Genomic DNA, 58,221 nt, shown 5'->3' with positions numbered 1-58,221 from the left:
ATAAAATATTTATGATTCTGCGGCTTTCTGCGGTGCCGAGCATTTTTCGGCGATTGGTCAAAGGCAGTGGTTTCAAGCCAACAAAGCACCAGAAACGAAACTATTTGGCGAATTGCTGCGAGTTTTTGTTTTTGGCTAACTGCAGCCGCAAATGCTGTTAAACATAATGTAAACGTTTGCAGATGCCACAGCAAAAAGCATCAGCTGGGGGGAGTCCCCATTCCCCGCCGCTCAACTTTTTATCACCTGCGGCTGACCGACAAAAGCTTTCTGCTTTCAGTTCACAGCCACCCACTTGACTCCCAGAACCTTGGAGGGTGGCCAAGTTGTTTGTGCTTACTCTTTGGTCTTGGTATCTTTGGGGCCCCTGACTTTCGGATGCTTGGGTATATTGATCATGGGCGGGCAATATACCAAAATACGATTAAAATTATACAGAAGTTATGTGGATTGACACAGATCCAACTATATTTTGGTACATTTATTTAAAAGTTCCTAAAAGTATGCAGGGGAAAATTAAACGTCTTCTCTAAGAAGTAGTTAATTTGAATTATGGTTTCACAACATATTGTTGCATACTTTTAGGCACGGTGGGGATCTTAAACCCCTCTAGATTTTTGTGTTTCTGATTCTGAGTTTCATTATTAAATATATTTAGTTTTGTTGTCTTATAATTTCAGAGAACAGTTTAAAAAGATATCAAGGAAGCTCACTCCAAAGTCGGCACCTTCCCATCTGAACTCCCATATATTTTGGTATATTTTTAGTTGGTACTTCTCACTTGGCAGGGAAATGAGAACAGCAACTGAAAACTAGAAGATGCCAAAGTTTGGCTTGTTTAACTTTTGCCAGATATTTGCCTTGTTTGATTATCTGTTTGCCCTTTGCCCTAGCTTTTCACTTGTGTGCCCACGTTGGTGTGTGATAGACAAACGTTTATTTGACATGTATTCAAAACAATATTTTGCAACAAACTTGTCCATGAAACGTGTTCTTCTGGTCATTTCTGGACTGCAGCTTAAAACGGAATTTCGACCATTTGCACTGAAATGTTAAATATTTATATTTGCACTGAGGTAACTTAACATATACGCAGGCCCCCCAAAATGGGAAACAAAGTGCCTTGGGTGTCAGGAAATGGGCGGGGAAATGGGTTGGACTTGCAAGTTTTGTGGAGACAAATGCCAGATGAGGTCAGCACTGGTAAGCTGAATCACAGGACCTGAACCTGGAGCCGGACTCAACTCGTAATTTGATGCAAACAGGTGCAGGTTTTGCCAGAAACCTCTCTTACACCAGGTGCGATCCTCGACGTGTGTGTGTGTATGAGCCTGTGGTTTGCTAACTTCTGTATTTGTAACAGTGCACGGGGGCCAGGAGTCAAAAGCTTAAATGCACTTCACAGCACAGGGAAAAGTTATTTTAAATATATTTATTTATAAGAGCACAGGAATGCGGGTGTGTGCGTGCTCTGTGTGTGGCCTGGGTCAACTTTAAGACAACTGCCAGGCTTAAGTCCATTTCCATATTCGTTGGACGGTCTCTGTTGCTGTTAATAGCAGCAAAGTGCGTTGGTCTGGGTGGGCAAAGCGGCTTTTGCTTACCCAACCGCAAAAACATTAAAGCAATCTCGAATCGCTGGTACCGCTTAAAAGTCACCAGCTAAAAAAGATAAACAATTTTAAACAAATTCTGATCACACATTTGTATCTTAAGGCTTGAATCCACTTATAAAAAGTTTCCAAAAGTATGCAACGGTTTTTTAACATCCGTGTTCAAAATTATTGTAGCATACTTTTAGACACCTTCTCACTCTAGTACCTAAACATTTTCCATTAAATTGATTTATTGTTTTTAACTAGTCCATCTAGCAGCAGGACTCTCTTTCGATCACATCCTGATCCTGAAACCCCAAACTTCCTGCCTTCACACAGGGTATGCGAAATCCACTGAAAGTATTCGATGCATTTGCGGATGGTGTTTAAAAGTTGATAGATTGTCGAGAGCCTCGAGCTGGACTAATAGCTGCCCACAGTCGACCTTAGGCAAAAGGAGCTTAGCAGTGGCAGGATCGAACTTGAAAACCAACATTCCGAATAAGGCTGATACGGTCTACGTGGGCTTTATCACTTTAACTCTTTCCCCACCGCCTGTCAGCTGACAGCTGAGACAGAAAGCGATGCCAAAGGAGTGGGTGAGCTGGCGGTATGAGACAATAAACCATTTCGGCTGCAGTCGCTCGCTTTTCCCCCAGATAACTCCAAAACACCAAGAGAAACACCAGCAAAAACCAAAGGACATCCAGAGCGACAACGACAGCGACAAGTGGCCTGACAGTTGGCAACAATTGCGAATGTCTGACATTGTTTTCTTTTGGCCAGGCGGTGCTCGCCTTTCCTTTGATTCCCCGAAGTTGGCGAATTTACCCCAAAAGCATCATAATGCATTTGCATGTTCACAGGGGTGGACCGCTGTTTAGTGAAATTAGAAAATATTTCACTATGAATAAGTACATTCTCATTTACAAATACGAAACATATAAAACCCTTATATCGATTGCTATCTGTTTTAAAATATTCCGATATGATTCCAATCATTGGGTCTTCTGTATTCCCTGGAGTTTTGGTCCATCCTTATCTGAAGAATTCGCATTTGGTTTTTTTATGCCTTTTTCTTTAAAAGACAAATAAGAACGCGAATTCTTTGGAAGATTTGGGCCTAATGTCGTCATTTATAACTAAACATTTAAACTGGAAATTTTCATTGACTAAACATTGAGAAACGCCTGCCATGTGAGACTCCCGAAACCTTAAGTTATGCATGCATCCAATCGGTCCACCCCGCTGACCACACACACGATTGGGCGCTGGAAAAGGGGTGTGGTTGGCGAGTGTGGCAGGGGGGGCAAGTGACTAGCAAAGTGAAGTGAAGTCATTCAACATAGTTGCGTTAATCAACCAGCACTTGGCAATCAGTGGTCGCATTCAGGCGAATACAGTGGATCCAGTGCGGGACTTCTCTAGTCACGCTCGGCCTGAAGAATTCGCGTGGCGCTGCGCTTTTCGCTTTGATTGCACATTGTTGTTTGGGAGATGGCCCGGCCAGGTGGCGACACCACATACTTAATTTCCTGTACACAAGTACGATGTATTTTTTGCGTTTAAATTACATTTCATTGCTTTGTATTTGCTATTCGTGCAGCAGTATTTAACTTAGCTCGTGTACTGTTTACGCGCTTAATGTGTATGTTGCCTGGGGGCGGCAGAACGAATAAACGCTTAACTGCAGCCACAGCCGTTGGCATGCGTCGTAATTACTTGATGTAAATTTATTATGCTCTATCCTCGACGAGGATAATAAAGCACCCAGGGACTGCATCATGGTTTTGCTCTGATTGAGGGTTCCCGAATTCCGAATCTCTCCAGGCGCCGAAACTCAAATTATGACAACTCAATTTGTCTTGACAAACAACGAGATTCAGAATTCAGCATGGAGCACAGAGCACAGATCTCAGAGCCATCAACCAATCTTTATCAAGTCGACGAAATTTTCCACTTGCCGGGCGTTAATAAAAACCCCGGTGAATCGACGACCATTCCATGGAATCATTACTCATTTCGGCACTCTCCTGCCTTATAATCACAATAAACGCTTTTAATGACAGCTTCACTAACTGACTGAAGAGGTGGCATCGCGATAAAATTCATATTAGGATTTAATCGGGTGTTTCGTCATAACTGTAAAACTGTTTGGCTTTGCCAGTCGTATCAATAAACGCCAATGACTCTGTCTCGATACTACACTAAGAAAAATAATTGCAAAATAAGAATTAAATTCTATATGCATTTTTTTAAGAGAGTTTGGAAGGAATCAAGGTAATGAACTGACCATTATTATTTAATATAATTTTATTACTGAATATCCCTAACAGAATGTTAGGAGCTATAAATAAATATTTAAATTGTAAAAATCAAACGAATCGAATTTGCCTTCCTGTGTAGGTGGAAATGAAAATGGAAATCGTTCCGCTTGCTGTTGTCATTTGCTCATCGGCGCTTACACTGTGTGTATTATTACAATTGCATTGTAAACCAGCAAACACTTCAAGCACCCCAGATCGCTTTCGCTGCCTTCCCTTTTTATGGGCCTCCTGCTGATAAATTGATTTAAAACATTGTGCAAATACTCGTTCAGCTTTACTATGCGCACACACAACAGCATTTTATTTATTGGCACTGCCGAAGGACGAGGCCAGGACAACGATGTCCTCCTGGCTGGCTGCGATAAGGAGGCGGCCTTTGTCGTCCAATCTGGGCCTGTTTACCTGATAGGGAGCCACCGAGACCCCCTCTCGACCCCTTAGAGATCCGTTTATATGGGCATTTTGGGCTATTATTGTAGTTGGACCCGAACCGGGGCACATCTTCTGAAATATCCCCCCTGCTGACAGCAATTGATTAATGGCACTGGGAAAATCGACCATGCTTAATTTATTTGCCAGGCCATTTGTGGAGATTCTTTAATAACCAAAGCCCAACAAGTGGCTCGGGGAGAAACTTTAAAAGGTCGTAAAGGCAAAACTAACCGCCTAGAAGAATTTCAAAAGCATACCATTCCATTTATACCATTCGCACGCAGGGGTAGCCTTTCCGATGAAATCATTTGGGGAAGGACGTGACTCTCGTCTGGCCATAATTGCCAGCTGGCAGCCACGATGTGCTGATGGTGTCCATCATTAGGTGTTGATGTTCCCTGGGCCGCCACATGCTGGGCTAAGGAAAAGAAGAGCCAGGATGGCCACATGTCGACTAGGACCAAAGCCAAGGCCAAAGCCAAACGATATGAAGTCATAACTTCGTTTTGGCCACAGTCGTTGTTTCATTAAGTCATGTGACGAATGAATGACGACAACGACGAATCCTCTTTACTAGGTCCTCTATCCGGGCTGTTGGAATAATTAAATAATTTCCTGTAACTGCAACAAATGAAGTCAACACAGACACTTCCGCCAGCCGAATGTCCTTGGGCTGGGCGCAAAACTTTTCGAGAACAATCCCAGTATAGCTTGAATATACAAATTAAATCGCATCCGCCCCCTAACATCCTGTCAACAATTTCCTGCTCTCTGCATGCTCAACTCAACTCTCGTCCTTCAACAATCAAGTTTTTAGTTTAGTAGGCAAAAAGTTTTGAGGTTTTTATTGCTTCACAGACATTTAAGCAGCTGGAAGTGCAGATGCATTTTTGCGAATGCACTTACCGGATAAAGGAGACTATTCCGCTTGCCCTTTAAAGCCACCCCACTGATTTGATTGCTGAATGAGGCTCATCACGCTATAATGGTATACCTTGACTTAAGAAAATTACCGAGCTTTTCCCTTCGCTCCACCAGCCGTGATTGCTGCCGGTTAGAGCCGGGAAGGTGGTGTTGTTGGCCATGTAATTGTCTGCTGCACACGCACTGTCCGAACCACATTCGAGCTCCGGACTTGGGCCTCCGGTCTCTGGACTCCGGAGGAAGTCTGGTCTTGGGATGGAAACCCCTCTCCGAATACTGTTTAACGATTGGGGCAGTCTGTTTGGGGAGCCACACTGCATTGCAGGGTTGTGCAGGACAAGCCCTGATGTCATTATGCCCTTTCTAAAGGGTCTTACAGTTGGTAATAGTATCATGACCTTCTCAAACAGACCCCTATATTTCTCCCAAAAAATCTAATATTTTAGCCGCCATTTTGCAAAGTAATGTCAGAATAAGGAATGCTATACCTCGTTGAACTCGTTATTAAATTTCCAATCTATTGGCATTGTGACCTAAAAATTTTAATTTCTAATCGTTTTTCGCAAAAAAAGATGATGTAACCCCTTATGAAAAATGCGAAAATTGGTCAAAAAATAAATGTCGTTAAAAGTGATAGGTATCATTAGCCTATGTTGTAAGCTGCCCAAAACAGTCGGTCCTAAGGCTGTGTAACTCACTTGGACCAAATTATTACTGAAAAATGGCTTAAAATTAGGCAATTTTTGTCAAAAAACAGACTCCGTATATTTCGCTCAAAAAATCCAGTAATTTAGCTGCCATTTTGCAAAATAATGTCAAAACTAGGAATGCCATACCTCGCTGAACTCGGTATTTAATTTCCAATCGATTGGCATTAAAATCCAAAAACTTTAATTTTTTGACCGTTTTTCGCCGAAAATCCTGAAATTCTACCTTGTGAAAAATGTGAAATTTGGTCAAAAAATAAATTTCCCTATAAGTGATGGGGATCGTTAGCCTATGTTGTAAACTGTCAAAAACAGTCGGTCTTAAAGCTGTGTGACTCAATTGGACCAAATTATGACTGAAAAATGGCTAAAAAATATTCCTTTTTTGTCCAAAAACAAAATCCTTATATTTCGCCAAAAAAAAAACAGTTTTTTAGCCACCATTTTGCAAAATAATGTCAGAACTCGGAATGCCATACCTCGTTGATCTCGGTATTTAATTTCCAATCGATTGGCATTAAAACCTAAAAACTCTAATTTTTGACCGTTTTTCGCAAAAAATGATGAACCTCAAACCCTGTAAAAAATGCGATAATTGGTCAAAAAATAAATTTCCCTAAAAGTGATGGGGATCGTTAGCCTATGTTGTAAACTGCCAAAAACAGTCGGTCTTAAAGCTGTATGACTCAATTGGACCATATTATGACTGAAAAAAATGTCATCCCTGAAGTAAAGTCAATCTATATAAATAGGTACATAAACACAATCATTTTCTTATTAAGTTCAAGCACTGTGTTTCCCATACAGGATTTTATCCATGCCTACATTTTTTAAACATGTAGGGTATCTCGGATTCAGAACTTGAAATTAAACCTTCTATTGGTTTTTGGCTTTCGTCTGCCAAAAAGGAAAGGGTTTCGTGTGGCTGGGGGTTATGGTTAGTGCCGGTCAATGCCGGTCAATCTGTACGGAAACAATTTCCAGGCAGTTGATTGTTGTCCAAGTCCCAGCGATTAAGGTGGCTTTAAAGCAGTTGACGTTTTAGCTTCCTAAAATGTCACCCACTTAAATTAGCCTCATTTGGCTTTAAGGGTAGTGTGTCTGCCGCGATGTCTGTGGATCGGGTGACCCCAGAGAGCAAACGATTTCAATTAAAACGCGAAATCCACTTAATTTTGAATGACAATTAGTGATGGCTGCTGCCAATGTAAACCACCGTTGCCAACCCCATTGGACATTCGGTAGAATGGTGTAGAAAAACTCTATAATGACTAAATGACTGACAAAATCAGCAACAAATCACGACAAGCCAACAAGGCAACAGCAACGTCAACAACAAATCAGACAAATTGCATTAAAAATTCCATGGCACTCGAACGGATCCGTCGCCCCCCCCGCTTTTAGCCCCCTGCTCTGCCGTCACTGTGTTGACAGACAGATACATGAGTGGCCAACGGGGCGGGGTACGAAGGGGGTTCGAATGGGGTTGGTTCTGGGTAAGTGAGCGATTAGTGTCGCCTCGGTCTGGCCAAATGTCCATTAACGATAGCCGACAACAAATCAAATCAAATCAAATGTACTTTAACACGCTCTAGCACAAGTATTTAGGCGATGGCTTAAAAAAAGGGCGGAGAGCAGCCAAAACAGCAGAAATGGGAAATGGAAAATGGCAAATGGAACTCGGCCAGGCCGAGTCCCAGTTTTCCTCTGAGCTTGACAATGGCAGCTCGCTCACTCGCCGTTCCACTTCCGTTTCCGTTTTAAGTACCGTCAGCAGAGAGGTGCTGGCGAGTAAAGTCATGCCTGCTCAGGTTGAACTACAAACTATTGTATTTGATCCACTCCTTATTGTGCTCTAAATGTCATAAATCCACATTGGTAATCTGTCTGCAACATTGCCTAGTGGTTTAAAAAATATCTGCAAACAATAAGATTTAATTACATTTATAATTTGAGTTTGACAAAAAACATCAGTGTGCCAGGAATAACTAATGTGAATTGCGGATTTTTAATTATTCTTTTTGCATAAATAAATGTTTTTCACAGTTATAAATGTAAATGTTTCACTATTTAGTTACGCTTATTGTTTACTCATGGAGTAAAGGGTTTATTGAATTTGTGAAAAGTTCGTAGCACAAAAAAATGGTATCAAAATTAAACCTTTATTTGCAAAAATGAGCTAGAATTTAATTTCTGTACAAACAATAAGCAACAAAAAACAAAATGGTAGATTTTAAACATTAATTGTATTGTAATAAGCTTTGGATGTAAAATAAATTATTAAGCGATTTAAAAGTATGCTTATTAATTATTTAGTGGCAAAAGGTTTAATCTCAATAGTAAGACGATTGTTTAATTGTGTAATTTTTTATTTTTACAGTAATCTACCTAGAGAGGTTTCACTGTAGATGGTGGGGCAGTCTATCAAGTGGCTGTTAAGTCGTCTCGAACTCGTTAGTTACAAATTGCGATGACTGCGACGCCGACTCGAGCAATTGATAAGAGCTGGACAAATGTTTGGCTAAGTGTGCGACAATTTTAATTTGCTGTGTTTTCACCCGTTTTGGTTTTTTTCGGTCGTTTTTTGTCAGAGCCGTTCAGTTCCTGTTGCTGGCCGACAATGATTGCTGCACTTAGCCATTGTTTAAGCCGTAAATCGTCGCCTCCACTTCCGCCACGGACGGAAGTGCAACATTTAATTACGTCCAGCATGGCAAACGATTCCGTTTCATTTGATATAGAGTGGAATCAACGGTTAGTGCCACCAATTTCGATACCGATTCCTAACCCCTACCCTATAGCAATCCACACCCACTGCTGACAATCAGTTGAGCGTTAGGAATTGAGTATGAATATCGTGTATACGCCATGAGGTACTGCTTCTGAAATGAAGCCAACTGAAAGGACAGCGCGAACAGATTGATGCAAATGCCCGTTGCAGATGGCGATGTCCAGGCGAAGTCATCCAGAAACGGGGTTAATTTCGGTCCGCGAGTTTATTGCATTCAAAATGGAGCGCAACTATAATCACCAGAGCGGAATTTCCAAGTGGGGGGCCACTAGCTCACATATCATCATGAGCAGCCAGGGGAATGGCATCCGGATGCGGATACGGATTCGGTTTCGGTTTCGGACTCGGAATCGGGGGATCAATCGTGCGTGGAGTTTTAGAACGGCCAAGGCGCAAAAGTTGCCATCGGTGGACGGCGACAGCTGCTTGCTCAATGGCCGCATCGTAATCTAATAGCCATGTGCCGAGTTTCGGTCCCTATCCGATGGCATTCTGGCCTGGTCCTGGCCTGTTTCTGACCGTTCGGACTGTTCTGCAGCTAATGCATCTGTTAGTGCCGCTGTTTTCACCACAGCCATTTCGCTCCACGCCGCATGAGCCGCGAGCATTATTTTTGACCGCACGAGGAGTGTCCCGGAGTGGGTTTTCGCCCCATGGCGACATAAGAATTGACCGGGAAGGAACGACGCGTTTAAAAATGTCCCCTAACTGCACTCTCCACAAAAGTTTCGCTTTAAGAGAGTGGAAAATTCTGCACTTGAAATGAAATTGGCAACCGGAATATATTTATACTTGTTTAATATTTGAAACATATATCTGAAGAGATACCGAAATAACTGCTGAACCACTTTATTTAAGATTTCAATTACATTTTTATGAAAAAACCAATAAATGTTGCCATGCTACGCTGGCGTGCCGTGAAGCGATGGAATTTTAGAGTTTTATAAAATCATTTTTCATATTTTATTCAGGTAAAGCAATTTTAAAGCTTGTTTAAAAGTGTATTTCGGCCATAAAAGGTTTGTGCAGCGCAGTTTGACCGATGCATTTTTTCATAACATTTTCTAAAATTTTCAAATTAGTAAAGCCAGGATTTTACATTTTCCATCCATTAATAAGTGAGCCTTTTGCCATCTAGCTAAGAATGGAAGGACACACTGCGGCAGTAGTTATATTTTGCAGGGTTCATCCGTATCAAGTAAATTAATTGATTCAGATGCGGATCGGGGTAGGATGGTAAAATAGGAGTGCAGTTGGGTGGATTTATGGGTCTTACCTTGGCGACGAATTGCAGCAGAGTTTGTCAACGTTGCGTATACGCCGCATGGGCTTTGAGGGAAAAATTTGTCAACATTTTCATGCCGGTGCGACATTTGTCGTCTCTACCTACCTGCCCACCTGACTTTTGTTTATGGTTGCCCCGGTGGCAATTTATGGCTGCCCATCTGGACCTTGTCTAATGACATAATTGGAGGCCGTCCGGAGCGGAGCTTAAAGTGCAACAAAGAAACCTTGGGGCTGCAATTAATTTACGATTCCTTGTGCGGGCGCCCATTTTGCAGCCAATTGGGCGTGCGGAGTGGCAGTTGCCAGTTACCAGTTGCCAGTTGCCAGTTGCCAGCTGCCACAAGCTGGGGCATATGTTGCCGCAAATTATAGCCACATTTGCTGGCAGCCGCAGTCAAGTCGAAAGCCGTTAAAGCGGCAGCCCTGCGAAATTTGCCTGAGCTGCCTGCCTCATTTGCTTCAAATTGAATTTAAAGGCAGTGCGCTGGCCAGGATCGTTGCATCCCCTATTTGGGAGTGTATGTGTCTGTGGCCCGATGCCAAGACTCGTGCCCCAACCTCCTGGCCATCCCGTTCTAACGCCTTCTGTCCGCCCCAGGATCAACATTTCGCTTTTGTCCGCTTGCCAGAGAAAGCAGAGTTGAACGCTTTTACCGCAGCTGTTGCAGCTGGAGCATCCTTTGTGCTGCAGCGGCTTAATCCGCTCGCTGGCCTTTTGCATTTTCCATTTTCCAGGCACTTTCCACGCCGCATATCGGGGCGACGGCAGCCATGTGTTTTAGGAAGCTTAATAAGCGGCAGCTGGATTAATTATACCCTGCCAAAAGGATATAAACGTTTCCTGGATAATATATAAAATGTAAAACTATATTGTGTTTTTTATAAAATTAATTTTAAAGGCTTGAATTAGTTGTGTAATACTTTTTGGTAAAGTATTTTTGGGTTTCTTTACCTTAAGATATTTTTTATTGGTAAAAAATAAATTGTGAATAAAAACTTTCCCTGTTCAGCCGTGTTGTTTCCCAAAAATTGGCAGCTTTGATTTTCCCCATTTCGTCGAAAGCCAATTGGCATTTCCGTTGCCAATGGCAAAACAGCAAGGATATTTCCCAAGGAATGCCCAAATGAATTTAGAGCAATTTTCAATTATTGCACAATCGAAGCGTAAATAAGTTGTAAATCATCAATTACCCGACAAAAAGCCAGCCAGCAACCCACTTTCCGCCCACGCACGAGCATTGCTCAGTTACAACAACTGCAATTGCCAAGAAATCGCCAAAAGCGGATACGTGTCCTATCGCATCCCGAAAAGCAGCAGAGAGGAACACACAGATATGGGGGCGCTGAGGAGTCGGGCTGGAGGAGGAACTTAGAACTCCGGCCAGACAATGGGCAATCGTAAAAATAGCAACTAACAATCCAAAAAGCACTCGGCCACACTGAGACCACGACGAAGTCGAGAACAGGAGATAAGCAGCTCCAGCTGAGAAGAAAGCAGAAAGAAAGCACTCAGGATAAGGGAAAGCCAACCAAAGGAACTAACATTTTAAAATAATAAAAGTATTCCATTTTAATTAATAATACCCACTTAGAATTAAAATAAAATTAATTTTTATCAGGGCTTAAAATTAATAATATTTTTTTTAAGTCCTCTGAATAATTCCCAGTGTCGTTAAAGCAAGTGCTGCTAGTCGGGCAGTGAAAACCTTAAGTAGATAGATATAGAAATGTGTCTCCGTCCCTGCCGGCATGTGATTTATGTGGTAAATAAAAGAAGGACAAGAACAAGAACTAGAACAAGCTCGGGAATCAAAGCCCGGCGATGCTTATGGGGATGGGTGTACGTATATACGGATATGGGGATAAGATAGGGGCCTCGACTCGAGCTGCAACATGCGACTGCAATTGCAACAAGCAGCAGGCGGCATAGGCGAAGACAAAGACAAAAGAACCTCAGAGAGAGAGAGAGAGGGGAGATGGGCTAAGAAAGAGACGGACTGACTGCAGTACGTCGGCGAGACGGAGTAAAAGTTTTTAATATTATTTCAAGTCTGAAATGAGGGCAATCAGCAAGTGCAATTGTCGTCGAGCGGCTGGCATAACAAAGGAATCGCTTTTTTGGTAGTAAATGTGGGGGGCTGGCAAGGAGGATGAACAGAACAAAGGCGTCACTGAGATGGATCCCAGGAAGCCTTTGCCAATAAGCGATGGGAGTGCCCCCTGTCAACGCCCAATGATGCATTTCATACCATACCATACCCGAGCCCCACCCCCTTTTGAAGATAAAGGTGGCTATATGTCGGGAAAAACAAACAAAGGCCCCGAAAGGCAAAGAGATAAGGACAAAGACCGCGGAGGAGTGGAACTGCAGATAGGATGGCTTACAAGTAGGTAAACGATGTAGTTTCAATTAAGGATGTGCCGGGAAAATGGCGGCTGCAGGGCGCAATGAAGCGCAAAAAAGCGGGATAAGGAGTCGCTTCGCTGATGAAGTCGGTTTCCTTTGAGGAAAAGCGGGTGCTGGTTACTCAGTTAGTCCAGACTTTGGCTGGCAAAAGGATAATGCGCGCAACCATAGGGATGCACACATCCTGGCCGAATGAAGGCGGAACGAGCGGCAGCGGAACCATCGATAAGGCGAATGCGTCAAACTGAACTTGTACCACTAACCCAGTTAGTCGGGGAACGAGTGGCAGTGGCACGCCCTCGGAGAGGAGGGCCACATGTTTCGTCCTGCCACAATGCGCATCCTGTTGCGAAATCACACGAACCCGAAGAACCGAAGGATTACGAACGTAGCGCGCTCGAAACGAATGAACTTTGGAACGCTGCCGCAGAGGTTCGATGAGGCAGTTTGAGCGGAATTCCCAGCGACACAATCGGAAAAAGCTGCGCAACATGGAAATGTTGAGATTCAAAAGTAATTGGTGTTTTGGTCTCAAAAGATAATGGCCCTGCTATCGCTTGTAGGTTGTTACTGAACCTTATCACTTGGCAGCGGCACGTTTATTACGGGGTTGTAAGGGGTCCAGCTCGTGCCTGATTCCCCAGATCTCACAGTAGGTTCACAAACTTGTCGGCGAAATGACGTCTCCGTTGGACGGTGCAGCCTGTTTCTGGCTTTCGATTATCTGGCTCCAGCTGGGTCTCATCAATGCGGGTCTGGAGTTCCTTAGGGTTTTCGTACCCCTGCCCCTGGTACGACTGAGGGAGATCGAGGACGAGGAGCGGGAAATCGAGGGCGAGTGCACGTTGGGAGCCATCAGCATTCGAATGTTCGCCTTCTGAAGACTGGATTACCATCATCTTTAGGACCTATGTACATATCAGCATCAAAAGTCAATGTTTCAACGACAAGAAATATCCTTAGATATTAAGTTCATTTAATTGTAAGAGTAATAGTATTCTATATAAAATATACATAAATTTAAATTGAAAGAAATTTAAAAAAAGTTTGTATTCTTTACTTAAGACATGGTACAAACTTTGTAAAAGTTTAGCACTATTCTTATCATTTTATGAATCATTTTAATCTAACGACGTACACCCATACAAAGTATGAATGAATGAAACTTGTTTAATCCGAGCAGGTTTAGGGCAGATAAGCAAACACATATACTATATAAAAGTTAGATGAACTTAACAAAGAAAGATAAATGTTTAAGAGCAGGGCAGCTTTCACATTCTAACAAATAAAATAATTGTTCTTTATTTTTTTGTAATTATTGCGACCTAAAAAGTTCAGGGCTTTCTATGTAGATAAGAATGAAAATTGCCTGTTGGTCGCCCATTCTATTCTACGTTGTAAAAAATTCATCTTGCCTCGAAGTAAGTTATTCTGTTAAATCCAAAACATTTAGGAAAACCTATTTTATATAAACTTGTGTTGGAAACATAAATGGATAATGCATTCCGGGCTTGAGAAGTTGAATTTATTTATTATGCATCTGTAGGTTGTCCAGCATTGTAGAATTTCCCATTCAATCTTCGCACAACACGACTGCAAATTTTAATTAAAAATTCATTTCTCCTACAAACGCACAAAAAAGTGTCATTTATTTGGGGCAGCACTCGGACAGCTGGGGTGCTTATCTTGCGTTGACATACCTTGTCAGTTCATAGAAATATAAAACGAAATTTATGGCAAGTCGAAAGTCTTGGCCAAGTAGGGAAAAGTTCCTCTCTGTCGGTTTGCCTTCTCCATTTCGCCTTTTTTGACAGTTGAAAGTTCATTTTCTGTTCGATTTGCGCACCGTGGAGCTTCAAGTCTTCAATAATATTTCATTACGCTGCCCTGGGGGGCGGGAGCTTATTCATTTGCATAATTCCCTTGTTTACAATTTGTGTGCCACAGAAAAGAGCGATTGACTTAAATGAAGTTACAACTTGGCAGCAGTACCAGCAACAGCAGCATCTAAGTGAAAGCAGCAGTTGCAAAATAAGAAAATTTATAATATTCAATTTATATGCACTTTTTGCAGCTCCATCGCCTCGAGGAGCAGGAACAACAAGTAGGAGCTGCGGAAACAACAGAAACAACTGCAACTGCTAAGCTGATAATCCCAGATTTCAAGGCGCCAACAGCTGCACCCACTCAGGCATGTGCCACGCCCCCCCGTTCGCCTCTTTTCCGGCGCTGTGATTAATGAGATTTGTCACTGGCTTCATTTGTATTTTCCATGCTGTTGACTGGGCTAGAAAATCCCTGCTCCTCCCTCGTCCAAAGTCTCGGTGCCCACTGACATGCATATAAATTTCATAAATTCCAAGGAGCCTGCAATTGCAGGGCGAACGGCCCAAACGATGAAGCGTGTCCAACAGCAGCTGGCCGACGAATTTGCATTTTCATTATTTTCAACTCAATTTAAAAATGAAAATCACCAAAGACAAACAGCGACGGGTCAGGCTCCCAAGCGGAAGGAAGTCGCTTAGCTGGCGTGCCTTATTATGATTCGCATAAAAATAAAAGCCAGGACCTTCAGCTCCATCTCCACCTCCTTTTATCCCCACCGATAACTAAGTGGCACATTAAATTTACCCGAGCCTATAATTCATTTGTTAAGCCCGCCTCGGTTTTGGTTCCTCTGCCGGATTGTGTTTCGCTTCCATTGCTGGCCAAGATGATCATTAGGCTAGTGCTTATAATACCCTGTTTTCGGGGTAATCTGGAATTATCCCGAAAATAATGGCAGGCACAGAGGAAATCTTCCGTCATATCTTATAAATTTATATTTATCAAATTCCTCTCTTTTTTCCTATTCTAAAGAATTCGCGGTCTTATTTTGTTAATGAATCAATCGTTTGCTCTATAGTATGTTATGAAAGCTATCAAAAATATTAGTGTGGTTAATATTGTTTTCTCTTACTCTAAAGAATTCGCGTTGCAAAGCAAAACACCTTACTACATAATATTTATGATATTGATGCACAATATGTAGCACCCATTTTCCAGGTCGGGTTATAATAAAGTCAGGGTACTCGCACTTTCGACGCCCTTGTGTAATATACCCCCATTTTATTCATTTGCCTCTGTGCTTTATTATTATTTTTATTTTTAGTGAATTTGTAGCTGCATTTCGGGTATCTCCACTTGGTCTCAGCTCAACTCCGCTCAGCCCAGTTCGCCTCGGAACGGCTGAGTTATGGTGGGCAATAAATTTATATGACATATAAATGTAAATAATTGAGCAGCGCGTAGCCGCCGTCTAGAGTTGTCACAGCGGTGAGGCAGTGGCTCGGGGGTTGAGAGGGATTTTCAGAGGGGGTTTAAGGGTGCCGTCGGCTTGTTGACTCTGTGATTGATGTCGGCCCACTCTGCGGCTCCTCACTTAAAAGTCCTTAATGGCCATTCTGCGTCGTGCATTTAATTTAAAGTTTTGCTGCATCGCTGTGTTATACATTTTATTGTCTATGGTTTTTTATTGTACATTGTACAAAAGGGAGGATAACAATCTAGACAGTCAGAGAGAAATTTGGGAAGGGTGAGGTCATGTCGATCTTCAGTTTCTTTATAACATAGTTGATCTGGTCCTGGCTCTTCAGGCCGTAGGCTTCAAAGGGCTTCACATTGAAACGGCTGATCCGGTTGCCCGAGATGCCCTGGAGGAATTTATAGTAGCTGGGCCTCAGGGAACGGGCTTCTAGGATAGCCGAGTGGAAAAGCACGGCCGTGAAGAACGCGAACATGAGCATCGCGAAGTGGGGCACCTCGATCAACTTTCCCTCGGCGATGCCCCAGTTGTAGAAGAGGTGCAGGGACTTCCACATCAGATAACAGGCCACCGTGGTGTTGGGGAACCGCCGAAGACCAATGGATCCAATCAAGCCAGCCGGAATGGCGAAGAGGGCATCGTCATATCCGAAGGTGTGACGCAGACCGCAGGAAGTCGACTGAAAGGTTAGTAGAATATGATAAGATATAGCTTTTCAATTGGATATGCAAAGATATCAAAAGATAGTTGGCTATAGATAGATAGTGAAATCCATTTGTCTCATGGTTAACCCACCTTGAAAAGGAATGAGAAGATTCCCAGCGCCAGTCCCAATTGCAGGGAACCCGTGTTGAAGATCTGCTTGCGCCATTCCATCTTGAGCTGGAAGATCTTGGGAATGTTAAGCAACAGCTTTAAACCCACGGATAGCCCAACGCCCCCGAGGAAGGGTTTCAGTCCACCAAGAAGGGCGTATGGAGCACAGCCCTGTTTGTGTGGACAACTGGGATGTTTGGCCTTCAGAAGGCGGTCGTAGAGCTGCAGATACGCTGTAATGCAGCGGAAGTTGAGCGGTGCTTGTCTGGAGCTCTGCGATGTGGTTACCACCGGGGTCTTCAAAGGACCCTCCTCCTCCTTGCCCACTATTAGGCCCAATGCCTTGAAGGTAGCATCCTTAGCCACCGTCTTGTGGAGTCCAGCGCGATATAGATACAACAAAGCGGTGACACTGACGCCCATGATGAGCACCTGTCCATTGGGAATGGATCGAACCAGGCCTCGGGCCTCCATCATCTTCCACAGTGTCTCAATGCCCACATTGGCCACGTACAAGGCCAGTGGAGCACGTCGCTCCGGTCGCTCGAAGGCGAGGCAAGCTAAGCTGGCCAGGAACGAGGGCAACCAGGCCACTGTGCCGAAGTAGAATCCTCCTAAAAGCTGACGCAGGTAGCACACGGCGACCACGAAGAGGGTTCCATTCATCGAAAGGAATGCTGTCGACTGAAGGATTCCGACTGCTGTGCGTTTGAGGTCCGTAAGCGAAGGAATGCGTCCTCTCATTACCAGAGCCAACTGGAGAAGGGAAATATATTAACTGGCTTTTTTAATAACTATGTATTTAGTTAGATTAAGGTACGGTCTAAACTATATTATTAAAAAGTTCATAAAAATAGGTAATGGTTTTGAAATTTCTGAATACCCCATTCTTTTTATAATCTTGAAAAATAAATAGTTATTCGGAATATGACCTTTGTATTTCAAAACTTCTTATCACCCCCCCTAGCGATATACACATAAAGCACTTGAAGCAGGTGCAAAATTCTAGAAGTTTATAGCCTTAAGTGCCCCCTTTTGTTTACCACATAAACAGTAGCGTAGGTGCGCAAACTGAAGGGGATCTCGGAGAGCAGCATGCCCGCCGCAGCGCAGGCACAGCTCTTGGTCCATGGATGGTGGTACTCGTAGCAGGTACAGTTGAAGGCTATATCCGCCAGCTTACTTTGGGCCGTCATGATCCACTTTGAATATTGACTTATGCTCCGAGGTCTACGATTATCGAATTGGCTTCGAGCAGATGATAAAGCTTATCGGGAAGGGGCTTATCGACGAAAGTACGAACGTGCCACGAAGTGCTCTCAATGCTCTAATTATAATCCAATCTAATTTCAGTCAGGGAATTTATGATATGACCTTATTCAAATAATGTTCCAAGGTCCTCGGTTTCCAGTAAATTTTGTTGGGCATTTCTCGAATCACAGCCGCTGCTGATCTACTTAGTTTCAGCTGAAGATCGAATTTCAAAAGGTATTATTCTAAAATGCAGATAAGAAAGTTGATAAGTACCAGGAAAATAATACTTACTGTACATATAGGTAATATTTCGAAAGTTTGCTAGTCAAAAAAAGTTATTTTCTCCGTCGCGGGATACACGTTCTAGCCTGGCCGGCCATCAAATACAACTGACTGTCGACAATTCGATACGATTTGGCCAAGTGAGGTCCGCGTGTAGACGCACTTTAGGAGACCCATTCCGATTACGCCGTAATCAGCAACAGGGCCCACTCCCCGAATTCCTGCAAGTGGTTCGACTGAAGTGCGTTGAATGCAGAGGCACTTACTTATCGCAAACACGCGAGCCGAAAGTACGCTTAGTTGCTCAATGGCGATCGGTTTGTTGACGCTGCGTCACCTCCCGCTGGGGAATTCTTATCAATTTCTAAGAGCCCCCTGCAAGTTCTTAGAATTCTCTTAGTTATAGAGTTCTCTTATGGAGCCATAATCAGTTGCAATAGAAGAGAAAACAAGGAAGAACGCTATAGTCGAGTACCTCGACTATCAGATACCCGTTACTCAGCTAAAGGGACCAAAGGGAAATGGAGATATGTAAGCAGCAAAGCGAGATTGAAATGCGCCACCAACCGGCGGTAGACAGACTTAAGCGTTATGGGCTTTAGAGTGGGCGTGGATCATTTTTTTTGGATCAATCGATAGGTATTGACGAGACCAATACATTTCAGTTAAATTGTTTATCTAGCATGAAAATTGTGGGCTCCACAGGTTTGGGCGCTTTGTGGGCGTTAGAGTGGGCGTGGCATATTCGAATAACAAACTTGCGCTGCGTACAAGGCTTCGGAATCTAAATCTGAAATCCCAATTCTCTATCTTTGATAGTTTCCGAGATATCCGCGTTCATACTTACGATTTTTTAAAGTGTGTGGGCGGTTTGTGGGCGTTAAAGTGGGCGTGGTTTTTTGGTTCAATCGATAGGTATTGATGAGAACAATACATTTCAGTTAAAGTTTTTATTCCAGCACCAAAACTGTAGGATCCACAGTTTTGGGCGGTTTGTGGGCGTTAGAGTGGGCGTGGCACTCTGCTGAAACACACTTGCGCTGCGTAAGAAGCTCAGGAATCTGCACGCCAAATCTCAATAGCCTAGCTCTCATAGTTTCCGAGATCTCAGCGTTCATCCGGACAGACAGACAGACGGACAGACGGACATGGCTAGATCGACTCGGCTAGTGATCCTGATCGAGAATATATATACTTTATGGGGTCGGAAACGCTTCCTTCTGCCTGTTGCATATTTTTCGACGAATCTTGTATACCCTTTCACTCTACGAGTAACGGGTATAAATATCTATCAAATGGGTGTTTATATAATGCAGCTATCGTTAATAAACAACTTATTAAAATAAAAGTAACTTTCTTGTTTTATGTACTTTTACTCATAAAATCTTTTTAGCTTTATTAAATTTTTCCAACGTTATGTTTTACAAAGAGACTTCTATATTTAAACTTATATCATTGGAAACGTCTTCAAATTTGTTACCCTTTAAAAAGACATTCGATTCAGTTAAGCACATTAAAACATATTAACACCATATCTAACATATTATATAGCAAAAATTATTTTGGGGAATACCTTTACTAACATATTAGCCTCTTACAAGGCTAATATGTGAACTCCATTTTACAATAAATTTTTTCTATATTTGGAGAAAAGAACATTAAATGGAAGGAATTCTAAACAGTCAGGGGAAATAGAGGGTACGCCGAGGTCGCAACAATGCCCAGCTTCTTGATCACTTGGTTGGCCTGATCCTGACTTTGTACTCCAAAAGCCTCGAAGGGTTTCAAATTGAACCGGCTTAGACGACCTCCTGAAATAGTCTCGATAAACTTGAAGTAGCTTGGCCGCATGGACTGTGCTTCCAGTACGGTTGAGTGACAGAGCACGGCCGTGAAAAATCCGTACATGATCAAGGAGAAGTTCGGCACCTCGGGAACCTTTCCCTGGAAGACACCCCAGTTGTACAAGAGTTGTAGGGATTTGAACATCAGGTACAAGGAAACTGTGGTATTGGGAAAGTGCAGCAGTCCAATTGATCCCATTAAGCCAGCCGGAATTGCAAATATAGCTTTATCATATCCAAAAGAGTGTCGCAGGGCACAAGATGTAGACTAAAAGGTGAGTATTTTAATGAATGGGAACTAATTGGCTTAGTTTAAATGTTACTTACCTTGAAGAGCAGTGAAAAGATTCCCAGCGCTAGGCCCAACTGCAAAGACCCCTTGTTGAAGATCTGCTGACGCCACTGCATCCTGAACTGGAATATCTTGGGAATGTTGAGCAGCAGCTTTAAACCCACTTGAAGACCCACACCGCCTAGGAAGGGTTTTAGACCACCAAGGAGGGCGTATAGAGCACAACCATGTTTGTGTGGACAACTGGGATGTTTGAGGGCCATCAGTTGGTCATATATCAGCAGGTTAGATGAGATGCAACGGATATTCAGCCTTGGCGGGCGGGATCTCCGAGAGGTGTTCAATATGGAAGTCTGCAGGGGACCCTCCTCCTCCTTGCCCACAATGAGACCCAATCCCTTGAAGGTCGCATCCTTGGCCACTGTTTTGTGGAGTCCAGCGCGATATAGATACATCAAAGCGGTGAGACTGACGCCCATGATTAGCACCTGTCCGTTGGGAATAGATCGAACCAGGCCTCGGGCCTCCAGCAATTTCCACAGCGACTCCACTCCCACGTTGGCCACATACATGGCCAGTGGAGCACGTCGCTCCGGACGCTCGACTACCAGCGATAAGGAGCTGACCAAAAGTGCCGGCACCCAGGTAGCCGTATAAAAATAGAATCCACCCAGAATCTGGCGCACCAGACAAATGGCCAGGATAAACAGGCTGCCATTCAGGGAGAGGAAAGCGGTCGATTGTAGAATGCTTAATACAGTGTTTTTAAGGTCCTTGAGCGATGGAATGCGCATACGCATAGCTAGTGAGAACTGAAAATGGTTTAAAAGATAAGTTATGTCAAAGAAAACATTAAACCCTTATCTACTCACCATATAGACCATACTATAGGTTCGAAAGGTGCCAGGGATTAGGGATAGTAACATCCCAGCCGTCGCACAGGCACAACTAGAGGTCCAAGGATGGACAAACTCCTGGCAGGTGCATTTGAATGCTACCTCTGCAAGTTTACTCTGTGCTGCCATGATCCAATTTGAATATTCGAAAGCGACTAACGCTCTACGAACTACACTTATCGACTGCAGACGGGTGATAAAGGTGGCCGTAAAAGTGCCAGCTAATAAGAACCAACAGTAGCCACTTAATCTCAACACTCTACGTTAACTTGGCTCTGGAGTTCTAGATTATTTGCCTGCATATTATTGCAAAATGTCCACTATCAGACGTCCACTTACTTTTGTCGGATCACTGGTAGTCCACCAAGTTCGAATTTAGCCATAACCTTTGGGTCCGATCATCTGAGAACAACTGAATGCTCGTCAAAAAAAGTAACCAGTGATTCGGGTATACGCACCTCCATCTCAGGTGTTTGCTAATCAACATGTGGGCTTCTTTTATTTGGAATCGCACCAACTGTTTCTTCATAAGGTATTCCACTGAACTGCTTATCGCTCACAGGCCAGACAAAATTTGTTCTTTGATCGGCTCTATGGTTTGTTTTGGTTACGCTGAGTAATACATTGCCGATTTCTTATCAATATTTTGGAGCTTTCTCGTGCAAGTATAAAGCTCTCTCAATTGATTCTTTTAACTGGCTACCCCGAAAAAATTAGACTTTCAAACTTTAAAGGTAGTTCCGATTTCCACATTCAGTTTATTTTCAACACAGTTCACATTATATTCGATTTCTTAAAAACTTGTGGTTGAATATTTTTGATGATTTATTGATACCAAAAAAAGGTCAACATATTTTACAATTCACCCATACTAGCTTAAATTAGTAATCGTTGGGCGCTCTTTGAGCGCGGGAGACTCTTGACGTATATACAGATCGCTTTGAATTGCGGATATATGGAGATATATGGTGCCTCTAGCGGAGTCGTCTAATTGATTATCTATTAGAATTTGATACTATCGGCTCAAGAGGCGAGTGAGTAGGCGGGCAGCGATGACTTCTCTACGATGTTTAATGCTTTAATTGTGTCCAACGCCTGTTGCTGACTGCTCAGACCGAATACATCAAAGGCGCTCAGATTAAACTTGCTTAGCCTGGCAAAGATATAGGATTTTTAATCAACTGTCCACGCAGCGCGTGCGAACTTTACTTACCGATCGCCCGAGATGGCCTGCAGAAACTTATAGTAACTGGGGCGCAGGCTCTTGGGCTCCAGGATTCCTGCATGGAAAAGCACAGCCGTGAAGAAGGAGTACAAGAACAGCATGAAGTTGGGGATGTGCGGCAGAATTCCTCGCTCCTGTCCCTTGGTGCAAAGGATCTAAGAATAAAGTAGGTTACATAGCTGGATACCGAAAAATATAGATAATATAGGTAGCTCACCTGCAAAGCCTTCCACATGACATACAAGGCCACCGTGTTATCCGGGTACTGAGTAAAGGACACAGAGGCAATTAATGAGGCGGGAATGGCGAATCTAGCATCATCTCGGTTGAAACTGTGCCGAAGTAGGCAGGATACCGACTGTTAAGAACAAAATAGTTACTGTCTTTTCACCTCGAACATGATAAAACCTACCTTATATAGGAAAGAAAAGCTGCCCATGAATATGCCCAGTTGCAGAGTGCCGCGATTGAAGACCAGCTTCTTCCACGGCATCTTTCCAGCAGTGATCCGCTTGAGGTTCATAACCACTTTGAGGGCCACCTGAAGACCCACTCCGCCCACGAAGGGTTTAATTCCCCCGATCAGAGAGTAGCCAATGCAGCTCTGCTGGTGCCGGCAGCTGTCATGTTTGGCGTGGATGAGGTTGCTATAGACGCGTACAAAGTCGGAGACATTAGAGAAGCTGACGGCGGGACGACGGCGAGACGGAGCTGGCTGCTCGCCGGGCACTGCAGGACCGGACTTGGCCACCGGTCCCGCCTCCTCCTTGCCCACGAAGATGCGAAGGATGTTGAAGATGGAATCCTTTGTAGTGCCAGTACGATAGAGGTATAGTAGGGCCGCCATGCTCAGACCAAAGATGAGTGTCTGCCCGTTTGGTACAGAGCTCACCCAGCCCCTCGACTCCGCCATCTTCCACAGCGTTTCCGTGGCCACGTTGGCCACATAAAGAGTGAGCAGTGGTCGGCGGGCTGGTCGCTCCACCAGAATGGCCGAGAAAGAGGCGAACAAGCAGGGCACAAAGGCCACCGTGGAGAAGTGATAGCTGCCCAAGATGTGCCGCAGTGCGCAGTTGTAAAGGATGAAGGTGTAGGCATTGGTCACCAGGAAAGCAGTCGATTGGATGATGCCCAGCAGGGTCCTGCGCAGATCCTCACGACTGGGAATGCGGTGGCGCATCAGCAGGGACAGGGCGTAGACCACTGTGTAGACCCGCAGGCAGTAGGGCGTGGCCGAAAGCAAGATCCCGGCGGTGGCGTTGACGCAGTGGTCCGTCCATGGGTGCTGGAACTCCTTGCAGGTTATGCACAGGGGATCGATCAGCTTGCTCTGCCCCGTCATTGTGGAATGTCGATCTGTGCACAAAGAGACAAACGAATTTTAATACAAATATTTAGGGGTTTAAATGCATAGCAAGAAGCTTGTCATGTGTATATAAGGTATAACATTTTATAACTCTACATTTTGTCTCATTTAATGCATACTTCGACCTATGGACCGGACTTCAAAAGGTTTTATAATGTTTACAAACCTGTTAGACGGATTAATGTCTTTCACAACATCACTACACATTTATAAATTCAATTTTACTAGGGGAGAGTTCTGTAGGTGGGACTTTTTGTTATATCAGTATATATACCAAAAATGATAATTCACTCTTTGTTGATAAGAAGTAGATACACTAAAAGATACGGACATTTCATTCCTTGCTTTTCTGTATAGGAAAATTATGAATTTTTAAAATTTAATTTAAATCCGTTTAATAAAAATCGAATTTAGTTTGACTGAGTTGGATCAACTTAATGGGTAGTCACTGCATATGAGGTGTCTGGGTCCGAGTCCGTTTTTTAACCTTTAATCTTATCTTCGAGCTACGTAGGAACAAGCTGTTATTGTTCTTCTTTGCTTTCGCTATCGGCTGTTCCACTGAAGTGGGAATACCGAAATTTAGCTTTGATTTGATTTTATTTTTAGTTCCCCGTGGGAGGACTGCAACTTCTGCTGGCCAGGCCAAAACTAAATTTTTTGCACAGGCAATACCTGGAACGTTGGATTATATTTGTGGATTACAGCTGCTCCACGAATATGTGGTAATTTACTGCTTTCCATCGATAAGATACATTGCAGATTAGCAATTGCGGTGGATTTGTCAATAGCAAGAACAGAGGCTATAAATAAACGGTAGAATTGTCAACTTTTGTTGATAAGGAAATATGGGGAATATTTAAATTTGAGATATTAAATCCTGTCATTTAAATGTAATAAAAACTGGAAAATCCTATCTTTGAGTAATCAAATTTAAAAAAAAACCATTTACTTATTTTGTGGGAATGAATTTGCTTAAAAAACAAATGTTACCCTACTACTAAAACATTTAGCAAATAGTATAGCTTTTTTCTAAGCCGCTACTTGGCTTAGGGGAACTTTTCGATGGTGTTTATGATCAAGATTAACCTTAACTTTAGTTTAGAATGAGCCACTTAAAATTTTTTCCGGGCCCTTAAAGTCGAACTACATGCTACGGAGAATACATACGAGTGTAGAGTTACCCCATTATCTCGCAACGCTAGCCACCGATTTGCATGGAAAATATGGATTAAGCTCAGTCCACTGACCACGGGGTCAGTTTAGAGATCTTTGCGCAATCTTACTAAGAGCTACGAGTCATGGCTGGTATACTGGTAGTGGGGAATAAAACCCAGCTAATCAGCATTATATTATTGAACTGTAGAGAGGTACTTACGATTCAGCTACTTGGACACTTGAAGGAGGCAATAAACTTAGCCGATTTGATTGCGACTTGATTTGAGATAGGGTCTAGTGCTGGTTTTTTAGTATGATATTAAATATTTCTTTCGATTGAGATTGATAGAGTTGCGACGATTCCAGGTTCCGAAATGAGAATATGATAATATATAATGACAGCTGAGTGACGACGAACTGGAGACCCGTATTGAGATATGAGTGTACCGCCCTGATTGCTCCGATTTCCCGGGACATCAGATGCGAAATCGTTCGAGAGTATATGGATAATTAATGGTGTTATATGGGGCGGGCAGAGTCCAAAAACAACAAGTGGTTGGGCGGGGTGGAAAACACTTTCTGGGTCCGCTGCCACTGAGCAGCGAATGCTGCGCGGTTTAGCAGGCCTTCGACTGCATTTCCCCAGTCGCCGCGCGACTTTTATCACTGTTTTATCTGCTTTATTTTGACGGGAATTGCGTTTTGTAAACAATAATAAACGAGCTGAAGAAATATACTATTTGTACCTTACTCAAATATACCGAAAATATACCAAACGGTCACGCTGAAAAGTCGGTCGGCAACACATGGCACCGAATGCCGCAGCATTTAGCTTTTGTTATTCGCAGAAAGGCGGGTTTTTCAAATGGAGTAAACGTAAGATATATAATAAAAGTTTAAGGGAAGCTGGTTTTAAAGTTTTAAATCTACAATTTAGAGGCAACAAGGCCAAGGCAAAGTAAAAATAAAATGTATAAACAAGACTGCCAATCATGCTTAAAAAGGATAGAAAGATACATTGCTGGTTAAACCAAAAAATTATTCCACTTAAAATGGCATTCAAAAATTAAAAATGACCTATTACTATTTTTAAATGGGAATTTATAACTTTCATCTAAAAGTACAAAATTAATTGTCAACCATAGAAGCCACAAATATCTGTTGCTAGGTAGTTAATCAAAAAATCCATGTTTACTCTTAAACTTATACTTAGTCTACGGAAAAATGTGTTTATTAACAACCATACTGGTATATTCTGAGCTTTACAAGTAGAACTAAAGAGTTTTCTGGAGTGGAAACACATACTTTGGTTACTAATTGCCAGTGCTCTTACTCGTTCCCAAATAAAGCAGCATTTTCTGGCTAGAGTGGAATTAAATTGGCTGAAAATTATCCTGCTAAGCTGTAGATTCCACCTTGGTTGCTTTTCTCCATCCAATGCGGCCCGCCGCCCACGCGTGGCTCAAATTTTCATTTGCGAATCCTGTGGCGACCTCTGAGGCCACAGTTCGTGCCACAATCAACTGAGAACCCTGACTACCAAAGCACTTGGCCTGCCAAATTGTTTGCAATTCCAGCGTTCGAGTAGCAAGTAGACTCTGCCAAAGACTCGGTGCCTGCGCAATCAATTGGATTTCGGTTGTAGTTCATAAAGTGTATCTGTGCATGTCTCTGGCTGAGCTCTTCCACTTCCCCTTCCGTTGCCAGAGTCCTTTTGCTTCTGCTCCTCCTGCTACTTTTCATTTACGCATGCACTGAGAGAATAAGTTCACTAAAATGGGTTTAAGCTTTTACAATTTTGTAGGTTTTTTCGGATTAGCTGTGTCAAAAAATTCTTTCTGATGCATGATTTCGAAAATGGTTTTAAAAAAAAATACATTTAATTTTTAAAGTTTGACTTGAACAGTATTTCTTGTTAGCATTAGAAAAACAATTTAAAAAGTTATAATTTGTTTCTTTTTAACCAGTAGAGTTAAGTCCACACATTGTACGGTTTTTTGAAAATTGAAACAATGCCAACATGAATAAAGTAAACATTTGCAGGAAATTTTAAAAATTTGTAGATAATACCGATTTTTTTTGCATTTAAGAAAAAGTTTATTTCGTTCAGTAAGATTTTGTATATTGATTTTTTTTGGGTTGATATTCTATTAATTTAAACTAAAAATTGCTGTTGAATAAAAATCCACCAGGTTCAGGGCGAAATATTATGTATTACGATGTTCATAAAAGCATTTTTAGTTGCCTTGCCATATCAACTTTTTTTATCCCTATGAAGATTTCCCCCAGTGTAGTGAAGCTCTTTCGGTGCGGTTGACACGGCACAGCGGATATACAAAATATTTCGTTATTGTTTGTGGCTGCTCCCACTGCCGTTGGTTTTGGCCTGGCTGAAGCCATTTACCTGTGGCATGGCTTACTTTGAAAAGCCAAAAGCGCTTAAGTAGTTCACTCGAAACCAGGCCTAAGCAGATGGGGTGCGTCCTGTTCCAGATCCTTTCCGCCTTTGTGGTCGGGTCGTCACTTCTGCTGTTTCCCGCTCAAATGCTTAGCGAAATTGCGGTTGCTTTGTGTGATTCGCCTATTTTTCCCTGGGCTTAAGCATGGTGTTGTTTTCCCCATGTATATCAAATATACTTGACTCTGTCAGGACCTGGCACTCACTTAATTTACTCGAGATGTTTTGGGGCTGCCTGCCCCTTTCCCCCGTCCCCGAAATATCATCGAAAATAAATCTTGCTTCTGACGTGTCGCTAAGTAAGCACTTGAAAAGCCAAGTCCCCATTGTTGCTGCTAATCTAGAGTTGCCCCGCTTTCTTTAGGGTTCAATTGGCAATTAGCCCAGGTGCAAAGCAATCGGGGTTGCAGGTTGCAGGTCGAGTGCAGGATAATTGTGGATATTACCGGCGGGGATAAGGGCAGGCACACTGTCCACAAGGACCTTGTGAGCTGTCAATCCGGCAGCCACTTAGGAATCAATTTGTCCAGCGAGACGTGCGTTTAATATGCAGCGAGCAGCTTCAAGGAACGGATTTCCCGGCTCCATTGAGTTGCCTGACCACACCGGACGGCTCCTTCCCCAAAACACACCATCGCTCAGGCATTTATAGACTTGTCTTGGGCTCATTTATCCTGGTCCACAGACCAACCAGAAACCCGAAACACGATATACCGAAAACCGAAAACCCCCGGGCTCTGCTTAATGCGGAGGTCCTGGACTCCAGGATTCCCCGCCTGCATGTGTCCATTTGTTTAGGCCCTCCGTGTGTGTGGTTGCGTCCAAATGTGTTCAATTAAGCGGTAATAAATTCTTCATTTGCTCATCGGTGCGCACGGCCATTACAGAAACAGCAGAATATCCCAGGGTTTTGGGGTTGGGGGTTGGGAGGGAAGGATCTATGGCTGGAGGAGACATTGTCGTCACTGTAATATTTCATGGGGACCAGCAGCGCACGTTGATGCATATCCTGCCATTAGCAAGCCTTTTGCATAATACACAATTAATTTTGCACAAAGTTGTTATTTTATTAATTGCTTCCATTCGTTTATTCCTCATTCCAGATCACCCACCCCGATCACAAGTTGGTTAACCGAAGCCTAGTGTTTTGGCCTGGTCATCAATAGCTGTGGGTAGACTTTCTGACCAACGAACGCCTCACCCCATTTTCTCCGTTTTCCACTTTGCCAACCCAAAAAGTGTGGCCAAGACCGCATTGACTTCAACTCAAAATATAAATTTTGTGGCTTTTCCTAACGAACGAGTGCCAAAACAGACGTTACCCCCGCCCCCTCAAAAAACCCCAATTGCAAGCCACGACCTCTTTTGTTTTCTTGGGGCAAAGTCACACATGTTCGCAGAGGAGTAAATGTGTCAAATGTCACACAGCCCAGAAAACCGAGAGACAATTGCCGCAATGCCAGTCAGAAGATACTTGTCGGTCGGAAGTTGTTGGCAAATGTAACATTAACAATGGATTACGGTCGCCATTTACTTTTTACTCTCTCCTTCGAAAGCGCCTTGGAAAATATTGTTCTAAGATTTCTAGTCCTTAAGAATACTTTAAGAAAAGTTAAGATCCAAAAGAAGACATCATGTAACCATAAAATAAAAAACGATTAAGTTATTAAGTTATGATTAGTGGCTTACCTTTTTTTAAAGTATTTATAAAACTAATAAATGTATTGGTTGTTTATAATACAATAATTACGGAATTACTATTATGATTTTTGTATTTTTAAATATATGGCTTATATTTTTTAACTATTATGTTTTTATAAGTATTTTTTTAATGGTTCAACTAACTATAATAATCTTATCAAACAAAGTCCGAAAATAATCCATTTTTGAGGTACTAAATTCAGAAAACGACTCCTTAGTTACGATCATTTCTTTAAGCAAAGTCAAAAGATAATCGAATTTTTTGAGACTCTACATCCAGTAATTGGGAGTAAGTATCCCAGTTGTGTTCCCATGCAAATGTGGCTACCTGGGAGGAGCATAAGTAACGTCAACAGGACCAAAATCAATTCCCGTCGTCCCACCCAAGGTGCAACATCCCCGGAGCAAAGTCAAACGAAATTAGTTTGCTGCTCATAAAACTTTTCCACGAAGTTTGTGCTGCCCACATCCATCCACATGGCCACATCCACATCCACATCCACTGCCATCTTGAGAGTCCAGATAAACTTTGGGGGTATGTGTGCATATAATAACTTTGGCTTGCCGCCGGTGGGTGGTTATTTTGGGGATGGGAATATTTTTGGAGGAACGGCCACCGGAAATCTTGTTACCCTGCATGGCTCCTCACCTGCGATCCGAGACTTGAGACATGAAAAGTTTTTTGCGCCTGGCTGGCCAGTGGGTCCCAGAGCTTTAATTGTATTTCAAGTTGCAGGTTGTACTTGGCCGACCCGCCCATCCGCCCACTTTATCCGCCCCCGGCCCCCCCTCCTTCAATTTCCATGCGTGATAAATGGCAAAAATGGAAAATTCGTTCGTTTGCTTTTGACCCGGTTGGTTCGCTTTTGGCTCCGCGATTCGCTGTCCGCGCGGGAAGCTACATTTCAGGGCTTTTGTCTTTCAATTTGGCTCAAAAATCTCTTTTGGCCCTGCCGACCATGTCCTTCTTTTTTTCTTCACTCGCAATCGCTGTGTTTGCATTTGCGTGGCATAGTTTTGTAGGGCAACGCACATAGCTGGATTTAGTATCTAATCGGTAAGACTACGGTTTACAGTGATGTTCTATTTCGAAAGTCATGGATTTGTATACCTTTGAGTAGCCCTAAAGTAAACATAATATCTTTTAAAAATGAGTTTCGACAAATAACACTTAATATAAAAGTGATATTAAAGAGTGCTAATATTGGTTATTATACAATATTTACCAACCCTACGAAAACCTTTGTTATCTTTATTGAACCAATTGTAGTTAGATTCTATATACAAAATTTTACTTAAATAATTCTGACAATACCGACTATTTTGCAATCTTTACCAAACTTAGGCGAGAAAGATTTTTTGTAATCCAGAATTTCCAGTTTTTTATTTGCAATACAAACAATATCCACTGTATCGATAGGTATTGGATAAAATTGTTTGTCTTGACGGGTTTCACTGTGGATGTTTCACTCCGAACGCGCTGTATAATTGGGCTAACGTGTTCTGCGGGCGTAATTCATTGTGTTTATATGCTCTCACCCTGGCTAAGCTGGGATTGTTGAAAACTGAAAAGATTTAATTTATTTCGAGTGCGAGCGAAAAAGACTCCACTTCCCATTGGAATTGGACTTGGGTTTGATGCGCTGGTTCCGATTCGCTTTCGAATTGCATTTATTCAAACGTTTCAATTGCTTTCCGTCGGATTCAATCTTCGAGTGATTTATTGTGTTGCCTAGAATGGCGAAGAAGGATGAGGTGGATGGGTGGGTGGCAACTGGGACTGGGGACTCGGGGATGGGAATCGTGATTGCGTTTGCCTAGGCATAACAATTATCCACTGTTTATGTAAACGAAATCAATAATTAAGTTGTGTACGAAGCCCCGAATTAGACGCATTATAAACTCGAATCCATACATTAACTGTAAACAGTTCTATAATTATGTCATTACTTGGCATAACAAATGCTGCGTGTTCCTTGAGCAAGAGTCTATAAAGGAGCTCCTGCCAGCATTTACTCGATTAGTTCAAAGTCGAAAAATGAAGTTTATGAAGTACGCAGTTTTCTTTTACACATCGGTGGGCATTGAGCCCTATACGGTGGCGTCTCGGCCCAGGAAAATCAGTCTGTGGTCGAACATCCTCTTCTGGTCCAATGTGATAAACCTGAGTGTGATTGTTCTTGGGGAATTCCTATACCTCGCAGTGGCCCTCTCCGATGGAAAGTTTATCGAGGCAGTCACTGTAATGTCCTATATTGGATTTGTCTTTGTGGGCATGAGCAAGATGTTTTTTATTTGGTGGAAAAAACCAGACCTTAGCAATTTGGTCACCGAACTGGAGCACATATATCCAGAGGGCAAGGCTGAAGAGGAGATCTATCGGTTGGATAGTTACCTGAGATCTTGTTCCCGGATTAGTGTTACCTATGCCCTGCTCTATTCAATACTGATCTGGACCTTTAACCTGTTCAGCATCATGCAATTCCTCGTCTACGAAAAGTGGCTAAAAATCCGAGTGGTTGGTCAGACATTACCATATCTGATGTACTTTCCCTGGAATTGGGAGGGGAATTGGTCGTATTATGTGCTGCTAGTCAGCCAAAACTTCGCAGGACACACTTCGGCATCGGGACAGATATCCACAGATCTTTTACTCTGCGCAGTGGCCACTCAGGTCGTAATGCACTTCGATCACTTGGCCAGGATTGTGGAGAACCACGAGTTGAGTGGGGATTGGATCCAGAACTCTAGGTTTCTAGCTAAAGCTATCCATTATCACCAGCGCATTCTTCGTCTGATGGACGTGCTCAACGATATATTCGGGGTACCACTTCTGCTCAACTTCATGGTCTCCACATTCGTCATCTGTTTTGTGGGATTCCAGATGACAGTGGGTGTCCCGCCGGATATCATGATCAAACTATCGCTGTTCCTGTTTTCCTCAATGAGTCAGGTTTACTTGATATGTCACTACGGCCAGTTGATCGCCGATGCGGTAGGGGTTTATATTATGGTAAAATTTTATTATTAAATATTTAATTCTTAATTAAGAGCTCTGGCTTGTCCCTCGCTGCCTACAAACAGAACTGGCACAAAGCTGATGTCCGCTATCGTCGAGCTCTGGTATTCTTTATTGCTCGACCTCAAAGGACAACCCATTTAAAGGCTACAATCTTCATGAATATTACAAGGGCCACTATGACTGATGTAAGACCTAAGTTGATTTAATTTTCAACCGTAAAATTAAATAATATTTATATTTTCCAGCTTCTGCAGATATCCTACAAGTTCTTTGCTTTACTGCGTACCATGTATATTAAGTAAACAGTTTGAGATGAATTACATTCAACAGAACTTATTGTTTTCAAAATAAATTAGATACATTTTGAAATCTTTAGTAAATTTATTTTGGTTGTGTTAGGTAGATAGATATTATAAAGTAAAGAATCGCATTAAATGGGGACTGCAATAAAGGTTAACTTGGTCATTTAAATAAGTATCTTTAGACAAGCATTTTTACCATGAAACTTTGCAGCTGTCAATTCTACCAAACACGCAAACTTTTACGACATATGATTTTCCCCCAAGAGTAGTTACCTATTATATCCCAATATTATATTTATCGCATTGCAATATTATATTTTTCGCATTTGGCAAAGAGCTATAAAACCAGTGAACCTTCAATTGGAAATTCATTCGCGAAGGACAACTGACTGGCTTAGTAACGATAAACTCAAAAATGAAAAAGTTGATGAAGTACGCCAGTTTCTTCTACACCGGGGTGGGCATACAACCCTATGCTAAAAGGGGAGATTCCGGAAAGAACAGGCTTAGAGACAGCATTGTGTTTTGGTCCAATGTGATAAACTTGACGATGGTTGGGATCTGTGAGAGCATTTATGTTTACAGTGCCTATAAGGAAGACAAGTTTCTGGAAGCCGTCACTGTGATGTCTTACATTGGCTTCGATATTGTGGGCCTGAGCAAAATGTTTTTCATTCGGTGGAAGAGGACGGCAATAACTGAGATGATGGAAGAGTTGGAGGATTTATATCCGAGGGGTAAAGTTGAGGAGGAAAGATACAATCTGGACAAGTACCTGGGCAGTTGCTCGAGGATCAGCCTAACCTATTCTTCGCTGTACTCCGTTCTCATCTGGACCTTTAACTTGTTTTGTGTTATGGAGTACTGGGTCTACGAGAAGTGGCTTAACATTCGAGTAGTGGGCAAGACCTTGCCCTACCTTATGTACATTCCTTGGAATTATGAGAACAGCTGGTCGTATTACCCACTGCTCTTTTGCCAGAATTTTGCAGGATATACTGCAGCTGCGGGGCAAATATCCACGGATCTGTTACTGTGTGCGGTGGCCACTCAGGTGGTAATGCACTTCGACTACCTATCAAGTACTATGGAGCACCACAAATTGACTGGAAATTGGCAGGAGGATTCACGATTTTTGGCAGACTCTGTCAGGTATCACGAACGGATTCTTCGCCTTTCGGATGTGGTGAATGATATATTCGGGATTCCACTTCTGCTCAACTTCATGGTATCCTCGTTCGTCATCTGCTTTGTGGGATTCCAGATGACTGTGGGAGTGCCTCCAGATGTGGTTATAAAATTGTTCTTGTTCCTGTTCTCCTCGATGAGTCAGGTCTACTTGATCTGTCACTATGGACAGATGGTGGCTGATGCGGTGGGTTCGGCTTATAAAAATAAGTTCTTAACTTGATATGTTTTATTTTAGAGCTATGGAGTGTCGGTGGCTACATACAATCAGAACTGGAATTACGCTGATGTTCGCTATGAGCGAGCCCTGGTCATTATCATAGCTCGAGCGCAGAAAGTAACCTTTTTAAAGGCCACTATCTTTTTGGATATCACCAGGTCCACCATGACGGATGTATGTAAGGCCAGCTAATCCCTGAATATCTATTTAAAATATGATTATTTTTTTCAGCTACTTCAAATATCGTACAAGTTCTTTGCTCTGCTGCGCACCATGTACACCCAATAGGGTGACCAGAGAAGATCCCTAATCCCCCATCTATGTGCCCCTTAGAATGCTTTCAAAGGCTCAACGCGAACTTAATTATGCGGAGGCACGAGCACCACGCATGTCCATCGCCATCGCTACTTCGACACAGGGAAAAAACGCAGTAATCATTTTAGCGAAAAGAGCCCCTCTGAAAAGGCAATTCTACGGCTCCACTGGAGAGCGAGGAAATATGTTGCTACAAAAGAAAATTGCAGAGTACATTTTACACTTCACAGCACACAAGTTGCGCTTATGAGTTTTCACTGCTCGTTATGCTCTAGCTAAAAAGGGGAACTTGATTTCCTTGGAAACTGAGACCCCAATGATTTAGAATGATATTTTGGAACAAATAGATTAGATGAGAAAAACGATCTTAAGGGTTATGATTTTTAATGGATTTTATTTTTAAGACAATATATGAAATTGAGGATTACATTTTATTTATTTAATAATGTATTTATCTACAAAGATTTTTGTTTTTATTTTTGTTTATATGTTTTTTATATTTACATTTTGTGTGTTTAAGAGTAGTGTTAAGACGGTTTTGCTGGTGGTGTAACTTATTTTTTGCAATATCGAGTTTGGCGTTTGAAGAAAAGTGGAGCAAGGAAAATAGAAAAGCTCCTTCTGGAGGCAGTGGACAACAAAACCCTTCGATGGCATCTAATGCAGTTCTCCCATGACGTGTGGCTGTGTGTACGCACTCAACAATATTAGCAATTTATGCGCTGAAGCGTGTCCTGTGACAGGACGATGGTGGAGGAAATTGCAGGGACAGGATGTGGAAGTTTCTCACATAATATTTTCATTTTGACGAATGTCGGACATCACCTGCATAGTTATTGTTTGAGAAGGCCGCGTGCATAAAATTTATTAAAATGTTTTTTTTTGGCCATAGCAGTCCTCCCAATTCGTTCCTGAATCCAGACCCTGTCAATTTCCCTTACTCAGAATACGACATATTTTTTGTGTGCAAGGTTTACTTCCCTATTTATTTTGTGCTTTTTTCCCATCGCTGTGTGCACAGCGGCTCTTTTTGGGGATTTATTTTTCATTTTTGCGGAATTTTTGTAAAGCTCCAAATGTGCTACAATTTAATTTCTGGTCACGTTTTGGGCGATTTTCAAATAGCAACAGTTTCGGGGAAAAGTCTTTCAATATCTCACGCTGTCGTATTGCATAATTTAAGGTGCCCCGAACATGGTCACGTTTATTATCGTGTTTATATGTGTCCGCCCATCTGTCTAGCCCAAATCCATGGCCAGGACGAAGATCATATCAGGTGTAGTCCATTACAGATACTGTCACGGTTACGGTTATCCTGGCGCCATGCAAATTATTCGCGGCAGGAAAACGACTGCAAATTAGGCTGCAACTGCGGCTAGCCAACGAATAATGAAATAAATTCGAATGATAAATCAATAACAAATTAGCTAATAGCCTAACAACGTAACTGAGTATAGTGCACATGATAAGGGTGTGTAAATTTTCAAATGCATTTGTGGTCCTTGATTACCGATATATATATATATATTTTTGTGAAAGCAATGCAAAGCTTCTAATTGAAAAATAATTAAATATTAACAAAATTGTATTTGAATATCATTAGATTTGTGCATTTTTGCCACTTTTCACGAGCTTATTTATTATTATAAAACACATTTCTGATAGATATTAAATTTTATGTTTTACAATTAAAGCCAAAAGAGAAAGCATTAAAATCTATATCTGGTTAGAAATATAAACGATTTGGATGTGTGGACTGTATGTAATTTTATTCTTGCCAGTTGCGAAGCCTATTTGATACTGATACGAATTTCACAAAAAGACGCCGTCGTAGCAGCGTTGCCAGAAAGGAAAAAAGTATATATATATATATGTATATCGGATTTATGTTACATAGGATAGAGATGGCATTATGCGCCTAAATATGAGAGCTTATTAAAGACTGCAACCGTTCACGAACATCCCGGCCCGCCCTGAAACACAGTTTCTGAATGGGGCAAAACAGCAACCTTCGTGATCGGTCTGATCATCTCTCCAGTTGTTGTCTTCAATTTGACTGCTCGAACGAGGTTGTCCTTCCCTGGATAGGTTTCCATAACCCGTGCGATGTGCCAAGATGCTGGTGGGGTATTGGACTCCTTAACGATAACTACATCACCAATCGAGAGGTTGGGTGTTGAAGTGGTCCATTTCGGACGTTGTTGCAGAGTAGTCAGATACTCCTGATGCCATTTCTTCCAGAATCCTTGAAGCATAGCCTGGATGCTTTGCCAATATCCTAATCGCCCCACAGGGATGTGGCTTAAGTCAGGATCTGGAACGGTGGTTAACGGTCGCCCAATTAAGAAGTGGGCGGGTGATAAGTAGTTGTTCTCGGTATCCGATGTGTAGCACAAGGGACGTGAATTTATCACTGCGCTGACTTGAGCAAGCAAGGTGCGCATTTGTTCGAAGGTGAGCGTTGAATTGCCGGTGACGCGGCGCAGATGCAGTTTGACACAGCGAACTGCCGACTCCCATTTCCCTCCCCAATGAGGAGATCTAGGGGGAATGAGGACCCATTGAATTCCATCATCCGCCAGAGTGGATGTGACGATGTCCTTATGTTGTTGTGATGAAAGCAATTCTTGCATTTCGTTGAGGGATCGCTTAGCTCCAATAAAGTTTGTACCGTTGTCGCTGTAGATCTTGCTACACTTGCCACGCAGGGATATGAAGCGCCGCAAGGCAGCCAGGAAGGTTTCTGTTGTCAGATCTGTGGCAAGTTCCAGGTGTATGGCCGAGGTGACCATGCAGACAAACAGGCAAATGTAGCCCTTGCTGATACGTGGCTTCCGAACTTTGGCATCCTTTAGAAAGATTGGACCTGCATAGTCGCAACCAGTATTGACAAATGGAAGGGCTTGAGTGACACGCACGCTGGGTAAATCAGCCATTTGTTGTTGGGCAGTGTGGTAGCGTTGACGAAAGCAGGATAAACAGTCGTGTGTTATTCTGCGAATGAGATTACGTGCTCCAATTATCCAGAATCTCTGACGAATGATTACAAACAGGGAAGAAACGCCAGGGTGAAGATTTACTCGGTGCTCGTGTTCCAGGATCAGCTTCGAGATGCGGTGCGTTTTTGGTAGCAAAACTGGGTGTTTTGCCTCTCGGGACAATTGCGATTGGTGCAGTCGTCCGCCTACCCTCAGCAAATCGTTTTCGTCTATCATTGGTGCAAGTTTGACCAGCTGCGATCGGTTCCTTAGGGGTTTCTTGGCAAGGAGCAATTGATAGTCCTCGTGAAAACAGCGTTGCGCGTGTTTTATACAAATGATCCTTGCTGCCTTAATCTCTTCAAAAGTAAGAGCTCTTGACGCCTTATCGCAGGATGGATTTTGTGTGCGTTGAATGAATCGCTTCACATAGGCGACAATGTGAACGAGCTTGAGCCAAGAAGATACTCGTGCGATCAGATCATCGAGTGGATGAACCTGAGTTGCAACAGCCAGTGTAGCCAAACAGTTTGTCTTGACTTCTCCTTGAATGCGTTTGTCTGAAAGAGATAAACCAAATCGTGAATCGTTCAACTTTACCAGGTATTGATCCTGGTCCCGTAGCCACATAGGTCCATTCCACCACAAATGGAAGTCGATGAGGTCAGCAGCCATCAGACCCCTGGAAGCGCAGTCAGCTGGGTTTGATTTGGAGTCTACGTGCCGCCAGGCCTTCCTAGGAATAGTGTCAAGGATTTCCGAGGTTCGGTTTCCAACAAAAGTCTTTAGTTGGGCTGGTGCATAGGATAACCAGGAGAGCACTATTGATGAGTCGGACCAGGCAAAAACAGTTATGTTCTTGTGGCGTAATCCAGAAGAGATCGAACGAATGAGTTGGCTTAGAAGAAGCGCTGCGCAAAGCTCCAGGCGTGGCAATGATTGTTGTTTCAATGGCGCCACCCTTGTCTTCGCAGCCACAAGGCACACCGAGATGGATCCGTCGTCATTTGTAACTCTGCTGTACACCACAGCAGCATACGCCTTGGTTGAGGCATCCGAAAATCCGTGGAGCTCGATGTTGTCTGCGTCGTTGGCAACGAAGCGTGGTAATTGAAACTTTTGTAGAGTGTCTAGATCTGCTCTCCACTTCAGCCAGTTGTCCGCTAGTTTAGTTGGGAGCGGGTCATCCCAATCCAAGTTTAAGAGCCAGAGTTTTTGGAAAATAATCTTAAATTGGATTACAATGGGTGCCAAGAGTCCGAGAGGATCAAATATCCTGGAGACGTCAGACAAGACTTGTCTCTTTGTGCAATCAGGATTTGCTGCTAGACTTATGTTGTACGTTAGAGTGTCTTTCCCAGGATGCCAGTGTAGTCCGAGAACCTTAACTGGCGACGATTGTGCGTCGGTATCATCCGTTTGTATGAATGAGGTATTGGATACCCATTTCCCGAGTTCAAGATTTGCGCACGACATCAGCTGAATCAACTCGTCTCGGTTTCGACGTAGTTCATCCTCATTGTTTGACCCAGTAAGGACATCATCGACATAAAAATCCTCCAGTAGGATTTTTGAAGCATTCGGGTATTCCTCTTGATGATCCACAGCGAGTTGTTCCAGCACTCGTACCGCCAGGAATGGCGCACATGACGTTCCGTAGGTTACAGTGCACAATTGGAAATGCTTGATCGGATCGGATGGATCCTCTCTCCAAACGATCTTCTGGTAGTTTCTGTGCTTTTCGTTCACCCATATTTGGCGGAACATTTTAACGATGTCCGCTGAGAATGCGAACTTGTACATTCGAAAGCGTAGGCACACAGCAAATAAATCGCGTTGGATACTGGGCCCTGTGAAAAGAGTGTCATTTAAGGCCTTACCATTGGCGTCGCGAAAGGATCCATCAAAGACCACTCGCAGTTTTCGGCCAAGCACTGGGTGGTGGGGAAGAAAGAACTGATTCCCAGTAGCGATTTCCTCTGGCGGCACCTCACGCATGTGCCCCAGGTTGATATACTCCCGCATAAAGAATACGTACTGTGTCCGCAGCTGCTCGTTTTGTTGTAGTCGTCGCTCCACCGATTTGAAACGTTTAAGAGCTCCATGTAGAGTTTCTCCAAATTCAGGATTTTCCGTGTTGAATGGAAGTTCCACGACATACTTCCCGTTTTCATCGCGACTGTGGGTGGCGAGAAAGTGCTTCTCGACCTGTTCGTCTTCCGGTTCCAATTTTGTGTTGCTTTGAACGTTCTCCAGTTCCCAAAACTTCTGTAGCGTGTTGTCGATATCCATTGTTGTGGTTAGTGCAATAGCGTTGCTTGCGTTCGATGTGATGAGTGAAGTGATAACCCATCCGAATACCGACGAAATAGCAATAAGATTACCCTTGTTGTCGTACATCTTTCGTCCTGTGAACACTGACCATACGTGTTCGCTTCCCAATAGTATATCAACTGGTGTGTTTGCGTTGAAGTGTGTATCTGCCAGCTGCAGATCCTTAAATACCTCGAGTGTCGATGCGTCGATATTTTGGCGTTCCAGAGATGAGGTGATTCTGCCTAGCACGTGGGCATAGACAACCAAACGATCATTGGATATGCGAGACTTGATTTGCAGCGTGCTGCATCCCCTTGTCGTGTCTGCTTTTACGGAAGAGATTCCCGTAACCAAAATGCGTGATGCCGACCGTGTCAATCCGAGAGCTTGGATGCAACGCTCAGATACATAAGATAGCTCTGATCCTGTGTCCAATAGAAGACGGCATGTTACGTGGTCACCGTTTGCGTTTTTAACATACACCATAGCAGTTGGTAATATGCTCCGTTTGATTTCCGTTAGATGTGTAGATTTTGCAGTGCCTTGTGCACATACAACCTTTTGGGTGCCCGCTCCTTGGGCCAAATGACTGAGTGTCACTGAGTTTGTGTTAGACGCGCTTAAGTTTTGCTCGTCCCCCTCCACTATCTGGGCAAGATTCCCACTAGCCTGTGGAATCGGTTGGACATGAAGAAGAGAGTGATGATTTCCTTTGCATTGCCTGCATTTGAATGTTGACTTGCACCTGTTGACCCCATGACCAGGTCGCAAGCAGTTGTAGCATAGTGATTTCTCCTTCACAAATGATCGCCTCTGCAGTCCAGACATATCCAGAAACTGCTGACAGCCATATAGAGTGTGTTCTGTCGAACTACATTTGGTGCAGCCGCTACTTTCAACTGCAACCATTGATTGTGTGATCCTTTTTGGCTTTTCAGGATGTGTTGTTGTCTTGCTTCCAGTCGCAAGCTCCCTTTTGCTCAGCTCCAGTTCCTCGCAGCGAGAATCGAGAAACTTGAAGAATTCCTCCAGAGTGGGTGAGTCTGTCTCCATGCTGCGCTCAATCCACCTGCGCCGTGTGTCAGCGTCAAGTTTTTCCAGGGCTAGATATATGATCCAACAATCGCGTCCCGTCTGATTCACCGCATCCAATCCACGAACAATTTCGTTTGCTCCGTCCGAAACCCTCCGTAGAACTGTTGCATCGATCTTTGTAGTTGTTGGCAGGCTCATAAACTGTTCCAAAAACGAGTTTACAATGTGCCGTGGACGATTGTATCTTTCCTTAAGACGTTCCCATGCAGTGTTGTAAGCCGTGTCCGTAATTGCCAAGTGTCGAACCAAGTTGGCAGCCTCATCAACGAGTAGTGTTTTTAAGTGATGGAACTTCTGGGTGTTGGACAAATGCTGTTTGTTATGAATTGTGCTTTCATAAATGTCTTGAAAGGATGGCCACTCTGTGTAGTTGCCCGAGAACCGTTTGATTTGAATTTTTGGCAATTCGCTTAGATTTGAATTCGCCGTGAGTACCGAGTTCCGAGAATTCGCTAATGTGACGTCATCACCAACATGATCAGGCGTGTTCGGGGTGCTCTGACTTACAGCAAGTCGCTCAAATAGTTGTTGGTTTTGTTGCAGCAAGTTCAAGATTGCATCGTTGTTTGAATGTAGCCCGTTGCTGCCACTCGCACTGCCCGTAGATGTCCCCGGTTGAAGATCATTACTCCTTTCCTTTAGAATAGCGCTTGCCCTTAGGTATTTTGCTTCGTAAACCGCATTGTCGATCTCCGGATCGACATAGCCTTCCACTTCCTCGTGAAGCGCAATGCAATCGCTAAACTGGTTGAACTCCTTCCAAACTTCGTTGAGAAGATCTATCCGTGTGACGATCTCTGTGTGTGTAGCGATCTCCGTTTGTTCAGCCCATGCCAAGACACGTGTTATATTGGACTTGAGTCTGGCACGGCTTTTCACCAATGATTTTAATTGTTCCATTGCAAACAATTACCCTGAGAATCAAAGCACTTCAAAACTGTCCAAGAATCCGGAACGATGGACCAGCAATATGGTTAGAAATATAAACGATTTGGATGTGTGGACTGTATGTAATTTTATTCTTGCCAGTTGCGAAGCCTATTTGATACTGATACGAATTTCACAAAAAGACGCCGTCGTAGCAGCGTTGCCAGAAAGGAAAAAAGTATATATATATATATGTATATCGGATTTATGTTACATAGGATAGAGATGGCATTATGCGCCTAAATATGAGAGCTTATTAAAGACTGCAACCGTTCACGAACAATATCATTATCATAAAAATTGTGTGCTGTTAAACAGAAAATAATAATATATTTTGTAAGTCCATTAACTCTTTAGCTTTAACTCAATGTTTTGAGTATAAGCTTTGGTTTCACATTCACAAGAGATTAATTTCCGAGCTGGCTGTTCATTAGGCAAACGAATACACTCATTTGAATAAAACAGTTATCCACTTACTTCTTGATAGCTGTGAGGGATTTTACTGCGATTTCTTTTCCATTACCTCGATATTCCATTTTAAGGCCATGAACAGCCGAATGGCTATCAACATAAACATTTTTGTCATTTATTGGCAAATATGAATTTACATTTTCGATGCAAAGTGCAAAATGCTGAATGCTGCATGCAGAATGCATCGTGACCAGCAGAGCGAACGGAGAAGCTGCAAAAAGTCGTATCTTTTTTCGGCCTGATGCCAACGCTTTTCACCCGCTCACAATGCTTTTCATTTTCCCCTCCGCCGGCGGTTGTTAAGTCCACTTATCAAAACGTGCAAATAACTCAACTCCCGGGATAGGGACAAACACGTGAGGGGTTGGTTGGCAACTGGTGATGGCCAGTGATGGCCATGATGGCCATGATGACCCTGTGGAGCGTGTTCAATGGCCAATTGGCAAAAAACCGTTGCCATTGTTGCAGAAAAGCAGAGATCGAAAAAAACTGTGACCCAATCGCTGGGCAAACTCGGTCAGTGCATTATTGTTGCCACACTGCCACACAGCCGGTTGTGTTTTTTCAATTAGCTGGCATTAAATTGAATTCAAATATTGAAACAATATGTTGCCGAGTAGCCCCTATGTCCCCCGATTCCCCCAAATCAGGGGGATTTTAGTTTCGGCTTAGCGCCAATCTAAGCCCCTCTGCACCCGCCCATCGTGATCTAGCGTGATTTATTGATTTTGAGAGCAGTTTTTCTTGTCAAAAGTTGACTGCGGCTCATACGCTTGAGTGTCCACAGAAAAATGCTAAAATACTAAAAAATGGCCACGCGAAAATCGCACAAAAATTGTTTCGATATTCATTTAGTTTTTGCATCATGCTCTTTGGTCTTTCGGTGAATGTGTGAAAATCCACACGTATCCATATCTATATGGGGGAATCCTTTTCAATGGCCCACCGACTATACTATATATGGAAAAGCTCTAAATGGAGACTAAAAGCCTCTAAATTAGTTTTCCAGCATTATTACTCATACGCAGTGGGGCCGCAGCGATATTTTTATGGCCTTGCATTAGGCAAATTGTATGGCATTCTATGAATATGACCCGAATAGAAAGACATTCTCCTGCTCCGGTTTTATTGGGGGGGAAGAAAACATTTGTTAATGGCCAGAGCTTTTTTTGTGGCCTCTATTTTGAGCTATGATTGCCGATGATTTAACGCTGGCTTATTGATTTCTTATAGGCCATTAATAGTGGCTTGCCCCGGCCAACTAATAGCATTCATACTCGAAACGATTTGTCAGGGCGGCGACATTGGACATCCGCCTTTAGCTGGATAATTGTGACAGTAATGCCAGCTATAGTCGAAATCTATATGAAAGTTGTGCGCCCCAATCACTAAAACTTATCAAATGCGAAAAATGGTATAGGGGCGTAAGCAGAGCTTAGGCCATAAGTAGGTTGCTGAGACACACACAAAGCGGCCACAAAGACGCGCTGAGATAAGCGAGGGGATTTCATTTGCTCATTACTCACCAGCTTACACGGAAGCAGAGGGGTGGGGCATTACCAAGGGCCTTTTTGCACTGGGGAAGTAATAAGAGTGCGGCTGCGAGCACATAAGAAATGCATGTGCACATAATTCATTTTTTATGCTGGATTACAGCAGCAACAAAAATGATGGCTGCCTACAGTTACGAGGCGCACCTACACTCCTACAAACCGCAGCACTCACACTCACAAGCGCACTCACACTCACACCACCATGCAAAACTTGAGACCCTGCAAGCATTTTCTATCGCGGAAGGCACTATTAAGTGACTTCTAGAAGATGAAAACGATCGTCCGCGATATCGCATTCGGATCGCGGAAGTGACTCCCGTCGGGAAGAAATGTGCCACTTCGGCGACACTTCTCGAAGTCACTTCTGCGTTACTTCTGGAAGTGTCGCCGAAGTCACTTCTAGAAGTGTCGCCGAAGTGGCACATTTCTTCCCGACGGGAGTCACTTCCGCGATCCGAATGCGATATCGCCGAAGTAACTTCTGGAAGTGTCGCCGAAGTCACTCCTAGAAGTGTCGCCGAAGTGGCACATTTCTTCCCGACGGGAGTCACTTCCGCGATCCGAATGCGATATCGCCGAAGTAACTTCTGGAAGTGTCGCCGAAGTCACTCCTAGAAGTGTCGCCGAAGTGGCACATTTCTTCCCGACGGGAGTCACTTCCGCGATCCGAATGCGATATCGCCGAAGTAACTTCTGGAAGTCACTCAGAAGTGACTTTACATATGCTTGTAGAAGATACCTAGAAGTCTTTCCCTATTGGAAAATCTTGAAAAAAACATATTTTTTTTACTTTTAATATTTTGCATTTATTTTTTGTATACGTGTTTTCCGCTTGTATACACGGTCCCTGGCTTGTAGGAAATTATGCTGAACACTGTTGTTTAGGTCCAGCTCCGTCGACATAAGAAATTTATTAATAACCATTTCTAAAAGAAACAGAAAAAAAATTGTTTTTTGTTCAGTCAAAGTAAAAATAAAGTAAAATACATTACCTTTTACAATGAAATATGTTGAGAATCGTTGGATGCTGGGTTTCTCCGCAGTTACACACCAAGTAATGTCCACAGCTAGCTTGTCCGTAAAAAGGTTTAAATAATCGTACATCTCACGATAAGCACGTTATTTCGAACGCTTTGTTGGGAGTACATTTAAATATGTTAAGCAATTAAAAACATTTAGAAAAAAACAAAGCTATATTTTTAAAACGCACAAATTTGATACAAAACCGCACTGTCCACAGACAAATCACGCAACGAAATGACGCTCGGGCGAAAAATAACGGCGTGGGTTAAAAGGAAGACCCAAAAAATTTTCAGAAAAAAAGGGGTAACGGAAAATAACCGCGACCTCTTTTTATCTCGTGTTTTTTCCACTAATTTTGCTTTTGTAAAATGTTTACTATCGTCTTTCTATCGTCCAGAAGTGACTCAGAAGTTACTTCTTCGCGATACATGTATACTTTGTTTTTGTAAAATCTGTACGATCGCCTTTCTATCGCGCAGAAGTGTCTCAGAAGTTACTTCTTCGCGATCCCGACCCTTTTTGTTTTTGTAAAATGTGTACTATCGCCTTTCTATCGTCCAGAAGTGACTTGGAAGTTACTTCTACGCGATATATGTATATTTTGTTTTTGTAAAATGTGTTCTATCGCGTTTCTATCGCGCAGAAGTTACTAAGAAGTGACTTCTGGACGACAGGCGATAGAAATATCGCCCTTTTGCTTGCAGGGGAGAAGAACATTTAGAGGGTGTGTGTATGTGTGTGGAATGGGCGCTTGTCATCGTCTGCAGCTCTTGCAGCGGAAACGGAAGCGACATCCAAGTTTATGTTAAAGTTTGATGCAAAGCCCCCAAACTCGCACATACTTACACTAAGCACTTATTTTCGAAAGAATTTAACAATTTGCTTTTTATTTAGAACTTCTTAGGTTTTTTACTGTGGCCTGTTGTTTAAAGAACCAGAAAACCTAAAGTTAAAAAAGATCAAATTTATTAAAATATGTTTCTTAAACAAAATGAGTTATTCAGAACCAGTTTCAAAAATATAATAATTAAAGATCCTTGTACATAAACCAAACTCACATTAGGGCTTATGGTAAAGTTATGTGTTAATGCAGTAAGTTATAAATATATATATACAAAAAAAAATAATTAAAGAGTCTTGTTCTTGAATCAACAAGCAATTACATTTTTTTAATAATTTGTATCCTTTATAGCTGAACATTTGATCGTTAAATGTTCTGTATAAAATCCTGAATCGCTATATTGATTTGTTTATATACATTTTTAGTTAAGATTTTATTAACGATACAATTGTTTTTATTTGATATATGTAAAGGTATTAAATTAGAGCCTTGTTGAATGCCTTTCTCTGAGTGTAAGTAGCTCGATATATGTGCTCGGAAAAGTTTCGCTCCCTCTACCCCGTGTTGACTTTTGTGGCTCCTGTAAGTGTTCAGACTTGCGGTGGTGTCCGTTGCATGTGTGGCGGTGTGTGTGCTGCAGGTGGAAAGGAAATTAAATCAGCCTCGTGTGGCATGCACATCATTAGTATGTATAGAGACTCCTCGGGAAAGGCCTGATGATTATGATTGCTGCTTCTGCTGGCGTTGCGGTATAAGACTGCGACACCTTTCTTACCGCCGGTGCAAATTGAGTTTGCATTAAAGTGGCAACGGCTTGATTAGTCCTTGCATACGAAATTGACTTCTTCCCTGTGACTATCCGAAGGATACATCACTTCTCTGTCCAGCTGACCAAACAGCAAATGTTTAGCGAATGCTTTTCCATTGGCATCTATGGGCTCTTTGTCTGTTTGTTTGCCAGCTCAAAGCGTTGAAAGTGGACAGGACCTGCTCGTTCTGCTGCAGCTGGTCTATTTGCACTCTGATGCATTTGTCGCCTAAGCTCCTCCTTATGACATTTATTTTTATTGACTGCAGTGCAGGCGACGACGGCGGACGCAACTCCACGGAGTGCCTTTGCCCCAACTCTAAACTGTTTGTCTGTGGCGCCTCTAAGAGGCTTGGTTGCCGGCTTTAAAGCGACCTGCCAGCCGATAGCCAGGTCATTGTATTCAGCCAAGGACTGCATATTGGCACGGAGAAAAAGCCGAGGCTAAAACTACTTCAACGCCACTCGAGCTGGGGTCGCTGCCTATGGGGAACCCATGAAAATTGGTAATTTTACATGATGTTTGCTGGCCTAGGACAAATATCCCTATATTTTACAATTTTATTAGATACTTATGTTATTTGAGATATACGAATAATAATAATATCAACATATTATTATGTTTTAATAATATTTCTAATACATGGTATAGGTATATTGAGTTTGTAATATATTTTATAAGACATATTTCAATAAAATAAATAAAAAGAAAAATAACAAAGAGGTTATTATATTAAAAAAAAAAAAAAACGAAACAAATAACAAAAAGTACTTGGCAGTAGAATAATATTAACCTTTACACCATCCTTGTTTGTAAGGGATATTTTTTATTATTTTAGTTATTAAATATATGCATATGACTAATTATAAGGGTAGTATATATTTAAATTCATACTCATAAAAGAGTTGAAAATAAGTCTTTTTAAAAATATATTTATGTGTTGTAAAACTATTTTCCTTAACCAAAACCTATCGAATCGATTTATTTTTGAGTTATTTGCGCTCAGTGTGGTTCGGTGAGTGCTATCAGTGCTTCTGATATGTAAAAAGCCCGTGTTTGTGCTGCAAAATTCATAATTCAGTGGCAGAGACACTGGAGTGCGTGCCTCCTGCCTTAACCCCTTCCCATTTCCCTTCCTCTGGTGCTCTGTTTTCGGAGCCCGCTTTGTATCCTGGTTATTTATGCATTTAACGAGCCAAAGGAGCCGGGCGAACGGAAATGAGTTGAACTTATTGCCTCGTGTACGGGAACGCATGCAGTCGCCTCTTTCGCCCATTTTTGGTTTTTCTGTTTCATTTTTTCCCTCACCTGCTCTGTGTGCATACCTTTTGTTGTTTAATTAGAAAAGTGTTTCGAGTAGCCTCGACCCACTGGCAGCAGCGCCAATAGATACAACAATATCAGGATATTCAGCAACAAAAGCAAGGAGTAATTTCATTTTTGTTGACAAACTCGAGGCTTTTGTGGCCTGCCACTAAGACGACCATGCCCACTCTGGCCACGCCCACAAGCGGCTATCAATGAAAATGCAGGCGGACAGGACAGGCACTCCTTTTGTTGTTATTGCCATTGTTGTTGTTGTTGTTTCTCTTGTTGTTGTTACTGGCTGTGTTGGCTCAGTTTTAATATCATTTTCGTTCCACTCCAGTTGGCATTTTAATTTAAGTTTCATTTTCAATTTAAGACTTTGACTTGCCAGGCACTTGCATTGCGGCTGCATCATCATGGTGGTAACACCGCCCTCTCTGCCTTCCCCTCCCCCTCTTTGTTCTTCTGGTTTCCCTTCCCTTCGGAAAAACCACCACATTTCCCATTTTGTCCCAGTTGTTTTGTATTTTCGCGCTTTCACGCTCGCCTTTGTCTGCGTTTGTATTTCCCGCTTCGCAGCCATTTGGCGGCCATTTTAAATTTATTATTTGTATTTGCCGTTGTGGTCTGTTCAGGCGCTTTGTTGCGGTCCACGCCCATAATCCAACCCCGGCCACGCCCCCTTTTCCGAGCGGCCTTCTTGAGCTTGCATTTTCAATTAGAAAAACTTTGCATAGCAAATGCCTGACAATAATTGCACTTGTCGGCGAAGGGGGGCGGTGTCTTCTTCGGCAGGCGGGAGGGGGCGTGGCCCTTGTGTTTTGCATAATCAGTTAACGAGGCAACGATTCTTGTTGTAATTTCTTTGAAGTAATTTATTGGCAGATTTTTAATTAAAACTTGGGCCCGGCTCAAAGGCACGGCAAGCCTTGAGTCATAAATTTGCATTATTGATAGAGCCGCAACGAATTATCCTGCAAGGCAAGGACTCACTGCTCTATCGTCGATTGATTAATGGGGGATAGCGGTTGGGATCCATGTGTCAACTGCTTACCCTAAATTATGGCCATCCTGGCCCCGGGAACAGACGACAGGTGTGTGTGAAACTCGTGTCAACCCAAAGTGACCCTTCCACTCTGTTGATTTGCTGCCTCGTTTGCCAAGCTGGCCGAAATAGACACGTTCTAGTTTTTATAAACCGCAAAATATAAGCCTTGAAGTTTGATAATATTTATTAATTTATAATAAAAGAATTTAGTAGTAGTACATTTTTATCGGGTCATTTATAACATGTTTCTTTTATAACCATTTTTTCATAAAATAGCAATAATTTCGAAAAGATCCTAAAAGTATACAACAATATATTTTAAACTCAGAAGTGCAATAAATTTATTCAGAAGGATGACTATCCATTATTGTCTGCATATTTTTAGGCATCAACAAGTTACATTTAAACGTGATTTCAAAACTCTAATGATTTGTGTGGTGCCTCCCATAAACTTTAATACTCAAGTATATTATGATTTACAAAGGCTTTTTAAATACAACTCACTACAAATTCATATGTGCGGAAATCGCAAAAGTTTGAGGAAATGGGAGTGGTGTAGTTGAACTTTATTCTTGCGAGCTCACTGATCTGTGTCATTTTCCTTTGAGTTTTCCTACAGTTGCGCTCCATTTCAGGTGACATCCCTCGGGCGACTTCCCCTTTATTCCTTTCAGTAATTTTTTATATATGTCTGTGAGTCAGTGGAGCATAAGGAATATGTGCCACAAATCATTACCAGCTGGGCTCCAAGAAAGGTTAGCAGATATCCTATCCACTGATGTCCTTCCTTCTTCGTGAGCTTTTGTGTGTGTGGGGGCAATTTGCATTGGATTTTATGCTAAACTTGTGGCAAATTTTCGGACCATCAACAAGGCATCAACAACTGCAGCTTCGCCTTGGCAGAACGCATCAGAAACTCAGCGACAGCCAGTGTGCAGCACAACAGCAAAAACAGCAACAGCAATAACGACCACGAGGCATTTGGCGCAAAAATGCAACTGCTACAAATTATGTGAATTATGCGTTCGGCTGCCGCATGCGTTTGCATAAATTTCCCAACTGCCAGCCAGCCAGCATTGCTCCAGGCACTGCAGCAGTGGGAAAAGCTGGGAAAATGGGTGGTGGGAAAATGGGAGGCGGGAGGTGGAAAGGCTAGGATGCAACATTCGTGGCGCGCTTGCCACATATCTTGTCTAACAAATTGCATTCGAGTGTTTAACATGCGCCCAACAGGCGTTGATGTTGATGTACGAAGGATGCGAAGGACTTTTCCATGTTCCATCGCCATCGCCGGGGCTGCAGTTGTGGTGGCAAGTGTTACACTGTTACCGCAGCTGCCGCTACAAGCTGTATATCTCCCTTATGCGTGCGTGTGTCATAATTTACTTTGAAGTGGCATTTATGGTCGCCCGTGGACGGACGGTCGATGCCAAAGTGGCGGCTGCATCAGCATCACCATCACCCATCAGCATCAGCAAAAAACCCAAAAATTATTGCAGCAAAATTTAAATTGCCACAAACGAAATCAAATCAAATGCGGCAAATACGAAAGCACCAGTACAAACAAAAACACCACAATTGCATGCATAATTGCATCAAATGGCCAAAAATTTGATTTGAAAATGTTGCTGCATACTTTCGGGCGCCAGTCTCCCAGCTGCTGCGGCCAGTCGAAAGTCACACGCAAACATCAAACAGCCCCAAATTGTGCAAATTTAATATGCAATAACAAACAGGCTCACACAGATACACACCCGCACACACACTCAAAAAAGCGGACAGGAACACCGACGCAAAAACACAAACACATTTGCACGCATCTGAATTTAATTAAAATTCGCAGTTATTGGCCAAAAGTATCGAAGCACCATTTTTTTGTGCCCCCTTCCTGGCCATTGTAATTAAATTAGGCTAACAGGGACACACTGACACACATTCGCACCCTGACACAGATACAGTTGCAGATACAGATACACGGACACCCACTTGGGCAGCCGATTGCACAAACAAAACAAAACGATTTAATTACAAACTGAAATTAGACTCCAAACGAAGCTTATGAATTCTGCAGTAAACAATTATTTTGGGGCATCAGTAGAAATCCAACACATTGATATATGTAACTGAGATCACGTGAAAAAGTTTCTAAAAGTACGCAATGAAAAACAAACGCAGTCTTTCTAGATGAAATCATCGGTTTTCCGTATTTAAAATATTTTATTGTATACCTTTAGGCACCTTTATTAATGGACATAAAACCCTTTTTTAAAAAACAAGTTTTTAAGTGTAGAAAATATTATTTTAATAGAAATATCTACTAAAATTAAATGTGAACCTAATAAAAAAAAAAAAAAAACTACTAAACTTAGTGGCAAAATTAATATGCAAACATAGTTTCAACCGCCTGGCTTCCATGCATTAGCTCCTGCGTGAAACCTACAATTTCAAGGGGCTTTGGCTTTTTAGTGCAGAGCGCGTAAATAATTATAAGCCCAAAATCAGCCACCAACTGTCAGCGGTTGTGTCCGATGAGCTCTCCACTTGCATTTAAATAATGCACACGGTTGGCTGAACTGGAAAATATATACCAACATTTATGTATTTGCATTCGCGCATTTATTTATAAATGATATGTTTACACTAATCGAATGCGGAATGACTGTGAAGCGTTATGGAATCGGATCAACTTAATTAAAGTTGAACTCGCTGTCGCTCCGAATCAGACCGCAACAGAAAAATAAACGCGACTAGTGAACTAAAACGAAATCATTTTGGCAACATTCGGCCCAGGTAAATATTTACATATCAAAATAATTATTATTTAACATTTGACGCCTACTTGCGTTTTAATAGGCTTAAATTGGATTTACTTACCGCACCCATTTTCTTCCTGTGGCTTTTATTTTGCGTATTCTGCGGCACATTTGAGGGTGCCTGAATTTTCTCATTTCGTCCTAAGCACTTCAAACAAATCTAGGCCTAGTCGACGAAGTGTCTCTCTTGGAAAAATGTTGACAAATTTTAATTACTTTTCAGCAGCTGCTTTCGCTCAGTTGGCGTTGCAATTAAGAGTGGAATTCTTTTTCATTATTTGCTGTTTGCCAGAAAACAGGCAAATATTAATAAAACAAACTCGCTCTTCAGCACTTGCAGCTTGGCAGCAGGCAACACGCATACGCCATGTTGGCCGTCTGTTTGTGTCATGTAAGTGGGTTACTGCGATCCTGGCCCAAAACTAGGCATTCTGTGGGGGCGGAAGCCTTTCTAAAAACTGTTTTTGAATAAAAGAAAATGAAAATTGCCATTTGCATTCATTTGGGATTAATTAAAGTTTATTTTGTTGATTGCCAAACAAACCGCAAGCAAGTTAATAGTAAATATTTAAAGGCCCATTTGCAGAAAAGGTAATCGAATATTTGCAAGCTGACTTTTGCAGTTATTTTTCTGTCCTGACAAATCGCTTCCCTGCCCTTGTTCTTCCGTCTTGTAAAGTACTGTGGAGGATCCTTTTGGCCTTGTGTTTTGGAGTAGTGCTTGTGTGACAATTGTCATCCTGTCACTTGACTCCCACTGCTGCCCTAAGATGGTCTATTCAGCACGCAATGCATTGTAAACAAAGACGAAAAAAAAAGGAGCAGCCAAATAGAAGCCAACCAAGTTGTGGAAAATTTTTAATTAAAAAATTGCAAACCACATTATGCAGAATGTTGTTGCTGGGTGGGGTTGGCTCTTATACAGTGCTTCTCTTCCTTAGTGGCTCCTGCTGCTCCTTGCTCCTGGCTTCGTCCTGCCAAGGAGAATCACAGTCAATGCCATTGCGAGACATAGGAAACAAAGCGCACTTGACAACCCAGTGGCGAAGAGAAAAGCGGTGGCATATTTGGCATCGGCGAAACTGCAGCCGTTCTGGGTAATGAAAATGTCAGCACGGCTTAGTCGGAGGAGGGTGAAGAGTTCTTTTTATGGGTATTTATTAAAATTGACGTATTTTATGGGCCATCATCATTATCAGCACAGCAATTATGTACGCTAGACCGCTGGGATCCGTTTATTAGATGCCCGCAACCGCATGGGTTCCGCAAAGGAATGGTATGGGTTTCTAAGAAGGTTTCGGGAGTATATTCCGTTCTATCGCTGTTTATGGGGAATCTAGTGGGGGATGACAAAGCCCTTTGAACAAATCGAATAATTGGCAGCAGAGCTTGGTCCCAACACTTTGTATAAAACCAATAAACTCTAAAAGTCATTAGGTATATTTTATATTTTCTACTTTTTAACCCTATGATAAATAATTAAAATATATGACTACAAGTTATTAAGTATTTCATTTAATGAATTAAATAATATTCATTTAAAACAGTAACTTCTGTTTTTTCTTTTTAATAATAATTAATGGCATAATAATTTGTGCCATGTTTTAATTAAGGACTAAGTACACTTTAGTTTAAACACCTAAAGGTATTTCAAGCTATCCCTGGATGCCTCTCGTATCTAGTCTAGCGGAAATCCAGAGTGCGATGTCAGGAAGGACACTTCGCGGTCAGTGACAGTGTCACCGACAAAAGCGGCCTTCTAAGCATTAAGGGGCCATGGCAGCTGGCCAAAACAATGACATTGAGGTGTCGAAGTGGCGAGGCATGGAGTTGCAGAGGTGTGGCAGGTGGCCAGATGGGCAGATGGGCAGTTGAGGCAGCTGAGGCAGCTACATCCTTGATAAGGATGCAGGTGACGTGGGCTGCTGGCTCCCTTAGAGACGGCTATCGTTGGTCCAATCCGGAATAAAGCCTCAAATTAGCGCGAGTGCTTTGCAGAATTTACTGCCAGAGGCAGAGGATCCCTTTTGCAGTGGCAGCCGAGTCCATAGACGTAGCTGTAGCTGCTGTTGCCGTTGCCATTGGCCTGCTGCGGTCGCTGTAACGGGCCAACAGACCGCAACAAAAGCCACGCAACATGGCCAATCTGTGGAGTTCATAAAAGTGTCAACAACTTGCCCTGCCAGCCAAGGCAGCCAGAAAAAAGGCAGCCGACTCCAGTGAGTCCCTGCATTGTGGAGACCACGTTGCGTTGACCGCTGATAAGGCAAAACGGTGGCCCACACACACAAACACACACTGGCACACTCGCACAAGTTGGCTAACTAACGCGCGTTCGTTAGGAAAAGGCAAAGTTAACTGGCAGTCACGGATCCGGTGGAAGAAGGGCGTCCTGGTTTTGCGGTGCTCTCTATTCCCTGTTATATCCCCCTTCTATATTCCCCACTATTCCATACTGTTTTGTTTTGGCCAGGCAATCAACGAGGCAGCTTTCCACGGGGAAGGCCAAACGCTTTTGCGTCTTATCAGCAGCCACCTTTATCTACTTTGTTGTTCCGCCGTCTGCGCTGTGTGTGGTTCACCTTTCACCTTTCCCTCTTTCATCCATTTGTGGCTTCGTTTGATTTGGTTTGGTAACTGCCACCAGGTCACTGTTCCAACTGTTGTTGACTTGGCTGCATTTTTATCTAGAAGCTGACGAGGCAAGTCATAAAAAAGAGAGAAGGTTTTTTATTAAAGAAAATATGTTGCAACGCCCTGGTATCTAGATTTAATGTAAGCTATTAATCATAACGGCCATTTCGTGAAACATTTTTAAAATATACTTCATTTTTAAAAGGAAAAATGAAGTGAAGCTTAGTAGAATACATTAAAACAAGCAACTATTTTAATTTAAAAAAATTGATGTTTTGGATGTTTTGTAAAATATATATTTTTATATATGTAAAAAAACTTTAAAAATGGAAACTTTATGGTGATTCATAGATATAACTATTTCTGCATGGATTTTCTGGAACAGTGACCCCGTATGCAGCCCGTTTTTCTATGAATGTACTTTTTTGAATGCGTGGTGTTACGAATTTTCCCACCCAGTGAACCTGGTTCTCCCCAATCTTGGTCAGCGACCGCAAAAATAAGTTATCGCTATACCGCCAGGCTGACACATGTTGCAGGAACCTTTCTCCAGAGAGCCTTCAGCTCCGCCATTGAATTCCAGCCGGCAGTTGAATATATTTTAGATAACCTTCAGCTCAAATGGTCGGTTGATTAGTTAGTTAGTCCGCATCGCGCCACAGGACCTGGCTGAAAAAGCCACCGGATGCGGAAAAGTCAAAGCCAAAGTCAGCAATGGTCAGCTGCTTGTGGCACTTCGTTAGCCGCTTTTGTGCTGCATCTTCATCAGGTGGAATACCATTTTTTTTAATGAAGGGCATTGCAACTGAAGCAACCAATTAAATTTCCTGGCCATCAAAGGCCAAAGCGCATGCTTGAGTGGCAAGGAGTCGAGCAGGAAGTATTGAAGGTGGCTGCTGCAGATAAGCTAATTAAAGCAGCGAAGAGGGCAGCTTTAAAAATTTAATACTGTTCGGGCAGCAGCTGGACTTGTTTCCCTCGGCCCATTGGCGAACTAAAGCGCAAATTGTCATATGTAGATTTATTGGGAATGATAAGAATAATATTTACAATGCCCAAAGGTTTCCCGAACACACACACACACACACACGGCGCCACACTCAGCTGAACTCACACACAAACACAAAGTCAACTTTATGGCATACTTAATGTCCAGTCATAGAACGGGGAATATCCAGCCTGATGGCACATTATGCCATACGACGCCCCACAAATTACGTATACGCAACGTTGGACAGCATGGAGGCGGTACTTAGTGCCCATCGACGGCAATGTGTCCGGCCGCCTTGGAGGCGCTTGTCGAGCTGGGTATTTAATGTACAAGCCAATATCTCTGGAATTGTACACTTTGATTGCAATCAACTATAAGATGACATGACATTTTCCACTGGTGATGGCCATATGTAGCTAATAAAGCGATATAGAAGGCAGTTTCTTCCAGAGACTTGAATAATCTTAATAAATAATTTTGTTGCTAGTTTTGAAAGGCACTTAAATTTGGTAGAGTATCCACTTGGCATTCATCTGAAAACTATTTACTTGTGCTTTCCAGGGATATTATCATATGGCACACTCATAGGGTTCCTTCCACTTTCGTATCCACCTCCAGCTGCTCCTTCTGCTCCTGTGGCCAGTGTAATAAAGTGTTGCGGAAGTTGGACATATTGGTTTTTAATATTGAGTTACTTGTTTGCCTGGACAACTTTTGAGTGGAGCTAAGCAAGCAGAGCCCGGCTCGTTAGGGAGCAGATCGGATGGCCCATGAGCTGCCGGCTGGACCGAAGGAGAGGCCACCAATCATACGCGAAAATGGATTCTGTTTACTCTCGTTATAATCGCTTCGCCTGAGTCAGCTCGGCTTACCGAATAAATTTCCACATTCCCTGACCAATTTTAAAACAACAAATGACCCGGGTCCGTCCAATTTTCCCCCCCCCCTTGGTCAGAGAGAGGAGGATACCCATACCCAGACCCTGTCGCCATGACCGCCCCAAATTGGCGCCATTTATTTACTTGTTTGTTTCAACTTCCGTTCATTGCCACGCCGCAAAAAGTGTAAGCTATATGGCGCATACCTCAAACGATCTGGCACGCTTCCCCTTTTCCGATTTTCCACTTTTCCCGCCGCTTTTCTCCGCGCATTTCCGCTGCCATTAGCCGACAAACTTCATTTGTCATCTCATTTTTCTGCTCGCTCGACAGTTTTCTTCCCTTTTTGCGCAGTGGAAATTTATGTAAACGGACATTCTCATTCTCATTCGCCGGACACGGAATCCGGAATCCGGCGGGGAATCGGAATCACAACTCAGATTCAGATACGGATACGGATTCGGACCCGCTGCTGCGGTTATGATGACATAAAAGGCGCTGTTGCCGCTGCTGATAAAACGAAAACAACTCTCTCTTCTCCGGCGATTGTGATCTGTGTGGGTATGTGTGTGTGTGTAGGTGAACCGGAAGGGGAACTCGGAATGGTGCAGCGGAAATAACATGCTGTGATTTAAGACTTCATTTTGCCGACCCTGGGAAAACCTTGAACCCTTGAGCAGCCGGCTCTCTTTAATAATTACACAAGTGACAACTGAAAAACTTAAAATTGATAACTGAAAACCAAAGACGGAGACGCCCATTGTCGCTGTTCATTTGGGCGCTCCTTTGAATAATTGAATATTTAATGCCGCGCGATTGTAATTGTAATTGTAACAGTAACTGAAACAGAAACGTGGCGGAAACGGAAGTGGATATGGAAGTTGGCTGCTGCTGATGCTGCTTGTGTTTGTGTTTGTGACTGTGTTGGCATTGCCTTTGTCATCCGCCAGTCCTGACATTGTGTGAATTCATTTAATTAGCCAAGCAGCTCAATTCAGGGCGTTAAATTTCGCGCTTCTGTAAACGTTACCCATACATATAGCTGGAGTTTGAGTTTAAGGTGGTGGCAACTTTCCTGGTTTTGTTTGTGGATTTAGCCACCTAGCCTCTCGCTTAGAGCAATGGCAATGTGAATGTGCTGCTTTCAGTGGAAATCCCGACGGGATATCAAAAATCACGTGCGCCATTCGAGCAGTGTTGCAGTGGCAGCTTCATCGGAGCGGGAAACTAAATTAAATCGTTTTGTTGCCGGCCAGCAATGAATGAGGAAAAGGGGCAATAAAAGGCGCCAGTTAGCTAAGTGCTGGCTGCATTGTGCCAAAGTGCGTTCACAGATGAGTGGCCAGCTGGGTGAAAGGCTGGCCAAAAGGAAAGGCTGCCCCTTTCCCGGGGAAACCCCCTCGGTATAACACTTGGACTTCCCGCTTCCTCTTAGCGGGCAATCAATTCATACGGCTGTTGGCCCGGCGAAAAACCAATTAAATTTTATAAGCCCTACAACTTGCATAGAATACGATTCCATCTGCCCCAGGGGTGCAGTTGAAAGTTCACCTACACATCCAAGACGTCTGCAATTCTTTAACTACTTTTCGGCAGCGAATTTCAAAGTCATTCCGTAGGCAGAACCGCAGAAACAGGCACCCATTGAGCAACAACAATGCCGTTAATTATTCATGAATAGAAAGAATAAGTAGTGGAAGTTCTTGGCGGATTTTGGAATTTGGCTGGGGTTCAGGTTTGGATTTCGGTGCAAGATATTGAAGCCAAGGCAGAGGCAGAAAATCCGAGCTGAAAACTTTCGGACCCCGCAACCAGCCAGAAAATAAAGTTTTGCCCCTTGCCGAAAAGTTGATCCCTTGGACTTATCCAACTAGACAATTTGCCAAAGCTTTGTGGCGTCTGCTGGCCATGTGTAATAATGAAATGCTCCCCTGGTTTTTCCGGGGCCTTATGTATTCATCATACGCCCCGTTGTACGTACAACTTGCATATGTTGTAAATACTTTCAGGGGGTGGACGATAAGCCGCAGCTGGGACGAGATTTCGAGTATTCGAGGCTGTTGATTGATTGATGTTTTGGCTTGGGGCCAGCTTGATTTGGCCGGCACCGAAAGGATCAGAAAGTTGCAATATGTTTTCAACTTTTCGTTTATGCCTAATCTCCATTCCCCGAGGCCTTGTTTGGCCTGCACATTTCGGCGGCACAGAATTTAATCGGCCGTCGATGAAATTTCAAATTAAATTCCCTTAAATTAGCATTAAAAATGCGCAATTTTCGAATTATTGATGGCGCACAGAAATCAATTTCGGTATTTGCCATGGTTTTTGCAGCTTTCCTGTGTGTGTTCTGGGTACACAAATCAATGCAATTTAGAAAATTGCATTTATAGATGAAATGAATTTGAAATTAAAATCGAGCCGAG

At 42.7% G+C, this 58,221-nt stretch overlaps 6 protein-coding genes across 6 annotated transcripts; 3 read left to right on the top strand and 3 right to left on the bottom strand.

The window, feature by feature from the left end:
• The first annotated feature begins 13,133 nt into the window (after positions 1-13,133).
• On the top strand, positions 13,134-13,452 carry LOC119561102. Its single transcript, XM_037874996.1, has one exon. The coding sequence runs from the start codon at positions 13,148-13,150 to the stop codon at positions 13,349-13,351; it is 204 nt and encodes a 67-aa protein (XP_037730924.1). The 5' UTR covers positions 13,134-13,147; the 3' UTR covers positions 13,352-13,452.
• A 2,530-nt stretch (positions 13,453-15,982) lies between these two features.
• Positions 15,983-18,222, bottom strand: LOC119561098 (transmembrane protein 135-like). The gene is made up of 4 exons (XM_037874992.1): positions 18,136-18,222; positions 17,634-18,057; positions 16,570-17,346; positions 15,983-16,453 (listed from the first exon to the last, which is right to left on the bottom strand). Exons 2-4 carry the CDS (start codon positions 17,784-17,786, stop codon positions 16,016-16,018), a joined length of 1,368 nt encoding a protein of 455 aa, XP_037730920.1. The 5' UTR covers positions 17,787-18,057; positions 18,136-18,222; the 3' UTR covers positions 15,983-16,015.
• Positions 18,223-19,595: 1,373 nt separating this feature from the next.
• On the bottom strand, positions 19,596-21,287 carry LOC119561099 (transmembrane protein 135). Its single transcript, XM_037874993.1, has 3 exons — positions 21,135-21,287; positions 20,298-21,074; positions 19,596-20,238 (listed from the first exon to the last, which is right to left on the bottom strand). The coding sequence occupies exons 1-3, from the start codon at positions 21,285-21,287 to the stop codon at positions 19,801-19,803; spliced, it is 1,368 nt and encodes a 455-aa protein (XP_037730921.1). The 3' UTR covers positions 19,596-19,800.
• A 685-nt stretch (positions 21,288-21,972) lies between these two features.
• LOC119561097 (transmembrane protein 135) lies at positions 21,973-25,640 on the bottom strand. Its single transcript, XM_037874990.1, has 5 exons — positions 25,128-25,640; positions 22,796-23,739; positions 22,601-22,741; positions 22,372-22,538; positions 21,973-22,311 (listed from the first exon to the last, which is right to left on the bottom strand). Exons 2-5 carry the CDS (start codon positions 23,723-23,725, stop codon positions 22,182-22,184), a joined length of 1,368 nt encoding a protein of 455 aa, XP_037730918.1. The 5' UTR covers positions 23,726-23,739; positions 25,128-25,640; the 3' UTR covers positions 21,973-22,181.
• Positions 25,641-31,104: 5,464 nt separating this feature from the next.
• On the top strand, positions 31,105-32,390 carry LOC119559963 (odorant receptor 85c). Its single transcript, XM_037873196.1, has 3 exons — positions 31,105-32,061; positions 32,118-32,273; positions 32,334-32,390. The coding sequence occupies exons 1-3, from the start codon at positions 31,105-31,107 to the stop codon at positions 32,388-32,390; spliced, it is 1,170 nt and encodes a 389-aa protein (XP_037729124.1).
• Positions 32,391-32,805: 415 nt separating this feature from the next.
• LOC119559962 (odorant receptor 85b) lies at positions 32,806-34,370 on the top strand. The gene is made up of 3 exons (XM_037873195.1): positions 32,806-33,765; positions 33,817-33,972; positions 34,030-34,370. The coding sequence occupies exons 1-3, from the start codon at positions 32,806-32,808 to the stop codon at positions 34,084-34,086; spliced, it is 1,173 nt and encodes a 390-aa protein (XP_037729123.1). The 3' UTR covers positions 34,087-34,370.
• The last annotated feature ends 23,851 nt before the right edge of the window (positions 34,371-58,221 follow it).

The sequence above is a fragment of the Drosophila subpulchrella genome, unplaced genomic scaffold, assembly GCF_014743375.2.
Source record: "Drosophila subpulchrella strain 33 F10 #4 breed RU33 unplaced genomic scaffold, RU_Dsub_v1.1 Primary Assembly Seq354, whole genome shotgun sequence".
Lineage (NCBI taxonomy): Eukaryota > Metazoa > Arthropoda > Insecta > Diptera > Drosophilidae > Drosophila > Drosophila subpulchrella.
Note: the sequence above shows the minus strand (reverse complement) of the source record. Positions and strands in the feature narration are given on the sequence as shown.

Bases quoted from the DNA above. Each gene is read 5' to 3' on its own strand.
- LOC119559963 (XM_037873196.1), top strand. From the start codon at position 31,105: ATGAAGTTTATGAAGTACGCAGTTTTCTTTTACACATCGGTGGGCATT. The intron at 32,062-32,117 runs GTAGGGGTTTAT...TTCTTAATTAAG, and splicing joins GCCAGTTGATCGCCGATGCG to AGCTCTGGCTTGTCCCTCGC. The intron at 32,274-32,333 runs GTAAGACCTAAG...TATATTTTCCAG, and splicing joins CAAGGGCCACTATGACTGAT to CTTCTGCAGATATCCTACAA.
- LOC119561098 (XM_037874992.1), bottom strand. From the start codon at position 17,786: ATGACGGCCCAAAGTAAGCTGGCGGATATAGCCTTCAACTGTACCTGC. The intron at 17,347-17,633 runs GTAAACAAAAGG...TCCCTTCTCCAG, and splicing joins CCTACGCTACTGTTTATGTG to TTGGCTCTGGTAATGAGAGG. The intron at 16,454-16,569 runs GTGGGTTAACCA...CTAACCTTTCAG, and splicing joins TCTTCTCATTCCTTTTCAAG to TCGACTTCCTGCGGTCTGCG.
- LOC119561097 (XM_037874990.1), bottom strand. From the start codon at position 23,725: ATGACGGGGCAGAGCAAGCTGATCGATCCCCTGTGCATAACCTGCAAG. The intron at 22,742-22,795 runs GTAGGTTTTATC...TGTTCTTAACAG, and splicing joins GCTTTTCTTTCCTATATAAG to TCGGTATCCTGCCTACTTCG. The intron at 22,539-22,600 runs GTGAGCTACCTA...CTTTATTCTTAG, and splicing joins TCATGTGGAAGGCTTTGCAG to ATCCTTTGCACCAAGGGACA.
- LOC119561099 (XM_037874993.1), bottom strand. From the start codon at position 21,287: ATGGCAGCACAGAGTAAACTTGCAGAGGTAGCATTCAAATGCACCTGC. The intron at 21,075-21,134 runs GTGAGTAGATAA...AACCATTTTCAG, and splicing joins CCTATAGTATGGTCTATATG to TTCTCACTAGCTATGCGTAT. The intron at 20,239-20,297 runs GTAAGTAACATT...CTCACCTTTTAG, and splicing joins TCTTTTCACTGCTCTTCAAG to TCTACATCTTGTGCCCTGCG.
- LOC119559962 (XM_037873195.1), top strand. From the start codon at position 32,806: ATGAAAAAGTTGATGAAGTACGCCAGTTTCTTCTACACCGGGGTGGGC. The intron at 33,766-33,816 runs GTGGGTTCGGCT...GTTTTATTTTAG, and splicing joins GACAGATGGTGGCTGATGCG to AGCTATGGAGTGTCGGTGGC. The intron at 33,973-34,029 runs GTATGTAAGGCC...TATTTTTTTCAG, and splicing joins CCAGGTCCACCATGACGGAT to CTACTTCAAATATCGTACAA.
- LOC119561102 (XM_037874996.1), top strand. From the start codon at position 13,148: ATGACGTCTCCGTTGGACGGTGCAGCCTGTTTCTGGCTTTCGATTATC.